Here is a 72,089-nt window from a genome sequence, read left to right as displayed (position 1 = left end):
CTATCCACTCCCAGCATCCTCTCCAGCCAAGAACCACGAAAAGACGGACCAAGAGGTCTGTACTCACGTTAGGGCTTTAACAGGTTAAAGCTTCTCCCAGGCTGTTGTAGAGAGTTCCTGTCTTGGAAGGGAGGGAACTTTGACACCTCTTCCTTTTGGAGAAGTGGAGACTAATGCCAGCATCCCTAAATAGGACTATTTGGTGCAGGGAGAAAGAGAAAAAAAAAGACTTGCCCATCTCCAGGGCCATGAGGGGCTGGGACAATCTCCAGTTCCAGCGATCACCATCAACTCTGGGCCACAAGCCTTCCTTGGAAGTGCAGGGTCTGCTCTTACACTGAATTGGAGGGTCATCGTCTCCATCTGCCCAGCTTTTCTACTTGTCACTGAAAATACAGGCCAGAAGAGCATCTGTGAAGAATTAAAGTGGAAAAACAAATAAAACTACCAGGGACACCAGAGCTGGATAGAATGAATCCAAAAGCTGAGATATCAATTTGTCATAGGTAACACAACTCTCCCCTCTTCTGTCTTCCCATCCTCATCCCCAAAAGTTTTCACCAAATCTCTAAGGGTGGGGACCAGTTCTGTACTTCTGGGTGAAGTGGCCCCTGGCCCCTTGGGGTGCTAATACCAATAACCTGCACTGACCTGGAAAGATTAGTATGATATATTTTAAAATGAAAAAAAAAGTCCACAGAATAATGTATTATGCAGGCGTGCTCAAGACAGCTACAAATAACCAGGTAGCAAAGTTCATCAATGCAGATCAAATGCAATCTGGATTAGCCAAAGCAAATCCCGGATCCTGGGTCCCAGAACTCTGTGTTCCATCCTTTGCTACTTAATGTAACTAAGGCAGATTCAACTATTCCGGGTACCCTGCTCACTCAGCTAGTCAGAAAAGGATAAATGGCATCCTCTGATTGGCTGACAAGGCAATCCACACCAACCAATAAAAGAATGCTTCCCCCTTTCTGGCCAATAAGATCTCAGTTCTCTTCTTGAAAGGAAAGTGGACCCTTTGTCCATAAAGAAAATGAGCAGAAAAGGAATAATAATTAAAAAAAAACTGTTGCTATGGGACATTATTGATGTGATCAATGATAGCTGCCCCAGAGAATTCATAAAGGAAGGCACTTCTTTGGGAAGAAAAGTACAAAAAGTAGACCAGCTGTCTGGTCTGGACTAAAAAGTTTCTATAGTAACATGTGAGGGAAAAGCATTTTAATGTAAATGTCCCCAAAACTATATCTAGCCAGTCCATGGAGGGTAATTTTGGCCTTCCTAGATTAAATTATAGTGATTTAAAACTTTTTTATATTAGCAATGGGTGAAGGAAAAGATGAAGAAGAGAAAGGGAAAGATATGTGTGTTTACTGATGCAGGGCATGGTAGGTAAAGATATAATAGTTTCTGCCTGAAATAGATTTCCTCCATTCTTGTGTTGTCAAATGATAGCCAGGGTTAAAACAAGGTTTTATTTTGGAAAGAAAAAGTTCATGGCTCTTAAAAAGTATTCTAGATGAAATAATGCACAGAACACAGGTTGTTCTATTAACTTACTAGCGATTTCCCCTTAAGTCATTCTGAGAATGTTACAGCTGCCTTTGGAAAATTAAAATTATTTCCCACCCAGATATTACAAATGAACACAGACGGACAAGGCTGACAGGTGAAAAGTGGAGTCAATATTTGTCAATCAAGGGAAACAGAAAACACCAGAGGATTGGAAGCTTTAAGTGCTGTATCTGCTAATTAGGAAGTCAGTGCTGGAGAGGAAGAAAATAGAAGAGAATCTTGAGGAATCGATGTGGGTGATGCTGGTGGCTATTTGCTAAGCGATCTCTGTTTCCACCTACCTGTGCTTTCTGTGTGGTTTGTGGGGAGAGGTGAGAAGAGGGGGTGATCTAGAATTCAGCCCCTCCCCCCCTGAGATCAGTGTTTAGGGAGGGAGGAACCACTCCAAACCAAGGAGAAAGCCTCTCTCTACCAGAGACACCTTTGGACTGTTGCCCCGTCTCCCTTCTGTTCATCCATGAAGAGTAAATGTGTTTTTCTCATTTAAAGGGGTGGGGGATCAACCCTTCCGTCTGAAGGACTAAATGAAAAAAATAAAAGCCCTAATTGTAGATCTCAAAGAAACAGTAGGGTGGGATATGATTACCTCTCTGAGGCTGGGAGACTGTGGGAAGGATTGCCAGGGTGGAAAGGTGGCTGCTTCGCGAGGCACTTTGACTTAAAAGGAAAAATTCACCTTCCAGGATTTCCTTTTAACCCCCTGAGGATTTGCGGGGGAGCAGTTGTGACTCCCACCCAGCCCAGAGAAGGCAGATATTTTAAAGAATCAAGGTGCTCACGGATAATCAGTGGCCAAAGCCCCTCCACTCACTGTAACCAAGGCAACAGGAGGCAGGGGCTGCAGCTGGTTGCCTGGTAACCACACTCTAGTGCCCAGGTCCTGTTCCCCCCCTCTCCTCCCCCACCTCGGTTTGCCCTTTTGTGAAAGCCCGTCCGCGACTTTTTTCCCTCCCTGGCAAAACAGTCATCTCTGCTTCTTATACAAAGGGCACTTTGGGCTCCTTTGGCAAAAAATGCCAACCTTGTTGTTCATTTTGGACAGATTTCATCTACACTCAGATATTGCGACCCAGATAAAATATACTTCTTACCTCAGCCTCAATATCTCAATATCTGCTCCATCCCACTCTTTTCCCTCCATTCACCCAAGGCGTACGGAGAGAGGGGGAGAAGGAGGAAGCTGGGGCAGGAATGGGATTGAGAGAGAACAGGACTTGGATGTAGTGATCTTTCACAGCACACCAGCGAATGCGGTTGCCAGTAGATCCTTGTCCCGCTTAACCTAACTACGCTCACCACTTACAGACGCGCCTCTTTTCTCTTCTGTTCCCTGTTAGCACCAAGTTATTCAACTAGTTTTAGCGAAGGGGAGATAGAACGCCCTCCTAGAATCCGACACCTAAATCCCTGGAGAAATGAGGAAGATGAATCCCCCTTTCCTTGGCAAACCCTGCCTCACCTCCTGGCCTCCTCGGCGTGGGGACTGAGGGACTGCGAGCGCGAGCGGCGTGGGGCTAGGAGGCTGCACCGCGCGCGGGAACCCACCCTGGGCGCTCTCGGGCCGCGGCGCTGTCCAGCCTCTGGTGCTGAAGCTGGAGCTCGGATTTGCGAGGGAGGGGCTGTGGGGACCTTCAGCAGCTGGATCTGACCCCCAAGGTAGGGACCCGAAGGGTCCGCTGGGGGAAAAGGCTCACCTAGGACGTGTCTGCACCAGATGCGCTTTTTCAGCAGACCAGGCTCCCTCCGGGGCGCAATCCCCCGCGCCTCTCCTTTCCCCTCCCGGGTTAATGGAATTATTTGCTGCAATCGAAGCGGTAGGAGGAGCCCTTTGCACTGGGACGATTACCCAGTTGCCTCCCGGCAATTCCCATATTTTCTTCTTTGGCAATAGGTTCTGTGGGCGTCTGCAGGCAGAGTCCTCGGACTCCAGGCGCTCAGATCTTGTGGCTGGTCGTGTCGGGCGAGGAAGGGAGGCGAGGCCTGGAACACCTAACTCAACCGCTTTTCTGCATGCAACAGGTCTGCTGCATCTGGAATCTGAAGGGCGAGCGGCAGTGGTGGGCTTGGGGAGGCTGGGTCCGGAGAGCGCGCACTCCCGAGGCTGTGGTGCTGCCCATCTCCGAGGGGGCGCCTGACGGAGCCAGACAAAGGGCAAGCCGGGTTTTGGCATCGCCCCGCGGGTGGGTACGAGAACTAGACGCCCCCACAACTCGAGCTGGCAGAGCGCTCCGTAGGAGCGCTAAGTTGCCGGGCTGCTGGGCCGCCTCCCTCTTCCCAGGGCCCTCACCGCCTTCCCTCCTCTTGGTGAATTTGGCGCTGGGCTCGGTACCTTTGGCAGATGCCAAGCCCGACAGCCTCCTCCCCGGCTCTCTGAAGCAGCCCCAGGCTCAGGCTCACGAATCTCAGCTCCAGTGGGCTGTTCCTCTGATCCCGAGCCCTTGACCCGGGCAGAGGAGGACTGGACCGGGGGGACCCTGGTCGGGATGTTACCTGGCATGTTACCACGGCCAGGAAGGAAGACCGCTGCTCTCCATTTCTTTCTAGAAGAAAGCCCCCTCACTATCGCGCCGCTGGCTCGTTGCTTCTCCCCCAAGAGCTGCAGAGCAGGGGCCGCGGGCGGAGGGGAGAGGGTTGGAGTTTGAGGAAGATATTTTATGAAGCACCCCTTGAATACTTACCTCTATCGGGCAATCTGTTCTGTCCGGAGCAGTGGCCGCGCTGCCAGGGCGGGAGGTGGGTCCAGAGTCCGGGCATGGTCCTCCGAGTGTAGACGCAGTCGCCGTGGCTGCGGGGGCCAGGGGAGACCAGCTGCTTTAAAGCCGAGACCAACCTAAGGTGGCCTGTCAGGGCCACGGACGTCCATGACGTCATCCAGAAGGCGAGTGGAGACGGGAAGGGGGGGGTGTCACCGCGCTTCACATCAAAAGTCCCTGTGGCCATGGCAACAACTCTGGGAGATCCGTGGGCCAACAGCTAGCCGCCTTTCCTCTCTCCTGCCGCGTGGCTGGGCTCCGGGATCTCGAGCTCCCCTGGGGTGAATGCCAGAGTAGCGTCCGGCATTGGTGCTGAAGCCGGCCTTATCTGCGTTGGAGGAGGCACTAGACCTGGACACCGGCCCGCCCGTCTGTCCTCATCCTTGTTCTGCTGCCCTGGCTGAGCAGGGCGGGAGAGGGCTGCCTGACCCCAGGGAGACTCCTGGAGAGAGATCATGCAGAAACCTTCATTTCCACAGGAACGTTTCCAATAATTCCCTTTGCCCCCCCACGCCCCACCTTGGCTGGTGGAGCCGGGTCACCTGACTGCACACAGACTTGCTCTCCCTGAACTCAAGGATGTGAACGCTTACCCTTCTCACCCACTCCTCACCAGCACTCTTTCCCGAGCGAGCACAGCCAGGAGGCCCTGACGCAGACCCGCCTGCCAGAATCCCAGCCTGCGTACACAGATAAACCCAGGCTCCACACCTACCCTGTTGCCTCAGAAAACAGCCAAACCGAAGAGAAAATAACAAACCTTGGATCTAGTGCGAATCGACAGTTTGCAAACTGGCAGCCAGGGGGCCAAATGGGGGGCAGAAGTGCTTACTGGTCTCCCACAGTATTTTAAAAAGTTTGAGGTACTTGTCGACAAGCTTGAAAATGTTCATCTTAGAATCTGGGCTTTCTATGTCTCTTGAACACGGGGCTGGTGTTCTGCTTGCGGCTGAGAAGCGCTGACCCCTGTAGGAAGGGCTGGGGTCCAGTCCAACCTAGGCCCTCCTTTTTGTCAGTGTCACTAAGGCCATTTATCATCAATGTTATCTTTTTTTTAATAGTAGGGAGGAAAGTGAAATATTTTTATCCCCACCTCACTGGCTTACTTGGTCAATGTCACCTGCCAGTCCCTGTAAGCATGTGACTTTTCTGACCCCTGTGTCCTGACGGGAACTGGACATGGCTTCACTCAGGCTGAAATTCCGGCTTCGCTACTGGCTGCCGGGTGCCCTGAAGGTCCACCCTTGCACTGACTCACAGACATGCGTGCTGCCCACATGCAGACAACACAGAGAGCAGGATATTTCTTGCTAGTAAGGCTGGGTTTTTTTTTTCCTTCCATTTTCACATTTCAAAATATGCAGGTATTTGGAAACATTTTAAAAATCATATTTCTCATTGATGGCTCAGATATTTGGTCACAGAGAACATTCTTTATATTTTTAAATCTAAGGAATAATATCTCATTAATAAATATATAGAAAAATAGAGAAAAGAAAAAAATTGTAATCACTCACCACCTAAACATAACAAGGTTTTACATTTTCTGACTGGCTGTTTACTACAGTTGTAAAAAATGCTCTTGTGAACACAACCAACCAACAATGTACAAATAACAAACGAAAAACACTACTAACAACAACAGAGCCATATAGTTGCCTCTCACACATTCTCTCTCACACAATCACACATACTGTGACAGTGTGTGACAGTCATTAAATGTGCATTTTGAATATATGCAACCATTGGAGAGGAGAATAATCTTTTTTCCCCCTTAGCAGTAGAATTCCCTGTAAGGAGAAAGAGGTTTTCATTTATACGTACTTGCTCTCCTATCCACGTCTCTGGATAATTGTGGTTGGAATCAAAGGTAACTTTGTACTAGATCAACTCAAATCTTGCCTAATGTGGATTACCTTTAGCTTATTCAGGAAAATTAGGGCAGGGAAAATATTCCATATCCGTCTCTTGACAGGAACTGGTTGGATTTCTAGGTAGTACATGGAATCCTCCAACGTCTCTTCGTTTGAGTTGATTTTGCCCCTTCACCCAGCATATTTTTCTTGGAGCCGTTCCATTGTGAGTCAGAGCTCTAGGCTGTAGATGAAGTGACAGTAACAATATTAAGGCTGCATTCATTATTTTTACCAAGTGCTTGATGTTTCACATGGTGTATCCCACTTGATTCTAGATGGTGCCCTCTTTATAGATTGAAGAAGAAGCAGCGCTCATACTGTTTGATTCACCTTGACATTTCAGTGCTCTTTCTGCTGGAAAGACCCAACTGTCTCCCTTATATGAATCATCAAAATTATTCATTAAATGGTTAAGAGGTTTAAGCAGACAATTTACAAAAGTGGAAAAACAACTGATACACCAACATTCGGAAATTTTTTCTGATTTATTTAAAATAGAAATGTAAATTATGACATTATGGGGTACCATTTTCCACCTATGGAATTAACTAAAATTAAAAATGTCTCCTTACCAAAGCTGGAGAGGGTATGATGAAATGGGCAGTCAATAACTTGTGGTTGTAAGTTGGTTAAATTCATTGGAAAGCAAAATTGCAAGTTGTATCAAGAGCCATAAACATCGTCACACCCTTTGGGCCAGGAATTATTCTTCTAGGGGTCTATTCTAATAAAATGATCTTAACTACAGGAAAATCTAGATGCATTTAGGTCCATTGTGGCATTACTTAATTTTTTTTTAATTTTTATTTATTTATTTTTTTCCCCCAAAGCCCCAGCAGATAGTTGTATGTCGTAGTTGCACATTCTTCTAGTTGCTGTACGTGGGACGCAGCCTCAGCATGGCCGGAGAAGCGGTGCGTCGGTGTGCGCGCGGGATCCGAACCTGGGTCTCCAGCAGCGGAGCGCGCGCACTTAACCACTAAGCCACTGGGCCGGCCCCTTAATTTTTTGAAAAATAGAAGCAACAGGGGCCAGGCCGGTGGTGTAGTGGTTAAGTTCTCGGGCTCTGCTTCGGCAGCCCAGGATTCACTGGTTCGGATCCTGGGCACCGACATACACACCACTCATCAAGCCATGCTGTGGCAGTGTCCCATAATGGAGGAAGATGGGCACAGGTGTTAGCTCAAGGCTAATTTTCCTCAGCAAAAAGAGGAAGATTGGCAATGGACCTTAGCTCAGGGCCGATCTTCCTCACCAAAAAAGAAAAAAAAAATGGAAGCAACATAGATATCCAACAATAGGTGTCTGTTACATTGTCTAATGAATGGATGAAATTTTTTGCCAACTCTAAAATCTATGTTTATGCTGAAACAGGAGCAAAGAAAGTTCTCGTGATATAATATTAAGGAGGGAAATGAGAAGAATGGAGAATTACCTTTACAGTTATGATTACACTTATGGCTTTAAAAAGCATGCATATTAAGGGGCCGGCCCGGTGGCACAAGCAGTTAAGTGCGCGCGCTCCGCTGCTGCGGCCGGAGGTTCGCCAACTCAGATCCCGGGTGTGCACTGACGCACTCCTTGTCAAGCCGTGCTGTGGCAGCGTCCCATGTAGGGTAGAGGAAGATGGGCACAGATGTTAGCCCAGGGCCAGTCTTCCTCAGCAAAAAGAGGAGGATTGACAGATGTTAGCTCAGGGCTGATCTTCCTCACAAAAAAAGAAAAAAAAAAGCATGCATATTAAAAAATAAAAAGCATGCATATAGAAAAATAGAAGGTGGTTCATCAAAGTATGATAAAGTTTCTGCTAAAGTGAAGAGATCGTAGGTGGCTTTTAATTTTTTTTTCTTTTTATCATGTTTTCCAAATTTTCTGAAATGTGATTATGTAGTTTCTATAATTAAAATGTAATATGATACAAATATGGGAGTAGGTGGTATTTATTAGGCATCTATTACTTATCTAGCACTGTTCCAGGCAGGCGTAATTGGGACAGCTGTGGACATTGGGTCTCAGACCCTCTGGAGGTTACTTCAGATCTTGCCTGGGGTATTCAGTGACCACAAGATGGCTTGACTTTATCAGCAAAGAGCTGATGAGGGACATTTGGTTGTTAGTAGACTCAGATACATCATCAGCCCAGCCGGCCTTGTCCTCTTCTCCTGTAAGCTTGCTTCTGTTCCTGTTATCTACTTGCTGACCATGCTTCCTTCCAAATCTGAAGTAATGATGATAAGGATGATGATTATATTTCCCTTACATTTTTAGTAGTACTTCACATTTTTCAGTGCTCTCACATCTAACGTTTTACGTAACTTTATGACCACTACTAATATATAAATAAACACTGAGATAGTGCATCGTTTAATTATCACAACAACCCTATGATTAGGGTTATTGTGTTATTAGGGTTATTAGTGTTATTTTCTGTAGTTTTTTAAACCTCTGTTAAACTACAGAAACCCCACAGCTGAAAAGTGATGGATGCATCTGTAATTTGACCCCTAGACACTCCCTCTTCATGGAAATAGACATCTTCATTATGGATAACAATTCTTTTTCAGATTAGAATTTAATTGGAGGCCAGACTGGCAGCTCAGCTGACCTGATTTCCATCACCACTGGCCAAATAAAGATAACCCTAGGCACTGCCAGGTTCCTCAATATTCTCATCCATTTATTCCTTGGAATTTGCAAACCTTGGACTAGATGTCAAAAGATTCTGTGAGGGTCAGGCATTCTGAAGGTGTTACTGAGTTTCCAGGGGGGTTGATATTTCAGAATGAAGCTTTACTGGAGTGGAGATTCGATTACAGGTGCTGAGAGACTCACTTGCTGTGGGTGACTAAGAAGGCACCGGTCCCATGAGAATAACCACACATCCCAAATATGGAATCAGAGAACAAGTGCAGGGAATGCAGTTATCTCGCCCCCTTCACACATAGTGGGCGTCACAGGGAACTGAGGAGCTCTCAGCTTTCGTCCCAGTTGAGTATCAAGTATTTCTCAACTCTTGCCAGATTACCAAAAGAGTTTTACAATTTAATTTCAAGGATTAACCCAACACCTGGTGGGAAGTCGTCATGTCTGAAGATGAGAGAAGACTGTGCTTTAAAAAGAAAATATAATATTGACAATGAACACTAGTTCTTTGGAAAGCAGTTCTTCTAAAATTTAGACTATACTTATCTCTGCAAAATTAAAATCCAATAATGGAGAATTATAAATATATTTTGTTCTTTGATTTCTGAGGTAATTTTGATGGTTCAGCTAATCTGGGCAATTCTAAAAGTGATACAGGGTAATTCTCAGATAATATAATCATTGTCAGGAATGGAAAATTCATCACTTTTTCCAAGTGTGGAAAACTGTGCATGATCAGATCTTTTAAAGTTAAAAAGGAGATGATTTTATATTTGTACACCCATGTTCATAGCAACATTATTCACAATAGCCAAGAGGTGGAAGCAACCCAAGTGTCCAACAATGGATGAATGGATAAACAAAATGTAGTATATACATACAATGGACTATTATTCAGCCTTAAAAAGGAAGAAAATGCTGACACATGCTACAACATGGATGAATCTTGAGAACATTATGCTAAGTGAAATAAGCCAGTCACAAAAAGACAACTATTGTATGATTCTACTTATATGAGGTACCTAGAGTAGTCAAATTTATAGAAACAGAAAGTAGAATGGGTGTTGCCAAGGGCTGAGGGGAGGAGGGAATGGGAAGTTATTGTTTAATGGGTACAGAGTTTCAGTTTTGCAAGGTAAAAAGTGTGCTGTGGATGAATGATGGTGATAGTAGCACAACAATGTGAATGTACTTTATGTCACTGAACTGTACACTTAAAAGTGGTTAAGATAGCAAATATTATATGTATTTTATCACAATTAAAAAAATTTTAAAGGTGGTGGTTATAATTATAATGTCTAGCAAACTTTGAGTTGTTCTGTTTGGAAAACAGAATGAGGACTCAGGAGGACAGATGCTAATCATTACTTCATTTTTTTCAATAATTTGTGCAACAAATATTTATTGAGTGCATGGTATATGTCAGACACTGCTCTGGAACCTCAACACAAAGAAGAATATGACAGGTTGAAACTCAACTTCAGGCATCATAGTAAAGTAAACTGGTCCAGACCCTGTTTTCCTGCAACAAATACAGATTACAAATAGTGGATAAAATGTAAAAATAAAAACATTTAGTCAAGCTCACAAGAAATACAGGAAATCCCTAAGTGCTATAAATAAAGAAGGAACCCCTGGTTGAAATGGCCAGCACAGGAGTTGATGTCAGAGTAGTTCAGAGACATAATGGACCTGGAGATAGGCCCTGGGAACTAGGAGCTTAAATTCTAGCTTTGGGACAGTATATGTGGTCAAAGGCTCAGAGAAGGTAAAAAGATAGAACTAAGGTGCCAGCATTAAGCTGGGATGTTGGAATAGCTGCTCCCTTAGGGAAAATGGAACAAGAACAACTCCATCTAGGACCCAGAGAAACAGCAAGGAAGCCCACTCAGTACGCAGGCTCTGGATGTAAATTATTTAAAAAGTCATCCCATGAGAAATTAAACTTCAAGCCTGAGCTCTGTTGGGAATCTGAATTTATACCATGTCATGGTACTGAAATCCCCAACTGAGATGTTAGACTAATATCTAAGGTAAGAGCAGGAAACCTCTGGATCCTAGCAGAGGGAAATGAAAACCTTGACTGAAGATGAGATCACAATTTTTTTAAAAAAAGGATATGATTAGCCATGAAAGAGAATCAGCAGACACTATATAAAGGATTCCCAAAGAACTTGAGATAGTGGGACAATCAGTAAAGTCTAAAAATAAATATACTTAAAAATTTTTAAGGTCTTAAAAAGAAGGAATAGAAATCACAACGAAAGAGTAGGTGATCACTTTTTAAAAGAACAGATAGATTAGAAAGAAGCAAAGAGAATTTAAAGAAATGAAACTTAATGGATATATTAAACAGCAGATTACTCCCAGCTGAAGAGAGAATTAGTGAACTGGATGATAGTGCTAAGAAATTATCTTGAATTTAGCAGAGAGATAAATTGATAGAAAACAGGAAAGATATATTAAGACACTATTATTATTAATAGTGTCTATTAATATATCTTTATTATTATTTTCCTAGAAAATAGGAAAGATATATTAAGATGCAAGAATGAGTAAATGAGAGGGCCTAAGGTATTTCTATTAGTTATTCCAGAGGGAGAAAATAGAGAGATGGGGGAGAGGCAATATTAGAACAGACAATGGCTAAGAATGTTCTAGAATTGACTAAAAACCAAAAAATTGTCCTCATTTAAAACTATGGGATCATCTATGTAGAAGAAGTGAGAGAATCTACAGACAAATGCTATAAACTAGTAAGGTTATTTGATGTAACATCATTATTCGAAAATCAATAGCAGAATTGAAAAAAAATCAATGAAACTAAAAGTTGTTTCTTTGAAAAGATCATCAAAACTAACAATTCTCTAGCTAGGCTGACCAAGAAAAAGAGAGAGAATTTCAAATTACTAAAATCAGAAGTGGAAGAGGGAACATTACTATTAACTTTACAGAAATAAAAGACATTGTAAGAGAATACTATGAACAACTGTATGCTGACAAATTAAACTAGATTAAATGGGCAAAGTCCTAGAAACACACAAATTACTAAAACTGACTCAAAAAGAAATAGAAAATCTATTTCTATAACAGATCATAACGAGTTAAGAGATCAAATCAGTAATCAAAAAACTTCTCACAAAGAAAAGCCAAGGACCAGATGGTTTCACTGGTGAATTCTATCAAATGTTTCAAGAAGAATTACCACCACCAACCCTTCACAAACTCTTCCAAAAAAAAAAAATAGGAGGGAACATTTCCAAACTCATTCTCTGAGGCGTTATCCTGATATCAAAACCAGAAAGAGACATCATAAGAAAAGAAAACTACAGATCAACAGCCCTTATGAATATAGATGCAAAAACCCTCAGCGAAATACTAGAAAACCAAATCCAGCAGCATATTACAAGGATTATATACCATGACCAAAAGGGATTTATCCTAGGAAAGCAAGATTGGTTTAAAATCTAGAAATCAACCAATGTAACACTCCATATTAATAGAATAATGTACAAAACTCACAAGATCAACACAATAGACAAGAAAAAGTTTTTGACAAAATTCAACACCATTTCATGATAAAAATTCTCAAAAAACTAGGAACAGAAAGGAACTTCCTCAGCCTGAGAAAAGGCATCTACAAATAATTCACAAGTAACATCACACTTAATGGTGAAAGACTGAAAATTTTCCTCCTTAAATGAGGAACAAGACGAGGATGTACACTCTCACCGCTTACGTTCAATATTGTGCTGGAGGTTCTATCCAGGGCTATTCAGCAAGACAAAGAAATAAAAGGACTGGAAAAGAAGAAGTAAAACTTCTCTATTTGCAGACGATGTGGTCTTTTTATGGAAAATTCTAAGGAATCCACAAAAAAACTATTAGAGCTAATAAACTCAGCAAGTTTGCAGGATATCAATATACAAAATCAGTTTTGTTTCTAACAATGAACAATCCAAAAGTGAAATTAAGAAAACAATTCCACTTGGAATAGCCTCAAAAAGAATAAAATACTTAGGAATAAATTTATTGAAAGACATGCATTGAAAATTACATATCATTGCTGAAAGAACTTAAAAGATCTAAATAAATGGAAACTTATCCCATGTTCGTATATTGGAAGACTTAATATTGTTAAAGTGGCAATACTACCCAAACTGATCTACAGATGCAACACAATCCTTATTAAAATTCCATCTGCCTTTTTTGTTTTTGTTTTTGCAGAAATTGACATGCTGATCCTAAAATTCACATGGAAATGCAAGAGATCCAGAATAGCCAAAGAACTCTTGAAAAAGCAGAATGAAGTTGGAAGACTCACACTTCAAAATTTACTGCAAAACTACCATAATCAGGACTGCGTGGTACTAGTATAAGGATGAAAATATAGATCAATGGAACAAAATTCAGGGTTAAGAAATAAATCAATATATCTGTGGTCAATTGGTTTTCAACAAGGGTGCCAAGACGATTCAATGGGGAAAGAAGAGTCTCTTTAATAAATAGTGTTCCGACAACTGGATATGAATTTGGACCTGTACTTCACACCATATACAAAAATTTACTCAAAATGGATCAAAGACCTAAATGTAAGACCTAAAACTACAAAATTCTTAGGAAAAAACACAAGTAAATCTTTGTGAACTTAGGTTAAGCAAAGCTTTCTGAAATATAACTCTTAAAACACAAGCAACCAAAGAAAAAATAGATAAATTGGATTTAATCAAAATTAAAAACTTCTGTATTTCAAAGGACACTACCAAGAAAATAAAAAGACACCTCACAGAATGGGAGAAAAGATTTCAAATCATGTATCTGATAAGGGTATAGGATCCCTAAAAAACTTTTACAACTCAATAATAAAAAGATAAATTCAGCCAACAAATTGGATAATCTAGAAGAAATGGATAAATTCTTTGAATCATCCAACTTTCCAAAACTGAATCAAGAAGAAATAGAGGGGGCTGGCCCCGTGGCTTAGCGGTTAAGTGTGCATGCTCTGCTACTGGCGGCCCGGGTTTGGATCCTGGGCGCACACCAACACACCACTTCTACAGCCATGCTGAGGCGGCGTCCCACATACAGCAACTAGAAGGATGTGCAACTATAACATACAACTATCTACTGGGGCTTTAGGGGAAAAAAAAACGAGGAGGATTGGCAATAGATGTTAGCTCAGAGCCGGCCTTCCTCAGCAAAAAGAGGAGGATTGGCATGGATGTTAGCTCAGGGCTGATCTTCCTCACAAAAAAAAAAAAAAAGAAGAAGAAGAAGAAGAAGAAATAGAGAATTCAAATAGACCAATCACCAGTAAGGGGATTGAAACAGTAATTAAAAACCTCCCAAAAAATAAAAGTCCAAGACCTGATGGCTTCCCTGGTGAATTCTACCAAACATTTGAAGAAGACTTAATACCTACCCTTCTCAAACTCTTCCAAAAAATTGAAGAGGACAGGAAGCTTCCTAACTCATTCTATGAAGCCAACATTACCCTGATACCAAAACCAGACAAGGACAACACAAAAAAAGAAAATTACAGGCCAATGTCACTGAGGAATAGCGATGCAAAAATCCTCAACAAAATACTGCCAAATCAAATACAACAATACAGTAAAAAGATCATACACCATGATCAAATGGGACTTATTCCAGGGATGCAGTGACTCAACATCCACAAATCAATCAACATGATACACCACATTAACAAAATGAAGAATAAAAATCACATGATCATTTCAATAGATGCATAGAAAGCATTTGACAAGATACAGCATCCATTTATGATAAAAACTCTGAATTAAATGAGTATAGAAGGAAAGTACCTCAACGTAATAAAGGCCATATATGACAAACCCACAGCTAATATCATCCTCAATGGAGAAAAACTGAAAGCTATCCCTCTAAGAACAGGAACCAGATAAGGCTGCCCACTTTTACCACTCCTATTTAACATAGTATTGGAAGTCCTAGCCAGAGCAATCAGGCAAGAAAAAGAAATAAAATCGATCCAAATTGGAAAGGAAGAAGTGAAACTGTCATTATTTGCAGATGACATAATTTTATATATAGAAAACCCTTAAGAATCCATCAAAAAAAACTTTTTAGAAATAATAAATGAATACAGTAAAGTTTCAGGATACAAAATCAATACGCAAAAATCAGTTGTGTTTCTATACACTAACAACCAAGTAGCAGAAAGAGAAATTAAGAATACAATCCCATTTACAATTGCAACAGCAACAAAAAAATACCTAGGAATTAACTTAACCAAAGAGGTGAAAGATGTGTACACTGAAAACTATAAAACATTGTTGAGGGGCCGGCCCCGTGGTGTAGCGGTTAAGTGCACACACTCCACTGCTGGCGGCCCGGGTTTGATCCTGGGCACGCATCGATGCATGACTTGTCAGGCCATGCTGTGGCGGCATCCCATATAAAGTGGAGGAAGATGGGCACAGATGTTAGCCCAGGGCCAGTCTTCCTCAGCAAAAAGAGGAGGATTGGCATTGGATGTTTGATCAGGGCTGATCTTCCTCACCAAAAAAAAAAAAAAAAAAAAATTTGTTGAAAGAAATTGAAGAAGACACAAAGAAATAGAAAGATATTCCATGCTCTTGGATTGGAAGAATTAAAATAGTTAAAATGTCCATACTTCCTAAAGCAATCTACAGATTCAATGCAATCCCTATCAAAGTTCCAATGATATTTTTCACAGAAATAGAACAAAGAATCCTAAAATTCATATGGAAAAACAAAAGACCCCAAATAGCTAAAGGAATCCTGAGAAAAAAGAGCAAAGCTGGAGATATCACACTCCCTGATTTCAAAAAATACTACAAAGCTATGGTAATCAAAACAGCACGGTACTGGCACAAAAACAGACACACAGATCAATGGAACAGAATCAAGAGCCCAGAAATAAACCCACACATCTATGGACAGCTAATTTTTGGCAAGGGAGCCAAGAACATACAACACAGAAAGGAAAGTCTCTTCAATAAATGGTTTTGGGAACACTGGACAGCCACATGCAAAAGAATGAAAGTAGACCATTATCTTACACCATACACAAAAATTAACTCAAAATGGATTAAAGACTTGAATGTAAGACCTGAAACCATGAAACTTCTAGAAGAAAACATGGGCAGTACGCTTTTTGACATTGGTCTTAACAGCATACTTTCAAGTACCATGTCTTACCAGGCAAGGGAAACAATAGAAAAAAATAAACAAATCAAACTAAACTCAAAAGCTTCAAACTAAAAAGTTTCTGCACAACAAAGGAAACAATCAACAAAACAAAAAGATAACCTAACAATTGGGAGAAGATATTTGCACACCATATATCTGATAAGGGGTTAATATCCAAAATATATAAAGAACTCATACATCTCAACAAAATAAAAAACTAACAACCCAATTAAAAACTGGGCAAAAGATATGAATAGACATTTCTACAAAGAATATATACAGATGGCCAAGAGGTACATGAAAAGATGTTCAACATCACTAATTATCAGGGAAATGCAAATCAAAACTACAATGAGATATCACCTCACGCCCGTCATAATGGCTATAATTAACAAGACAGGAAATAACGAGTGTTGGAGAGGATGTGGAGAAAAGGGAACACTCATACACTGCTGGTGGGAGTGCAAACTGGTGCAGCCACTATGGAAAATGGCATGGAGATTCCTCAAAAAATTAAGACTAGAACTACCATATGATCCAGCTATTCCACCACTGGGTATTTATCCAAAGAACATGAAAACATGAATACGTAAAGATATATGCACTCCTCTGTTCATCGCAGTGTTATTCACAATAGCCAAGACTTGGAAGCAACCTAGATGCCCATCAAGGGACGAATGGATAAAGAAGCTGTGGTATATATACACAATGGAATACTACTTAGCCATAAAAAACAATGAAATCTGGCCATTTGTGACAACATGGATGTACCTTGAGGGTATTATGCTAAGCGAAATACTTGAGGGAGAAAGTCAAATATCATATGATCTCACTCAAAAATAGAAGATAACAACAACAACAAACACATAGAGACAGAGGTTGGATTAGTGGTTAGCAGAGGAGAAGGGGGAGGGAGGACAGTGAAAGTGATGATTAGGCACATGTGTGTGGTGATGGATTGTAATTAGTCTTTGAGTGGTGAACATGATGCAATCTACACAGAAATCGAAATATAATGATGTACACCTGAAATTTATATAATGTTATAAACCAATGTTACTGCAATAAAAAAATTAATTTAAAAAAAGACAAAAATGGGCAGAGGATTTGAATAGACACTTATCCAAAGAAGATATGCAAATGGCCAACCAGCACATGAAAATGTGTTCAACATCATTAGTCATTAGGGAAATGCAAATCAAAGGCACATTGAGATATACCCACTAGGATGCTATAATTGTAAAAGTGGACAATAACAAGTGCGGACGAGCATGTAGAGAAATTGGAACTCGCTTACATTGCTTATGGGAATGTAAAATGGTGCAGATGCTTTGGAAAACAGTTTGACAGTTTCTCAAAATGTTAGCTAGAGTTACCATATGACCAAACAATTTCATGCTTAGTTATATACCCAAGATAACTGAAAACATATGTTCACACAAAAACTTGTACACATATGTTCATAGCAGCATTATTCATAATAGCCAAAAAGTGGAAACAACCCAAATGTCCATCAACTGATAAATTAATAAACAATTGTGGTATATCTATATAATGGAATATTATTCAGGCACAAAAGGGGGCTAAAGTACTGATACATGCTACAACATGAATGGACCTTGAAAACACTATGCTAAGCGAAAGAAGCCAGATGCAAAAGGCCACATAATGTGTGATTCCATGTATACGAAATTTCCAGAATAGGCAAATCCATAGAAACAAAAAGCAGGTTTGTGGATGCCAGGAACTAGAGGGAGGGGGAAACAGGGAGTGACTGCCAGTGGGTACAGGGTTTCTTTTGGGGATGATGAAAATGTTCTGGAATTAGATAGTGGTGATGGTTGCACAACTTTGTGAGTATACTAAAAACCACAGAATTGTATACTTTAAATAGTGAATTTTAGGGTATGTAAATTATTTCTCAATTTAAAAAAAATCAGTAGCTTTTCTGAGCAACACCTAATTTAAAAAGATAATTTAAAAGTGAACTTATTCACGGGCCAGCCCCGTGGCTTAGCGGTTAAGTGCGCGCGCTCCGCTGCTGGCGGCCCGGGTTCGGATCCCGAGCGCGCACTGACGCACCGCTTGTCCGGCCATGCTGAGGCCGCGTCCCACATATATCAACTAGAAGGATGTGCAGCTATGACGTACAACTATCTACTGGGGCTTTGGGGGGAAATAATAAATAAAATCTTTAAAAGTGAACTTATTCAGAATAACAAGAAAAACTCTTAGGCCCCTGGGAATAAATCTAATAACGACATGCTACACATTGAGGAGATTCTAACATTTTATTGAGGGTCATAAAAGAAGACCTAAATAAATGGAGAGACATGGCATATTTGTGGATTATGGCAAGGACATAATAACATTAATTTTGCTAAGTTAATGTATAAATTTACTGCAATTGTAATAAAAAGCCAGGGGATTTTCTTGTGTGTGAACTTAACAAACTGATCTTAAACTTTATATGAAGACAAGGAGTCAAGAATAGCCAAGAGGGGCAGGCCTGGTGGCACAAGCGGTTAAGTGTGCGCGCTCTGCTGTGGCGGCCTGGGGTTCGCTGGTTCAGATCCTGGGCACTCACCGATGCACCGCTTGGCAAGCCATGCTGTGGCGGTGTCCCATATAAGGTGGAGGAAGACGGGCATGGATGTTAGCCCAGGGCCAGTCTTCCTCAGCAAAAAGAGGAGGATTGGCAGATGTTAGCACAGGGCTAATCTTCCTCACACACACAAAAACAAGTAAGAAAGAATAGCCAAGAGAATTATGAGGATTGAGGAGGGAGACTTCCTTATGAAATATCAAAGTTTATCATAAAGCTATAGTAATTAGTACTGTGTGGAATAGCCATACAGATGTTAAAATAGGCTAACAGAATGGAGTAGATACAGACAGTATACCCAGATACAGACTCATGGATATGTGGAAAACGGGCCTATGGGTGTTTGGCAATTGGAACATTTATTTGAAAACATTTATAAGGAAATAAAATAAAATTAGTTTCTAACTTCACACCATATTGAAAAATAATTTACATTTAGAATTAAAAACAAAAATGTAAAGGCCAGCCCCTGTGGCCTAGGTTAAGTTTGGCACACTCTGCTTCAGCGGCCCAGGTTCGGTTCCCAGGTGCATACATACACCACTCGTCCGTCAGTAGCCATGCTGTGGTGGTGGTCACATACAAAAAGAGGAAGATTGGCAACAGATGTTAGCTCAGGGAGAGCCTTCCTCAGCAAAAACAAACAAATAAACAAAAATGTGAAAAACTTTTAGAAAAAACAGGAAAATATATAGGAGAACATCTTTATGACCTCAGGGCAGTGAATGATTTCTTAAACAAGACACAAAAAGCACAAATAAAAAGATAAATTCAATAATATTTTACTTAAAAACTTTAATGGAGGCAAAAGAAATAAGTTAAAATCAAGCTAAAGGGCCAGCCCGGTGGCACAAGTGGTTAAGTACACGTGGTCTGCTGTGGCGGTCCAGGGTTCGCCAGTTCGGATCCCAGGCATGCACCGACACACCGCTTGTCAAGCCATGCTGTGGTGGCGTCCCATATAAAGTAGAGGAGGATGGGCACGGATGTTAGCCCAGGGCCAGTCTTCCTCTGCAAAAAAGAGGAGGATTGGGAGATGTTAGCTCAGGGCGGACCTTCCTCACAAAAAAAAAAAAGCTAAAACTGGGAAAAGATATTTGCAAAGCATATCATCAACAAGGAATTAATATCTAGAATACCTAAATAACTTGTATAATCAATAAGAAAGAGACAAAAAATATTGTAAATTGAGTAAAGGATATGCCCTGGTGATTCAGAGAAAAAGGCACTCAAATGACCAACAAACTTATGAAAGACGTCCAACCTGAGTAGTCACGAGGGCAACACAAATTAAAACAATTATAACAGGGGCCGGCCTGGTGGCATAGTAGTTAAGTTCGAGCACTCCGTTTCTGCATCCTGGGGTTCGCAGGCCCAGATCCTGGGCGCCGACCGATGCACCACTTGTCAAGCCATGCTGTGGCGGCGTCCCATAAAAAGTAGAGGAAGATGGGCACAGACGTTAGCCCAGGGCTCATCTTCCTCTGCAAAAAGAGGAGGATTGGCAACAGATGTTAGCTCAGGGCTAGTCTTCCTCCAACAAAACAAAACAAAACAAAACCAATTATAACAACCAATCACACCCATCAAATTGGACAAATTAACAGGGCTAATAATCTCAAGTGTTGGTGAAGACATGGGGAAACAGGAATTCTTAGATATTGTTGTTGGAAGTACAAATTTCTGTAGTTACTTTGGAGAATAATTTGACAACATCTAATAAATTTGAAGGTGTGTATATCCTTCAACCCAGCACCTCTCCTTTTAGGTACCTAGCCCGAGGAAGTTCTCATATGTGGTCACCAGGAAGCATGAGCAAAAATGTTCGCTGCAGCACTGTCTGAAAATAGTAAGACATGGGAACAGCTTAAATATCCATTAGTAGGAGAGTGGATAAATAAACTGTGGTCTTGTGGCAATGCGGCAATGAAATACTATAGTTCGGTGAAAAAATACATAGACCAATTGACTTGTAGCTCTACATTTATCAACTTGGACATCCAGAAAACATGTTCAATGAGAAAAACAAGTTAGAAAAAGATGCACAAGCTATAATGTGAATATAAAAATTAAAGTCCACATAATACTAATATAGATTGTTATGGGTAAATACAGATGTAGTAAATGTTTAATAGCACAAACAGAAGGCTATATATATCAACTTTAGGATAGAGATCATCTCTGGCAAGAAAGAGGAAATGGGGTGGTAATAACTGTATCAAGATCATTTCATGTTAAAAAACATCTGAAGCAAATATGTTAACAGTTGTCAAAACTGGGAGATAGATATGTGGCTACCTTTTATATTTTCTGTACTTTACATATCCTTGAAATATTTAATAACTTATTTTTAGAAGTAGACATAATCCCTGCACAAGGTTGTTTGATGGTAGAAATTGATGTTTGACGTTGGGGAGCCTTTCAATCTCAGTGTCACAGGTTCTCTTTACTCAAATGGGGATGGCGACCCTTCTTTTTCTGATAGGGTTTTGGTGAGCATCAGATACGCTCACACACAAGAGAGCACTTTGGAAACTATAAATTCTGCTTATCGCTGATACTATTGTTATCACATAAAATGAAATGGCAAAAACATAATGAGCTAAGAACGGCTCAATCAGATTTACAACTAGAGCGCTCGCTAATTTTGAATTAGATTGCCGATAAAGAGAAGGTACTCAATTTCCCTTCATGTTTCCCCAGGGTGTTCTAAGCAGTGCAGATAAAGGCTGCTTGCCCAGAGAGGTGGGTGAGAAGGTCCTGGGCTTAACAGTGGGTATCAGTCACTCCTTTGGCAGTCTGCCCGACTATCCATCAGAGGAGCCTTCTAGTGGAAAATGCCAGAGGCGGCGACTGAAGGCAGCTTGTAGAAGTGATGGGTTTGTCGTGGAGGCAAATCATCTGCGAGAGGATACAGGTGAGTTCTTGGCATTCCTGGCACAGGACAGCCTGCAAGACTTGCCTGTAGCAGCTTGTCTTCTCCTGCCCTTGGGAAGGAAGTTGATGAGCTAGTTAATATGCACACGACATGCAACACTGGCTGACCAACTGCTTCTGTTCCTCACTATTATTACTAAAATGATGTCAGCCTTTCAGCTAGATTGAGAGAAACCACTTTCCTGGGGAAATCTCAATAAAATCATTGTTTTGCTATCACCAGGTGGAAATCTTGTTAAGTGCTCCAAGGACTTTGGTTTTATGGGTTTGTGTTCTACAGCCCCTGGCAGCGTTGGCTGGGATTTCATTGTAAAATAACATTTCCTCTTGGTAAAAAATGTCTTGTTGCTCGAGGCTCTGGGGCTCAATGACCTTCATGAGTTTTTGACTTCAGGAGACCCAGGGGTGAACTGGAGGTTTGCAATTTATGTCAAAAACACACACGCACGCACACACACACACACACACACACACACACACACATAATCTCTTGGTTGGCCTACAAGATGAAGTGAGGACTTCTGCTGTGACTATCAAGACAGTGCCCCCATCCAAACATTCAGAATTAGTATTAAATGTAAGTCCTTTTTTTATTTTTAAATAGATTTTATGTTTTAGAGCAGTTTTAGGTTCACAGCAGACTTGAGCAGAAGGTACAGAGAGCTCCCATATCCCCGCTGCCACCACACATGAATAGCCTCCCCCACTATAACATCCCCCACTAGAGTGGTACATTTGTTACAATTGATGAACCTACACTGATACATTATTATCACCCAAACTCCATAATTTACATTAGGGTTCACTCTTGATTTTGTACATTCTACGGATTTTAACAAATGTATAATGATGTGGATCAACCATTACAGTATCATACAGAGTAGTTTCACTGCCCTAAAAATCCTCTGTGCTCCACTTCCTCCTCCTTCCCCCTAACCCTTGGCAACCACTGATCTTTTCACTGTCTCCATAGTTTTGGCTTTTCCAGAATGTCATATGGTTGGAATCATACAGTTTATAGACCTTTCAGATTGGCTTCTTTTCCTTAGTAATACATGTTTAAGATTCCTCTATGTCTTTTTTATGGCTTGATAATTCATTTCTTTTTAGTGCTGAATAATGTTCAATTGTCTGGATGGACCACAGCTTATTTATCCATTCATCTACTGAAGGACATCTTGGTTGCTTCAAAGTTTTGGCAATTATGAATAAAGCTGCTATAAACATCTGTGTGCAGGTTTTTGTGTGGATATAAGTTTTCAACTCATTTGGCTAAATACCGAAAAGTATGACTGCTGGATCTTATGGTAAAAGTATGTTTAGTTTTGTAAGAAACTAACAAACCATCTTCCAAAGTGGTTCTACCATTTGGCATTCCCACCAGCAATGAATGAGCATTCCTGTTGCTTCACGTCCTTACCAGCATTTGATGGTGTCAGTGTTCTGGATTTTGGCCATTCATAAAGGTGTGTAGTGGTATCTTATTTTTGTTTTAATTTGCATTTCCCTAATGATGTGGACTATATTTTCATATGCTTATTGGTCATCTCTATATCTTTGGTGAGGTATCTGTTCAGATCTTTGGCCCACTTTTTAATCAGGTTTTTTATTTTCTTATTTTTGAGTTTTAAGAGGTGTTTTGTTTTTTGTATATTTTGGATATAGTCCTTTATTAGATCTTTCTTTTACAAACATTTTCTCCCAGTCTGTGGCTTCTCTTCTCATTCAACTGACAGTGTTTTTTGCAAAGCAGAGATTTTTAATTTTAATGAAGTCCAGCCTATCAGCTATTTCTTATATGGATCATGCCTTTCGTGTTGTTTCTAAAAAGTTATCACCATGCCCAAGCTCATCTAGGTTTTCTCCTAGGTTATCTTCTAGGAGTTTTAAGTTTTTCATTTTACATTTAGGTCTATGATCTGTTTTTGAGTTAATTTTTGTGAAGCGTATAAGGTCTGTGTCTAGATTCACTTTTTTGCATGTGGATAGCCAGTTGTTCCAGCACCATTTGTTGAACAAACTATCGTTCCAATGTATTGTCTTTGCTCCTTTGTCAAAGATCAGTTGGCTATATTTATGTGGGTCTATTTCTGAGCCCTCTATTCTGTTCCTTTGATATATTTATCTTTTCTTTCACCCATACTACATTGTCTTGGTTACTGTAGCTTTATAGTAAGTCTTGAAGTTGAGTAGTATCAGTCCTCTAAATTTGTTCTTCTCTTTTAATATTGTGTTGCCTATTCTGGGTCTTTTGCCTCTCCACATAAAATTCAGAATCAACTTGTCAATATCCACAAAATAATTTGCCGGGATTTTGATTGGGATTATGTTGAATTTATAGATCAAGTTGGGAAGAACTGACATCTTGACAATATTGCCTTTTCCTTTCCACGAACATGGAATATCTCATTTATTTGCTTCTTCTTTGATCTCTTTTTTCAGAATTTTGTATTTTTCCTCATATAGATCTCGGACACATTTTTTTAGCTTTATACATAAGTATTTCATTTTTTGGGGTGCTAATGTAAATGGCACTGTGTTTTCAAATGCAAATTCCACTTGTTTATTGCTGGCATATAGGAAAGTGATGGACTTTCAGATATTAACCTCGTATCCTGCAACATTACTATAATCACTTATTAAATCCAAGAGGTTTTTTGTCAATTCTTTTGGATTTTCTATGTAAACAATCATGTGATCTATGAACAAAGATAGTTTTATTTCTTCCTACCCGATCTGTATACTTTTTATTTCCTTTTCTTGTCTTATTGCATTAGCTAGAGCTTCCAGTATGGTGTTGAAAAGAATGGTGAGAGGAGACATCCTTGTCTTATTTTTAATCTTAGTGGGAAAGCTTCTAGTTTCTCACCATTAAGTATGATGTTAGTTGTAAGTTTTTTTGTAAATGTTCTTTATCCAGTTAAGGAAATCCCCCACTATTCCTAGTATATCATGAATGAATGGGTGTTGGATTTTGTCAAATGCTTTTCTGTATCTATTGATATAATTATGTGATTTTTGTTCTTTAGCCTGTTAATGTGGTGGATTACATTAATGGATTTTTGAATGTTGAACCAGCCTGGCATACCTGGGATAAATCCTGCTTGGTTGTAGTGAATAATCTTTTTGTATAGTCTTGGATTCAATTTGTTAACATTTTGTTCAGGATTTTTGAATCTATGTTCATGAGAGATATTGGTCTGTAATTTTCTTATACTGTCTTTGGTTTTGGTATTAGGGTAATGCTGGCCTCATAGAATGAGTTAGGAAGTATTCCCTCTGATTCTATTTTCTGAAAGAGATTGTAGAGAATTGGTATCATTTTTTCCCTAAATGTTTGGTAGGATTCACCAGTAAACCCAACTGGGCTCTAAATCTATTTTTAACTCATCTTGACTAATATCATTGCTACCACTTTTGTTTGGTAGTAAGAGCCCCTTAAAATTGTCTATGACCTCAGTGTCAGAGTAGTTTTGGGGAACATAGCTTGCTACAAATTTGTGGGGCCTGGTGAAAAATGAAAATAGGGCCTTTGTAAAAAAATTATTAAGACTTTCAAGACAGCAACAGCAGAGGATTAAACCAAATGTAGAGCCCTGTGCGACTGCACAAGTCACATGCCTGTGAAGCCAGATTTGACTATAGAGCCCAGAAAGAGTGGCCTAAAAGAAATGGGAAGTCCTCTTGCACCTGGGAAGGAACTAGCACTTATTGAACATTTACTGTGCCCTGCACACTGTCATAAAAGGTGTTCAATAAATGTTTATTGAATAAATCTCACTAAATTCCCACAACAACCCTATGAGGTGCATACTATTTCCCCCCATTTTACTGATCTAGCATCTTATGCTTGGAGTGGTAAGGAAATGTACCCAAAGCATGAGGCTAGCTACTGGCAGAAATACAATTCAAACAGAATTTTCTGAGTTCTAAGTCATACCCAGGCCAAGGCAACGTGCTAAAGATCATGCCTCCAAATCTCAGGCAACTCCTGCTTGTGGAAGATTGATTGAGAGCTGTGCCACACCCAAAAGCCTTGGGTCTTATATGGGGGTGCATGAGTATAGGAATGGAGAGACCAAAACAGGTAAGTGATGGGGCCTAGAGCTTAGAGATACACTGGGGGAAAATAGCAGTCAATCTGAAAGCCTCAAGGACCCACCCTGTTACCCACCTTTCCTCTCAATTCCTTCTTTATAGAGGAGAAGCATACATTCTCTACTCATAAAGCCTCCCAACGTTATGTTCTCTATTGGTTCCAACTCAAGACAACCAATCTACCTGACATCATTTCTGCCCCAACCTGATGTGTTCTTGGATCTAGCTTCCCAGAGGGGAAGAACTTTGGGCCTTATCTCTCACAAGGATTGGCTTCATTATTCCCATCCCAAGCTCCATTCCCTTTTCCCACCCTGGGAATGGAGAACTGTTGAGGTTCAAATGGAAAGACCGGTTTTGGTTTCCCACACGCCCAGGTTTAAGTTAGGTCTTCTTACCATCTATTTCCACGGTACCATGGAATTTTCCTCAACATGGGCCAATGATGTTTAATTTTCCTGTTTACCACTCTGTGTCCCCACTGACTGAAGCCAGCATGAAATCAGGGATTCTGTCTGCTTTGTTCAATGTTGTATTCCCAGCACATAATAGAGCTTGGCACACAGCGTGTGCTCATAAATGTTTGTTGGATGCCGAATGAATGGGGTTTGGGGCTCTGCAAAGTCTCCCACAGCAACACAGTCATTACCTTAGCAATGCAGGTTCAGAACCCTGACTTGTTGGCATATAGCAAGCAGATCACACCAGACCTCAGATGTGGTCATGCATTAACTGAGCTCCTAGAGGCCAATGAAAATGTATGGGTTTATGAGAAATAAAACTTCCAAGGGGACTGGGCATGGAGATCTTCTAGTTTAGTGCATTCTTTCCCTTTATATGGGTTCGTATGGTTAGTTGGCAAGTTTTGACTAAGAGTTACAGCTATCCATAAAGCAGTCAACATTCAGTAGCCTGAACATCTATCTCCACAATAGAATAAAACTCTCAGTAGGCTGAGTCATTTCCTGAAATTAGGACATTGCTCGCCAGACAGAGATACCTAAGGCACTGTCAATTTTTAAAATTATTTTATTGAGGTCACATTGGTTTATAACATTGTGTAAATTTCAGGTGTACATCATTATATTTCAGCTTCTGTATAGACCGCAGTGTGTTTACGACCAAAAGTCTAGTTTCCATCCATCACCATACATATATGCCCCTTTACCCCTTCCACTCTCCCTTCACCTCCTTCTCCTCTGGTAATCACCAATCTGTTCTCTGTATCTATGTGTTTGTTTATCTTCTACATATGAGTGAAATCATATGGTATTTGTCTTTCTCTGTCTGGCTTATTTCACTTAATACCCTCTGGGTCCATCCATGTTGTCGCAAATGGCATGATTTTGTCTTTTTTTATGGCTGAGTAGTATTCCATTGTATGTATACACCACATCTTCTTTATTCATTCATCCATTGATGGGCACTTAGGTTGCTTCCACATCTTGGCTATTGTGAATAATGCTGCAATGAACAGAGGATGCATAAATCTCTTTGAATTGTTGATTTCATGTTCTTTGGATAAATACCTGGAAGTGGAATAGCTGGATCATATGGTATTTCTATTTTTAATTTTTTGAGAAATCTCCATACTGTTTTCCATAGTGGCTGCACCAGTTTGCATTTCCACCGGCAGTGTATGAGGGTTCCCTTTTCTCCATGTCCTCTCCAACACTTGCTATTTCTGTCTTTTTAATAATAGCCATTCTGACTGGTGTGAGGTGATATCTCATTGTAGTTTTGATTTGCATGGCACTGTCAAATTTTGCTTTTCTGACTGTTTTCCTTTCCTGTTTTTTATGTTTTATCAACCTCCCTTCTGTTGGACTCACCCTCCCTTCCTTCCTTTCATTTTAAAATAATTTTAGACTTACAGAAAAGTTGCAAAAATAGAGAGAATTCATGTACATCTCTCACTCAGCTTCCCCTAATGTCAACTACTTATATAACTATAGGGCAATTATCAAAGCCAGAAAATCACCATCTTTACAATACTATTAATGAAACTACAGACCTAATTCCAGTTTCACCAGTTTTCCCCCTAAGGCCCCTTTCTCTGTTCCAGGACCTCACATTGCATTTGGTTGTCATATCTCTTTAGTCTCCTCTAATCTGTGGCAGTTCCACATTCTTTGTTTTTTATGACCTTGACACTTTTGAATAGCATTGGTCAATAACTTTGTAGAATGTCTCTCAATTTGAGTTTGTGTGATGTTTTCTCATTGATTAGATTGAGGCCATGCATTACTGGGATGAATACTACAGAAGAGATATTGTGTCCTTCTCAGTGCCTTATATCAGGGGGTATATGATGTTGTTATCTTATTACTGATGATGTTAGCCCTGATCACCTGGTTAAAGTAGTGTCTGCCAGGTTTCTCTACTATAAAGTTATTTTTCCCTTTGTAGTTGATAAATATCTTAGGAGAGATACTTTGAGATGATGCTAACATCTGTTTCTCCTCAAACTTTTGTCCCCTGATTTTAGCCTTTATCTTGTCTGCAATAAGTATTACTGCAGACACATTATTTCTTAAAACAATTTTTTAAATTATGCTTGTAATACATGAATATCTTCTCATATTTGGTTTATAGAATATAACTTTAAAATTTCCCCTTCACCCTTGCTATGCAGTACCACTTCCAACCCAGAGGTAATGTCTGTTCAATTGTGTCTGTCCAGTTCTTTTTATATATACAGTTATATGCTGTATAATGACATTTTGGTCAATGATAGACTTCATATATGACAGTGGTCCCCTAAAATTAGTACCATAGAGCCTAGGTGTAGAGTAGGCTATACCATCTAGGTTTGTGTAAATACTGTAGGGGAGGAGAAGATTTTCCTCTACACTTCTGGGTTCTTCTAGCTGGTCTAAGAGTTAAATTGTCCTGACACAGATTAATGGGAGAAAAATAAACAAAAGTTTAATAACATGTTTACCTGGGGGAAACCCAGGAAAACCGAGTAACTTGCCAAAATGGCCAAAGCCCTCACCTTAAATGCCATCCTCAGCTAAAGACAAAAGAAAGTGTTGGCGGTGGGGAGAGTCAGGGACCTCAAAGGGAAGGAAGGCAATTCACAGGTAGGTGAAAAGGAGCAGATGTTTGGAAAACAAGTGTTTGGCCACACAGAAACAGAAGAACATGGAGAGGAGCCCAACGGACAGGCTTTTCTAGGTCCCTCCCTGTCTACACCTAGTCCATGTTATGCTAAGGTGATAGCTCGCTTCCTGAGATAGGATTTTTAATCTGAATTCTTTTAGACAGTTAAGAGAGAGGTAATAAAAACTTTCTAGTCTTTTCTTTCTTAATAATCAGCCTAAAATACTCCTCATGTTAACGAGACACATTTTGGGGTGGCAGATTTTGTTCCCCTTCAATACACTCTCTGAATTTCACACAACGAGGAAATTGCTGAAGGATGCATTTCTCAGAACATATCCCCAACGTTAAGCAACGCATGACTATGTATCAAGAAAAATCTCCATCCTATTCCTGCACCTCAGCCACCATTTACTCTCTATGAAGGCAAAAATGTTATCAGTTCCCTGACTATCCATCCAGGGATATTTATGCATATACGAGCACTATTTATATCTTTCCCCCCTTTTTTACACAAATGGTAGTATACCTTACATACAGTTCCGCAACATAATTTATATTTTTACTTAAAATACACCTTGGAGATCATTCCATGTTAGTATATACAGTTTCTCTTCATTAGAGCTAATGATGGCAGAGCATTTCATTGTAAAGGTTTCATCATAAGGACTATTTAATTAGTTCCCTGTTGATGGATGTTTAGGTAGCTTTTGATCTTTTGATCTCTCAACTATGTGGCAGTGCATTATATCTTCATAGAGGTGCAAGTATTATTTGTAAGGTAAATTCCTGGATCTGGAAATGCTAGGTAGAGGACCTGTGCATTGATAATTTTCACAGGTATTAATAAATCATCTCTCTATCAAGGATTTATCAACTTGCACTCCCGTCCACAATATACAAGACATCCCCTTTCCCCACACTCTTATTAACATAATGCATCATCAAATGACCTGATCTTTGCCCACCTGATAGGTGAAAAATGATATCTCAATGTAGTATTTTAAAGTAATTTTTATTGACATATAACATACATGCAAAATGTGCATACAAATCATAAGCGGACAGCTCCATTAATTTTTACAGTGAATTCATCTGTGGAATAGCGCCCAGATCAAGAAATAGAATTTCACCAGCCCCCTCATATCCCCTGCTTCCTACCCCTCAAGATAACCAGTATCCTATCTTTTAAAACTTTCAATTAGTTTTGCCTGTTTTTGAACTTTATGTACATATAATCATCTAGTGTGTTCTCTTCTTTAACTTAATGTCTCAATGAAGTCTTATTTTGCAATTAAATTTTATTATGGGTGCAATGGAATATCATGTCATATATTGTAGGACTCATTTCTTAAATTCCCTTTTCTGTGAACTCTGTTCATATCCTTTGGCCATGTTTCTCTTGAGCTGTTAGCTTTTATTCTTATTGGTTTATAGGAGATCTTTATATATTAGGAAACTAGCCCTTTGTCTATGATATGTCACAAATGTTTTTTCCCAGTTTATAATTTGCTTTTGCCTATGGTAGTTTATGCCACATAGAATTTTTTACTCTTAAGTGGTTGAATCTATTAATCTTTGGGGTTTCTGAGGTTTGTGTCCTATTTAGAAATGCCAAGATTATTTTTTTAAATTACCCATAATTTGTCTAGTTTTTGTTTACATTTAAATCTTCAAACCAACCAATTGGTTGTGTTTCATTTCTAAAGAAATTGTAATTTTAGTTTTCTGAACCTAAAAGTTATTTAGGAGAATATTTCAATTATTTTTCTAAGCAGATATTTTGGTTACTCTTTTAAAATGATTAATCTTGAATATTATTTCACTGTGTTCAGAGACTGTGGCCTCTTTGTGATTTCTGATTTTTAGAATTTGCCCAGTTTTCCTTTATACCCTAAGGCAGGGTCAATTTTTTGAGACTCTTCCCTGTATGCTGTGTGTGTGCATAATTTTATTGGATTTTGTGTGTATTTGTGTGTATATATGTGTGTCTATATAAACATATATACATATGCAATGTACATTTATATATGATCAAGTTTAATTATGTTATCAAATCTTTATGTTTGCCTAATATCTGATATAGTAAAAATCTTCCACTATTTGGATTTATTGATTTCATCTTATTTTTCTATTTTTGCTCTATATATTTCAAAGCCATGCTCTTAAGTGCATAAGGACTCATGATTTTTATTTACTTTAATTTTATATGTAAGTTAATATACAAATGCATTCTCATTGTTAAAATGCAAACAATACAGAAATAGAAGTGAAAAATCATCACTCAATGTTATATACATTAAAACAACAACAAGATGCCATTTTCCCAACAATCAGATTGGCAAAATTTTAAAAAATTGGTAACAATCTGTGATGGCCATTGTGCAGGAGAGATAGAGACTCTCATGTATTGTTGGTGAGAGTGTAACTAGGAAAGTGCTTAGAGCATCACCTGGCACACGTTAAAGGTCCAGTAAATGTTACCTCTTATTACAAGTGAAATTACTGGGTGTGACATTTAAAAATTTGGTAGATACTACCAAACTGCCCACCTAAAAAGCTTTAATTGCTCCATATCAAAACCACTCTGCTCTGAGTTCCCCTCTGGCCTCCTGTGGGGGAAGTCCAAGCTAAGTCATTCTTTTCTCTCCCTCCCACCAGGGTTGTGCAAAGGTTCTGGGTTGTTGGAGATGCTAAGGCATCAGGGTGGCTCCTCTGCGGTTCCCCAGCTCACACAGGTTTCCTGGGGGCCATACATTGCGCCAGCCGCCGGTAGTTCCTTATCATCAGGAGGCCATGTGCCACGCGTGCATTAAGGAACCATTTGTAAGGTTGGGAGCCCAGGTGCCCAGACCACCCGAAGTCTTACCATCACCTGAGGGGCATTGCTGGGGAGCGTATCGAGGTCCTTGTATAGCAGAGTCACATAGACTTCTGTCTCCTTCCTGGACCCCAGGAAATCCCCCTTCCCCAGTGTCACACTTCTCCCCCTGCCCCTTCCAAGACTCCTCATGTTATCCCTAGTTCTGTGGCTTGTTTTACAAGAGGGGAAAGTCTTTTGCCTACAGGCTGTTTCTGCTTTCTGTCCTGTTCGGAGGCAAGGAATTACAAGTCCTCCTTGGCTACCAGAATTGAGAGGACAGGAAGGAAAATTAAAGGGCAAACAGATAAAGTGTGATATTTCATAAATTATCCTGCCACGGTATCCGTCATTATGAGTCCACCTTAAAGACTAACACTGCTTTATTCTTTCCCAGCTTTATGCACCCCAACACACACATACAGACACACACACACACACACTCCATTTAACAAGACAGAGGGAGCAACCGGAGCGAGCACCAGCCTGGCCTTCCTCGTGCCTCTCAGTGGAGCGGAGACTCACAGTCAACAGCTGCTAACCAGGCTTTCTGGCCTGTTGCTCTCTCTGGTTTGTCTTTCCTGTAGGAGCATCAAGGTTGCCTGGCAACCACAGCAGGTCGGCCTCTCACATGGTTTCCTTAAAGAAAGCGGCAAAGCGTTTGTTCCTGTCGCAGTCCAAGCGAGGCCTAATGAGTGTGAACCGGGAGTCAATCACGGAGGGAGTTGGGAGCGGCGGTGCAGGGTGGTGAAAACAGTGTGAAGAGCACAGAGCAGTCTGGGGTGGCACTTGGGAGCCGGTGTGAAAATAGCTGTCATTTCTTTAATTTCCCCCTCACAGCCTCCATGACAGAACCTGGGCAGGGCGTAGCAAGGGCGGAACTTTGGAGGCTCATGTCTGAGCTACGGTTGAAGGAATAGGGGATCTTTAATCTGGGCAAGACGTCTTCTGAGGATGGGAGACGTGGTTGTCTTTAACTATTTGGAGCCTGAGAGTACAGAAAGGAATTAGTCTGGTTCTAGTTGGCATGAGAGGGGAGCAAATGTGGGCCCACCATGAGGGAGTGGTTCACAGAGGAAGCGGTTTGTCTTGGGGAGGGGGTGAATTCCCTGCAGCACCGGCACGCATGCTGAGGGAAGGATGGGCACTGATGCCTTTGATGTGTCCATCCACATCTATGACACCTCACCTTGGACAGGTTTGCATTCCTGAGTGGACACAAATAGCTCACGTGTGAGCACTGACTCTGTGCCACCCACATCCGGGATCTTGAGAAACGGCCACTCTCGGGTCTCTGTTGGCGAGTGCTGGGTAAGCTGTTGATGTTCTCTGCATACCCCACGGGAATGCCAGCCCAAGCTCCTCTCAGCCCACAGGTAGGGTTGGGGCCATGGCTGGTGCGGCCAGGGCTGCTGCTGAGGGCACTGAGCACAGAGTAGCGGGTGGGGTGCTCATGTGGGGTGGACAGTAGAAAGGATTGACCCACTCTTATATAGGCAGGGGACAGGTCAAGGGATATAAGCGGGACTTCTGCAAAGGAGTAGGGACCTGAAAACTGTGGAGTGCATGAGAGGAGGTGGAGAGAGAGAAGTTGGTGCCAAGTGACATGGAAGTTCATTTCAGATGTTGGGTGTGTCAAGCTAAGGGAAGGACAGGTAAGCAGGAGAAGGAGGCTCCTGGGGCCCAGCTCTTACACAGTGACCAGCGCTGCCTTTTAGTATGTATCTGTGATGTGCCTGGTGCTTTCCATTGAATTGTCTTTAATCATCACAACTAGTAAGGCAGGGAATATCATCCCCACTTTACAGGTGAGGAAGCTGAGGCACAGAGCAGCCAAGTGACTTGCCCAGAGTGACTTAAGAAATAGCAGAGTCAAGATTCAAATACAGATGCGCCTCCTCCAAATCCCACCTCTCTCCACCTTGCCTCTCCACACTCCCCGCCCCAGCCCAGCAGGCAGGGATCCAGGCACTGAGGCTACAGCTGTGCACACACTGCTGGGGACCCTTGGTTGTGAGGTGGGGGTGTTAAACCTGAGACTTTAGCATCACTCAGTTGTGCATTTCTGTTTTTTTTAATAGATTTTTTTCTTTTAAATTTGTAAGTAGAGGGATAATATAGAGTACATGTGTAAATGACACTTAAGCGTCCAGCTAGATGACATTTTACAAATGCATACACCTGTATAATCATCACCCAGGCCAGGATACAGAACATTTCCAGCAGCCTCATTGTGTTTTTCTTCACACGAATCAGAACTCTATTGGAACAGCTAAATATATACATTAAGGTGTCATGTGCCGCTGGATAGAGCCTAACAAGATTTGCTGACATAGGTACTGTGTTTTCTCCCTGAATGCTATGGTTTCCAGAGCCCAGAAGGAGGGGATGAGGTGATTATAAGGCAGATAAGATCCTGAAGCCCAGCATTTGAGATGATTAATGGTCCCTGGGCCGCTGCTCCTGTTCAGTCTGATATGGAGAGAGGGCAGCCTTGTTTAAACTCTCCCTGTTCCAGCCACCCCCCCCCCCACGCTGCTCTCTTATCTCAGCAAGGTCAGAATCAGCTCATGTTTAAACTACTGGGAGCCTTAGAGGGGGCCCCCACCCCTGGAGCATCATTGCTAGAGACCCATCTCTTAACAAAGTCAAAGAAGTATTTCTGAAGCATTGCCTGGGAACCCAGAACACTGCCTTACAGCCCTTGGGGCTTGAGATGTTTCGTTATCCCTGACAGGTGTTTGGGACCCCTGCAGCCCATCAGCTTTGAGGAGGTAGGCAAGGAGGCCTGGATGGCCCTGTCTGCGGGATGAAAGTGCCAGATGGCGGGGCAGGTGTTCCCGCTGACTTAACAACCTTATCAGATGCCCCGAGGGGCCCAGCCCCCAGCAGGCAGCAATGTTTTGTGAAGGTGGCAGAGGAAGGCGTTCCCAATCCTCCCTTCCCTCCTGCCGTCTCTTCAGGCTGCCCCACATTGGTCAGAAGGCCATCCAATAGTTCTTAGCTTCTGACTGTCTGCTCTGTCCCCATCATACCAGATTCCTGGCAGAGGCTGCTGGCGAGGTCCCTAGAAGGACCTTGGCTGACTCCCAAACTCACCATTTGTGGACTGTCAGGGGAATGGGCTGTGGCAAATCCCCTGGCTGGCCGTGTGGAGAGACTCTTGTTGGAGTGCAGGGTGACATCTTACTGGTCACACTATAGGGCTTTGCCATCCCCAGATGCCACACTCCAACTGCTCTGCCCTCCTGCGCGGGGCCCCGGCTTCCAGCCTTCAGTTTTTGTCAGTGGAGTGGAGGGAAGAAGAGAGTCACTCTGGGTGGCCTCATCCGTGGAAGGAGCGGCCAAACGTCACAGCCGGCTCCTGTGGCTGTTGGTTACATACGGCAAAGATCCACTTCCAACTCCAGATGCCCACCTGAGCCACCCTGGCACAGAGCCCAGCTTCTTCTGAATACACCTAAAATCATGTCCTTTTCTTATATTCAGTTACTGGGAACTAGGGAGGCTGGATGTCCCGGGGTCACAATCCTTCCCAGCACCTCTGCTCCCATAAAAGACAGAAAGGAGCTTCCAGGTCAAGGCAGCTCTCTGAACACACGTGTTTTCCTCCTGCCCTCTCAAAATCCCATGGTGGAGGCAGTGATGTACAGTAAGAAATAGACTCATAATGACGAGGAAAATAGGAAGAGGGATCAACAGCGGATTAAGAGATTAATACGTTTCCGGAAGGCAGAAAGTAATGGTAATACTGAGAAGAAGTAGCTGAATACCCTCAACGCTGCAGAGGACATGGTTGTCACTTCCCCGGAAAAGCTCTAAATTCAGAGTCTGATAAAAAGAGTGGCCAGCTGCTTGGCCTCTATTCTAGGAAGAGGTGGGAGAGCTTGTCTGGGGACAGACCCCTGGGGCTCCTACTGTGTCTGATGGTGCTCTAGAGCAGTGGCTCTCAAACTCCACGAGCTTTAGAATCCCCTGAAAGCTCTGAAATGTCCTAGCGCCCAGGTCACACTCCAGATCAATTAAATCAGAATATCTGGGGGACGGGACTCAGGGCTCCGCATTTCCAAAGCTCCCTGGTTGCACTTATTGGGCAGCCATGGTGGAGAACTACTTGGTCAAGAAGACATTCTTCTTTTGGGCATTGGGGAGGGGGTGAATCAGCCTGTTCCCTGCCTGCCACCCTTAAGAGAAGCCTGGGGGTCTTTGGGAGGGGGTCCCTGGATACACCCCCTAGCCTGGGCCTTCATCACCTGGAGGGATGGTCCAGCCTCTCGCATCACTCACGTCCCTGTCTCCACCCTCCCTACCTGTCCTCCCACAGCTCCCAGAATGATCCTCCTGAGGATCAACACTACTCCTGTCACAGCCCTGCTCTTCTCCCTGCAGACCAAGGCCAGGCAGTGGAGACTCTCCAAAAGATGCCCACACTTTTCTTTCCAACTGAATTACCTCTCCCAGCCCTATACTCTGGTCAAGGTGAGGACGGGGGCTCATCTTGTTCTTTTTGTGTCTCCTCCTCATGCCCCCCTTGCAGTGCCTAGCCGGTGTCCTGTGAGTAGAAGATGCTCACATAAAGGGCTCATTGAGCTGAATTGAGCTTAGCAGAATGCGGCATCTCTGGGCTGTAGGATGAAGGAAACATAATTTGTCCTTGCTGAGATGCTCCAGCCACAATGGTATTGTTCTGAGGGAAAAGGGGGATTATAAGCAGCTTGAAAACTCAGTATTTTTACCAACCTATTGTTTTTTGCTGCTATTTGTGTTTTATTTTCAATACTTTAAGTATAAATATCCACAATGATTTTGCCGATTATTCAAATAAAACATGATCATTATAAATTAAAAAACAGAGATATGTATAAAGTAGAAAGTGAATCTCTCCCTATTACTCTTCACAGGAATAACCATTGTCAAGAGATCAGTGGATAAACTTCCTGACTTTTTTTTTTTCCAATTATTTTATTGAGGTCATATTGGTTTACAACATTGTGTCATTTCAGGTGTACATAATTATATATCAGTTTCTGTGTAGACTGCATAGTGCTCACCACCAATAGTCTAATTTTTATCCATCTCCATATATATATTCCCCTTTACTCCTTTCGCCCACTCCCCAAGCCCCTTCCCCTCTGGTAACCACTAATCTGTTCTCTTTATCTGTGTGTTCATCTTCCACATATGAGTGAAATCATGTGGTGTTTCTCTGACTTATTTTGCTTAACACAATACCCTCAAGGTCCATCCATGTTGTTGCAAATGGGACGATTTTTTTCTTTTTTATGGCTGAGTAGTATTCCATTGTATATATATACCACATATTCTTTATCCATTCATCCATTGATGGGCACTTGGTTTGCTTCCATATCTTGGCTATTGTGAATTATGCTGCAATGAACGTAGGATTGCATATAAACTTGCTGACTTTTTATTATCCATGTAAACATTTTCTCCCCCTTAAATGGGTCCACATTCTACATCCTGCTTTCATCTAACGCCAGTCGTGAATATTCTTCCCAGTCAACACAAAGACTCATGGCAGACCTTTTAATCATGGCCTGACACTCCTCCTTCATTTGTTTAACCAGTGCCCTCTTGGAAGATGATTATATTGTCCTAACTTCACCTCTAACATTTTCAGTTTGTGAAAATAATGTGAAAAATGTAAATCATAAGAATGTTTCATGAAAAAAATGTGAACAAAAGAAATACCACCCATTATCTCTTACCCAAACATAACCATTTGTCCTATTTCCTTCTTGGCACTGTGCCTCCCATACGTTTTTGTTGAAACATTTTAGACTTGGTGTATACAAAATTTGGGTCCTACTTTGACACTTATTTCATCATAAGCCTATAAAATGTTATGACTTAGTTGTCATTACCATTGGCTTTGGAAGCTGCTTAATATTCCTTGCAGAGCTGTATGGAGTTTCTTAGTTAATTCCCCGGCTTTAGGACATTTTGTTTGGACTGAACATTGTGGTGTGGATGGTTCCATTCCCCAAAGGATTGTAATTGTAATTCCTGGTCTCTCCTCCAAGTTGCTTATCATTGGTTCTATAGCTTCAGCAACTTCCTTCAAAACCTGCCTCCCAAGTGAAATACATTTTCTGTAAGGTGTCTCTTGGTTTGTGCTTTCCCACCTACTATCCCCTTCTGCTGCCTCTTCCCTCCATAGCCATGCAGCAGACCTTGTTAGAGATCACTTCTTGAAGACTTTCCATAACTAAGGAACACCTGGGCTAGCTGTCACCTGCTTTGTGTATCCACATGGCCCTGTGCTTCCCTAACCATCACTTTCTGCACCCCATTCTCTGTTTTACAGTGTGAGTTACTCACCCTAGATCCTCAGTGGGTGAAAAGAAGGACAACAGGGGGAAAGGGAAGGAGGGCATGTCCTGTCCCTCCCCCCACAGATTGCCCCCTGGCTCCTCCCAGGCCCCCTGGTGGCCTGTGGCCTACGGGTCAATCCTAGCTTAGACACCGCTGTTAGCCTCCTGCCCCCAAGCAAGTCCCGACCCCAGAGTTCTTGGGCTCCCAGACCCCAGGCATGGCATGGTGGTGGGGAGGAGGCTTGTGCCTTGGGGGTGGCCAGGCCACCCCCGCTTCTCCAGCCGTCCCAGCTGCCCCCATTACAGGGCAGCGCGGGTGCGGGCCAGGAAGGACTGTTTGTTCAACTGTCATAACAGAGGGGCGATTACCGGCGCTGGAGGGGAGGACCAGCTGTTCCAGCTCCCCAGCCAGTCCTGGGCCCCCTCACCTGATCGCCTCCCTAGGTTTTATCGAATCTCTGTGTCTCACAATTACCTCTAATTTCATTGCCTTCATGGGAAGAAGAGTGCTTTTTCCTGCAGCGAAGACTTTTTATGTTCCCTGGGCTTTGCCTCCTGGGCCCCCAGCTCTTCCTTTCATCTCCAGCAGGTGACATGAGCAATCATTGTCCAGGAGCTCTGCCTGCACCTCGACCCTGGCCACTCACACCTTGGCCATTCTCCCTTGTCCTGCCCCTGCGAGTGGAGGGTGGAACAGGGCAGCCCTGAGGCACCCCGGGACTCCGGTTTAAGGGGCATGCTCCACAGGGCTCTGCTTTATGGTGGAAGCAGCTATTGCCACTGGGAAGAAGGTGCTGCTGTGTTTCCTTCTTCTCCCTCCTCTCCAAAGACCTCCCTCCAATCCCACGTCTCAGTCACGTCCAGCAGGAGGACAGCACCAGACTTCAGGTCTGGCTTAACTCATCCGTTCATTCACTCTTTCAACAAACACTTACTAGGCCTCTAATATGTGCTAGGCACCAGACAATCAAAACTACTTATTTAACACAGACTTTATTCTCAGCGCCATGCCCAGGTGAGGTGTAGCCATAGACACAATTTTAAGACACAGTAGCTGCCTTTGAGAAGTTTTGAATCTACTTGGGCATGGAAGCGATTCTTAACTGAATACCTAACTGATCTAGCACTGTTTGAGGGAATACTGTTACCCCGGCTTCAGGAGTGAGAAAAGTGAGCCTCAGAGACTTTAGCCTTCTCTCCTGTCACTGCCCACCCTACCCTTTGTGCCTCAGTAATGCCAAACTGTCCTTTGTTCCCTGTAGACACTGCTGTTTTGCATCTCATACCTGTGCCTGGGCAATTCCTACTGCCTGGAGCACCATCCCCACCTCTCCGTCAGCATCTTCTGTAGCATCTCTTCTTGGGGTGCTGGGTTAAGTGCCCATGCACCCTCCTGGCACAGACCTCCAACTGAATGCTCACCACATCATATTGAAATTACTTATTTGTGAGGGTCCTCCCGACTAGACTGCAGGCTTCTCTGAGGCAGGAATCATGACTTATTTACCCCGGTCCTGCCACACCCAGCACAGTGCCTGGCACAGAGCCAGCATTCTGAAACGATTGAACAGCATGGATAGGTGGAGTCACTCGTCTCCCATCGCACTGCTAGCATAGGGAAAAAATAAGATGGAATCATGGTTGCTGCCACCATAAGGCACATTTGTGTGAATTAGGCTCCCTCACTGAGTAGATTGATTGCAAAAAAGGCAAGCCCTCTGGGTGAACTCCTTCCCCTGCTGATGCAGCACTATGCCAGGGTCCCAAGGCTTGACTGAGTCAGCAAGAACTAGATTTTAGCCCTGTTCTTGCTCTCTGGGGATCCCAGCACAGGCACGGCCAAGGATGACCTGTTCAAACCCAAGTCGGTCTCATTCTGAAGCCCATACTTTTCTTCTCTGCCATGTGAACAAGAGCAATTCTCCCTAAACATTTGCAAGCCAAGAGAAAACTGTGTGTGTGTGTGTGTGTGTGTGTGTGTGTGTGTGTGTGTGTGATTTGATTTTTGGCAAGAAATGGGTAAAAGAGTAAAAGTCCCAAACAGCTGCTGCCGTATTCCTCTTGACCCAAATCTGAAAATTATTCTTTCCTCCTAAACCAAGCAGAACAAAACTCATCCCATTGCCTGAGCGCTAAGTCATAGGTGCCGGAGGCAGTGGGAAGATTGTCTGAGAAAGACTGAAGGCTGCAGGTCACCAAAGAGAAAGAAAAACCACTCCTGGGTCTGGAAGCATTCAGCCGAGAGCATGGAGGGAAGGTATGTCTTCAAACAGTTAATAAGAATTTGGATTGAAATCTGAGGGCTGAGGAACTGCAAGCATAACTGAGCATTTCCTGCAAATAGAAATAAAGGAATAATGAAGAGAGCCTTGGAAAGCAAGAATAGGGTGGAGGATCTAAAAGAGGTCGAGTGAAACTGAGCCTCAGTTTCTACATCTGTAAAGTGGGGCTAATAATGCCTAACTCACAGGGTCATCCAGGATATTAAATGAGATAATGTAGGTGAAACAATTGGCATAGGGTCTGACATACAGTAAATATATACTTAATGATGATTGCAATTATTTTCATTGAAGGATTGATGATGATGATGATACTGATGATGGTGGGGTGGTGGTTGTGGTGTAATACTTAGGGTAAGAAACGTCTGCCGCTGAATATAGAGGTGAAAAGAGGTCTGTCAGCCTCTTCTAGAAAGGGAGAAAGAACAAGAGCCTCTCATCCTGCTTTTGTTCCCTTCTTCTCCTCTCATGGCTAATGCGGATAGCGAGCAGAGTTGCTAAAAGCCTTGGCAGAAGAGCCACAGGAGGACCAGAGTGAGTGGAGAGAAACCTCTCAAGTCCTTCAGGCCCCCTCTCTGTCACTCCATCATCCTACTCACCTGGGGACCCTGTGTGCACGGGGACTTCTGAGTGGGACAAAGGAGGCAGGAGCACGGGGGTGCAGTGGGGGCCCAGGACGTAGTGTTCTTCCCAGGGTGAGAGGACAATGGGAGGGAGCGATGGGGAATTAGAAGTTGGAACATCCGGGAGAGGCAGGCTGAAGAGCTGTGGAAATAAAATGTGTCATCTGGTGTGCTTGAAGTCTGGCCCACTGAGGCACTGCTTTGCGTGTACAAAAGACTATCAGCATTCAACACGTATTTATTGAGTGCCTATGTGCCTGGCACTGTGTTAGGCCTCAGGGATCAGCAGTTGCAAAACAGAAATGGTCCCTGTCCTCTCATGGGGCTGACTTCAAATGTAGCCCAATCCAAATATTCTATTACTTTCTGAGCAAAAGCATTCACAGTTACTTATGCTAAATATCTTGGGACATCCTTGCCTCTTCTCTTTTTCTCTCTCACGCTACTTATCCAATCCATTGGCAAGTCCTGTTAACTCCAACTTCAATATATATCCCAAATCTGACCACTTCTTACCACCTCCACCTCTATCACTCCAATCCAGGCCACTATCCTCTCTTGCCTGGAGTATTGCAGTAGTCTCCTGGCTGGTCTTTCAATAGTCCCCTCTCTCTGTGGCAGCCAGAGTGAACCTTCTAAAACATAAGTCTGCTTGTGCTATTCTTCTGCTCAAAGCCCTCCCATGGCTCTTTATCTCATTCTGAATTGAAGGCAAAGTCCTTGCATGACCCACAAGGGAGACATGGTCTTGCTTCTGGTTGCCTCTTTAACCCCACACACTCTGATAGCAATAACAGATGGAAGAATTAAATGAAAGTCACTTCCCAGAAAAGGCAGGGAAGGAGGACAACCTTAATTCTCCTTTACCACTAGCAGATTCTCCAAGAAGCACAGTGTGACAGTCTCCCCATGTTGGACATTAAATTGACAAATAGCCAGAACAGTAATGGGAGGTCAGAGCATTTTAAAGACACCACTACAAATAAAGTTAAAAATTAAAGGCAAGCCTCACACAGGGAGAAAATGTTTGCAGTCCTAACAGAGGATCAATATCCAGAATATATAAAAAGCTCCTATAAATCAATAAGAAAAAATATCCCAGTAAAAAAAGAAATGGGCAAAGGATATGCAAAGGCAACTTATAGTAACATGTAAATGGCTAATAAACATCTGAAAAAAAATAGTCATCCTTATTAGTAATCAGGAAAATCCAAATTAAAACAATGAAATATCATCTTTTGTTAATGTAACTGCCAAAAATAAGAAAGATGGATGGTATATAGTGTGGGCAAGGGTGTGGAGAAATGAGAGTAAAAACTGGTACAAGCTTTTTGTAATTAGCATTCTCTATTAAAGTAATTAGCATTATCTATTTAAACTTTTTAAATGCCTAACTTTTGACCTAGTAATTTTACTGTTAAATATATGTCATATGTTTGTATTTGTGCCCTAAGATGAATACAGGAAATTATACACAAGGCGGCTTTTAAAGGTGAAAATTGAAAGAAACCTAAATGCCCATAAGTAGGAGTATAGTTAAATCCTGGAACATTCATACTGTGGAATAGCATGCGTGAGTTAGATCTCTATGTGCCAACACAAAACAATCTCCAAACATGCTGATAAATGGACAGAGCAAGCTGAAAAACAATACATAAAGCAATATCCATTCATGGATAAAGAAAAAAGTGAAGCAAAATCGTATCTATAAATCTCTGTATGTTCACCCACTTATATCAATAATGCATAAAAAGCCCTGGAAGGATAGACATACAATTACTACCGTGAGAGGGGTGGGATTGGGGGTGTGAAGGAGGAGTTCCACTTTTTACTCTGTTTCTATATTATTTGCAGTTTTCCAAGAGTAATGCGTTCATGTATTATTTCTGTAATTAAAAGTTGTACATAAATGTATTCATATATTATTTGTTTAATTTACAAATTCACGTAAAACATTAGGTCCTTCACAAACACAGTGGCTTCCCCAACCTCGCAGCATACCCATTTCACAGATGGGAAAGCAGACAGAAAAATGACTTGCCACAACAAGCCAGTGGTGGGAATGCAGGATGGAGCTGATATTCACAGAGAAGTTAGATCCGTCAGCCTGGAGTGGCAGCATGGGCGTATGAAATATAATCTTCATCCTGAAGGGGCTTACAGCCTCATTGAGGAGACAAACCCATAAGATTCCAAGACAAGGTTGTCAGCATGCTAAGACCCAAATTAATAAGAGTTAACATTCATCGAGGCTAAATGTGTCACAGAAAGTGTTCAGAGATTTACATGCAATAACTGATTTTATTCCCCACTGACTGTATGATATAGGTGCTGCAATTATTATTACCATTTTACAGATCGAGAAACTAGGGTACAGATAGGTTAAGTAATTTGTTGGTAGGAAATATTGGAGGCTGAACTGAACCAGTCACACTGCAAACCCTTCCCATTTATTTTTTAAGGAATGGGCTCTTGGAGAGAACTTACAAGCCAAGAGTCAGCAGAGAAGAGAAGACACAGCCCCCATTCTCCTGTTATCCGCATGCAGTGGCATGCCAGGGACAAGGCAGTGTGGTCCACATTCCAAGGGAGGGAGTTCCTTCCATTGCTCTCTCTTCTTGTAGGTCTAGCATGAGAGTAAGCTTCTCAGTGAAAAGATACACAAGTTAGTTTCAGCTTCTGTTGTTATTATAGAAAATTTCAAACATATACAAAAGCAGAGAGAACAGTATGATGAACTCAATGTCCCAGAATGCTTTTGGTCTAAACCTCTACACTCCACAGGGAGGGCTCTCCTGGAAGAAATCAGTGGAGCTAGACAAAGTCCTGCCTCCCCCATGGTGGGCAAGATGGGGCAAAAGGGGGCCATGGAGGGGGGAGAGGGTGTTGGGCTGACCCCTGAAGATGGGCAGCATTGGACATGCTGAACAGAGAAGGGGAAGGCTGCAGCCCACTCAGAGCTAGTGCCACACACGACCCCAGCCACAAAGCTGGGGACAACCTGAAATTTAGAGCTCCTTCCTTTTTTTTTTTTTTTTCACTTGAGATACAATCTGCATATGATAAAATTTGCCATTTAAAAATGTACAATTTAGTGTTTTTTAGCATATTCACAGAGGTGTGCAAACCATCACCATACATTTTCATCACTCCAAAAAGAAACCCCGTACTCATTAGCAATAACTCTTTATTCCCCTCTTCCCTCAGCTTCTGGCAACTACCAATCTGTTTCTGTCTCTATGGATTCTGGATATTTCACGTAAATGGAGTCATACAATATGTCGCATTTTATGTCTGGCTTCTTTCACTTAGCATAATATTTTCAAGATCCATCCATGTTACAGCATTTATCAGCACTCCATTCCTTTATATGACAGACTAATATTCCATCATAGGGATATATCACCTTTTGTTTATCCATTCATCCATTGATGGACATTTGGGTTGTTTCCACTTTGTAGCTAGTATAAATAATACTGCTATGAACATTTGTGTACAAGTTTTTATGTGGACATTTTTTCATTCCTCTTGATTATATACCTGAAGGTGGTGTTTCTAGATCATATAGTAACTCTGTGTTTAAGTTTTTGGAACTGCTAATCTGTTTCCCACAGTGACTGCACTATGCTACCCACCAGTAACGTATGAGAATTCCAATTTCTCCACATGCTCATCAATATTTGATTTTTTTGTTTTTAAATTATAGCTATCCTAGTGGCTGTGAAGTGGTATCTCATTGTGGTTTTGATTTGCATTTCCCTGATGACTAATGATGTTTTTTCATGTGTTTATTGGCCATTTGTATGTCTTCTGTGGAGAAAGGTCTATTTAGATCCTTTGCCCATTTTTCAATTGAGTTGTCTTTTCATTGTTGAGTTGTAAGAGTTCTTTTTATCTACTTGATACTAGACTCTTATCAGATATATGATTTACAAATATTTTCTCCCATTCTGTGGGTTGTCTTTTCACTTTCTTTTAAGTGTCCTTTTAAATACAACAGTTTTTAAAATTTTGATGAAGTTCAATTTATCTGTTTTTTCCTTTGGTTGCTTGTGCTTTTGGTGTCATATCTAAGAAACCATTGCCTAACCCAAAGTCACAAAGAATTAAGCTTATGTTTTATTCTAAGAGTGTTATAGGGTAGACTTTACATTTAAATCTTTGATCTATTTTTAGTTGATTTTTGCATATGGTGTAAGATAGGGGTAGAGCTTCTTTTTGAGGCTGGTTTCTCTCTCTTTTTCTCTTGCCCAATGCAACAACACACAGGAATGATATTGTACTGTTTATTCTTCAACAGCTGGCACTGATGAAGCTCCCAGTTTCAATTCTCAGTCCCAGCACAGAGATAGCAGGCCTCAAACATTTCCATTTAGGTAGCATTTGATAGTTTAAATTACATTCCCCTATCTGATCTCTCCACTAAGCAAGTCAGAACATTGCCCAATTTTAGACATGAGAAAACAGACTTGGAGAGGGTGGGTGAGTTGCCTAAAATCATGTAGGAACCCAATGGCAGAGTCAGAATTTGAACATGGAAGAGAGAACCCAAGGGAGAAGGAAGTCCTGGGTCATAGTCTCAGTTCTGCCGCTGTACATGTATGAACTTGCACAAGTCATGTCCTCTTGGGGTCTCAATTTCATCATTACAGGTGAAGGAGTTGATCTTGGGTTATTATAACAATAATAGTTTATTGAACATCCACCACATTCCAGGCTCTGTGCCATGCACTTTAACACCTCTAATTCTTTCAATAAGCTTATAAGGCAGGTACAATCTTCATTTCCCAGGATAAAGTCAGCACCTGAGAACACTCAGCCTGGAAATGTCAAGGCTGGGCCAAGAACCCACGCTGTATCCTCTTAGCCACCCTTCCTCACCAAGTCACTATCCATCCTGAACCTCACTTTGCTCATCTGTAAAAGCCAATAAACATTCCTTCCTCATAGAGTTGCTGTGAACCCTGTGGGCAGAGCCATTCATTCATGGATTGAATCTTTATTGAACATCTACTAGATGCCAAACCCTGTTCTATGTGACGATAAAAAAGAAAACAAGACAAAACCCTTGCTCTCAGGGAAGTTTACATTCTAGTGGGGGAAAGGGAAACAGAACAAAGGAAGAAATTAAAACACACACCCCCCCACACACACACAACCCCCCCCCCCCAATATCAGATAGTGATGAGCGCTATAAGAAATAGCATGATGGCGGTGGAATGAGAACGTCAGGGAAGTCCTCTGAAGAGGTGACATTTGCGCTGAGACCTGAAGGATCTGAAGGAGGCTCATGCGGGAAAATTTGCGGGCAGGCTGTTCAGAGATAACACAAAGCATAGGCTTTCAGGCAGGAACCAGCATGTAAGGAACTGGATGAGATAAGTGGAAGTCAAGTAAATAAAGGTTATGGCATTAATTTAGTGTAAGCAGCTTTTACTGTACGTCCACTGTGTGCCAGCAGACCTATGCACTTTGTGTTCAGAGATAAGTACAGCCCGGTCCTCGAAGCGCTCACTGTCTAGGAGGAGACAACAGAAAGCGGATACCTTCTCAGCTGATGAAATGGTGCCCCTTATCGAGAGATGAAAAATTAGTTTTTATTCGTTTTTGCAAACATGCCCAGCAGGCGCAAAGACATTGCCATAGGAAATCACGGAGTTGCCCAGGTCACGGCGCCGAGTTAATTTTTTCCTTCGCAGCCACTGGGCCTGGGGCTTCGATCCCCCTCCGGGCAGCAGGGTGCGCTGTAACATCTCTCAGTGCTGGGTGGACGGCGCCGCGCTCTCCCCACTTCTCGTCTCGTTGCACCGCACTTCCGGTGGCTAGCGGAAGCGGGGGCCTACAGCCGGGGGCGCCGGGGCCTGCGGCATGGCGGGGGCGGGGCCGGGGGAGGCTCGCGCCGAGCAAGCCAGGGGGTCCCTCGCCCCGGCCCTTTGAGCCCGGACCGGACAGGTGAGGACACCCCCTTTCTTGGCCCAGCCTCCAAGCCCGTCAAGCTCTTCCTGAGGGCTCCTCGGGATACCGCCATGGGACTGCCCCCTCCGCATCATGCCGAAGCCCCGCGGCCCCCGCCTCCCTTCTTAATTCTCTTCCCATTGAGGCCCCGCCCCAATGGGGCTTTTCTTTCCGGGGGCGCCCCCTTGGGCGTGTGTGCCCGTCCCATGCAGTCCCTTTCCCATTTTGGAAGTCGTGGCAAGGAATTGAGGCATGTGTGCACCTGCCCCGACGGAGAAACTGAGACCCTGCAAAGGGAAAAGGACTTGCTTAGTACCACACAATGAGTTAGTGGCCCGATGCAGCCAGGCTTTCTTATTTTCGTTCCATGAATAACGTACTTAAGGCATTACTGTGGGCCAGCCCCAGTGCTAGGCTCTGAGAACCCGGAGGTGGCTAATATAGACATGGTACCGTCCTGTCTGCAGAGTACAGTTTGGTGGGGGAGTCAGTCATTGAACACATGGCCATGCAAATAAAAGTGCATATTCAAATTGTGAGAGTTACTATGGAGAAGACAAACAGAAAAATAATGAGAGTCCTGTTTTAGGTATAATGGTCAGGGAGGACTTCCTGAAGGAGAGGACACTGAAGCTGCAACTTGAGAAGTTACACAAGGCCAAGGGAAATACCTTTTAGGCACAGAAAACAGCCCCTGCGGATCCCTGAGTTGGCAACGAACTTGGCATGAGGCAGGCCCAAGTTCAGGGAAGGAGGTCAAGTAGTGTGATGGGCGTACAGAATGTAATGTTTGTGTGCTGGTCAGGAGCTCACTGTCTGGCTCCATAGACATAAGTAAAATGCAGAGACAAAGTTGCAGCTCCATTTTTCTGTCAGCTGTGATGGATACCTTGTAGTTATGTTTCCCGCCTGTGGTCAGCCTGTTCCTGGAGAGAAACTCAGAACAAAGCTTTAATTTATCAAGCTATTGGGGAGTACATATGTAAGCGGAGGCCATAAATCAGGAGAGCATGTGAATTATTTGGAAGACGTGCAGAGCAGCAAGTAGTCACACAGGAGGTGCTGCGGCTGTTTAGTGTAACAAGATGGCCTCACTTACGTTCACTTAGAGTAATGCAGACATGAAATTATAAAATTTTGGATAAGGGTGCTGGCAGGTCATGATAGAAAGAAGTGGAGGATTAGAGAACTATTTAAGAGAGAAAATCTCCAGAGTTTGGTGACTGATCAGGTGTGGGGGCTGAGGGAAAGAGGTGTCAAGGAAGACTCAGATTTCTGGTTCCTGTCAGCAGGTGAGTGGCTGTGCCATTCACTGGACTAGGGAAACTGGTAGAGGGCCAGTTTGGGGGAAAAATATCTTCAGTTACTCTAACTCTTTTTTCATAACTGTCACCCTGACTAGAAGGGACTTTTATTACGTACTTTTTTGATATGGTTTGAATTTTTATGAGCATGTATTATTTTTATAATCATAATAATAACAGAACAAGTTGAAAAAGACTTTTAGAATTCCACCGTGTCTCTAAAACCTACAATTGTGTGATATAAAATATTATACGTGTGTGTGTGTGTGTGTGTGTGTGTGTACATATATGACTGGAGAGGGAGAGCGAGCACACTGAGAGAAGTGTTAGGAAATTCAGTGAAGATTATCTGTACAATTTGGAGCTGAAGCTAACAGGCCTTCATCTCTGCCCATCCCACTCCTCCACTCCCTCCACCCCAGTACTGGTGTCTTCTCCAAATCAGGATTTAAGATGGGACTGTTCAAAATGTACGTGAATTTTCTTAGGATTAAGCATCTACTTTGCTTGAAATGATCAGTGGCTCTTTCTAGTTGAACAACTGTAGTATGCTTTATCTGACTCAGTTGTATGGCGTTAGTCTGTTAGATGGTGTCTAATGCCTCTTCTTTCTCCCATTTCTGGGCCTTGCCTGCTTCTCTTATCCCATTCTGGTCTCCTCTTCTGACTCTAACCCCCATCTTTGGTTGGCTGGGTGCCAGTTGGCAGAGCTGTCCTGGGCAGGGATTGAGTGAGGCAATTTTGTATGTTATTTGGTATTTTAAAATGCTTAAACCTTAATAGTGTGTTTTTTAGGCTGTATCAAAATAGCCACATCAAGAATGTCACTGTTGGGCCGGCCCCGTGGCTTAGCGGTTAAGTGCGCATGCTCTGCTATGGGCGGCCCAGGTTCAGATCCCAGGCGCGCACTGACGCACCGCTTCTCCAGCCATGCTGAGGCCGCGTCCCACATACAGCAACTAGAAGGATGTGCAACTATGACATACAGCTATCTACTGGGGCTTTGGGGAAGGAAAAAAAGGGGGAGGATTGGCAATAGATGTTAGCTCAGAGCCGGTCTTCCTCAGCAAAAAGAGGAGGATTAGCATGGATGTTAGCTCAGGGCTGATCTTCCTCACAAAAAAAAAAATAAATAATAATAATAATAAAAAAAGAATGTCACTGTTACAAGGAGTAGCTGTGTGAAACTCAGTATTGTATTTATTGTTCAGATGTGGAGGATGTTGCTCACTTTATCATGCTAAGGTCCTTTGAGAAAACTCATGAGAGACACTTCTTTTATTTTTTTTTTTTGGTGAGGAGATCAGCCCTGTGCTAACATCTGCCAGTCCTCCTCTTTTTTTGCTGAGGAAGACTGGCCCTGGGCTAACATCCGTGCCAATCTTCCTCCACTTTATATGGGACGCCGCCACGGCATAGCTTGCCAAGCAGTGCGTTGGTGCACGCCCAGGATCTGAACCCGCGAACCCCGGGCCGCTGCAGTGGAGCGCGTGCACTTAACCGCTTGCGCCACTGGGCCAGCCCCGAGAGACTTCTTTTAAATGCCATTGCTGGGAAGAGCCTTGCTTCTTCTGCGAAACTGTTAAGTTTTTTATCTTATTGGCTGTGCAGATTCTGTAACTGACTGTATCTCCCTCTTTGCTTTGTCCGCTGAGCAAGTCGGGGCCAGATTAGAAGCTTGCCAGTTCTGCAGGTCCTCTTGGTATGCAGTTCTGTGTGCATCTGGCTGCATCTTATTACCCTACCTTTGTTTTCCGTTCACAATGATTGTTTTCTAACTTTTTAAAAAAATTTTAAGGAATACTTTAAAAATATATGTAATCTTTAAAGAATGACAGTACAATGAATGCTAGTTTAAGAAAAAATATCCCTTTGGAGTTGCCAATGTGTCCCCAAACTCCCATCCCATTTCTTACTTCCTCAGAGGTAACCACTACTCTGAATTTTATGTTTCTGTTTCCTTTGCTTTTTGTAATTGTATACCATATGTATTCCTGTCCTTAAACTAGAAATTGTTTGAAGCTGAGGTAAGGGGAGTCACTGTATGTATTCTGCAGCCTGCTTTCTTCATGCAACTTTGTGTTCTGAGATTCGTCTGTGTTGTTATGTGTGAGTGTAGTGCATTAATCCATTGCTTTGTAAGATTCCACTGCATGAATATGCCTGGATGAATTTATCTGATCTACTCATGATGGGCATTTGGAGTGTTGTCAGTTTTTGCTGTTGCTAACAGTCCTGCTACAGACATTCTTGTTAAATATGTGCAGGCTTTTTTCCAGATCCGGGTTTCTCAGCCTTAGCACTATTGACATTTTGGGCCAGATGTGAGGGGCTATCCCGCTTACTGTAAGATGTTTGGCAGCATCCCTGGCTTCTCTTTGCCAGACACCCATAGCACCCGTCCCTCTCAAATTATGACAACCAAAAATATCTCCAGATATTACAGAATTGCCCCAGCTGGAACCAGTGCTCAAGACTAGGGGTTGGCAAACTTTTTCTGCAAAGACAGTAAGTGTTTTAGGTTTGTGGGCCATGTGGTCTTTGGTCTCAACTAATCAGCTATGCCTTTGTGGGACAAAAGCAGCCATTGGCAATACGTAAATGAATGGATATGGCCATGTTCCAATAAAACTTTATTTACGGAAATAGGCAGGCCGCCTAGATTTGGCCTGAGGGTGGTAGTTTGCAGTCTCTTGCTCTAGTCTGGATCAGTAGGAAATATATTTTATAGCCTCACCCAGTACATATAACTCATATATATAACTGAAACAAAAGTTTCACGAAACGGTGCTTACCCTTACTATGTGTGATCCAGTTTGGTATTTTCTTTTTTATTCCAAATCTCAGTCAGTACATCCACTAAATTGACTTCAAGGCCCCATTGAGTTGTGACTAGCAGTTTGAGAAACTTGATTTGCTCAGTTATAGAGGTATGCACATCTTTAACTTGAGTCGATAGTCTCTATACTTATATAAGGCATTTCAAATCCCTTTTAGAAGGAGATAGAATATAGATAAATACCACACTGTATGTATGCTTTTGTTTCTAAAATATAGATTGGATCAGTCACTCCTTTGCTTAAAACCTGAAATAGCTTGTGTGTGGTGGCGTACACAGTGTTTTCGTCTGGCTCCAGTCTGCTTTTCTAGGCTTCTCTTTTATCACTCACTCTGTGCTTCCTGTGCTCTAACCACTTGGAATTATTGTTTCCCAAATGTGCCATGCCATGCTGTTTCAAAGTGTATTTTTTAGGCTGCTTTCTTTATGGAATGTTCCTCTTTTACTTTGCCTAGTGAATTTTTTGTCCTTCAAGGACCACGTCACATCTTGCTCCATTCATTTATTTAACATATTATGAGCACTTCCCTAGGTGCTAAGGATTCAGCAGGGAATTGGACAGAGTCCCTGGAGTCTGGAATGGGGAGACAGATACTAAAAAGGTAGACCAATAAATAATTTCAGAAAGTGATGAGGGCTGAAGAAAATAAAATAGGGTAAAATAGTAGATTGATGTGGATGGAAAAAGGTGCTACTTTAGATAAGACAGGGAAAATTCTGAAGAATTTTCTGAAGAATTTGCTCTTTTAGCTGAGATTCGAATGATGAAACAGAGGCCGCTCTTTCAGCACTTTAAAAATGTTGTTCTGCTTCCTTCCGGCCTCCATAGTTCCTCATGAGAAATCCATAGACATCTGAATTGTTCCCTTATAGATAATGTATTGTTTGCCTGGTTGCTTTCAAGAGTTTTACTTTGTCTTTCAGTTTTTCACAGTTTGACTGTGATGTGTCTGGGCATGGATATTTTTGGGTTTATCATGTTTGAGGTTTTCTGAATGTCTTGAATCTTGGGTTTATATACATGAGGGTTTATTTCTGGCTCTCTAGTCTATTCCATTGGTGTATTTGTCTGTCTTTATGCCAGTGCCACATGTTTTTGATTACTGTGGCTTTGTAATATGTTTTGAAATCAGGAAGTCTGAGTCTTCCAACTTTGTTCTTTGTCTACAAAATTGTTTTGGCTATTTGGGGTCCCTTGAGATTACATGTGCATTTTAGGTTGAATTTTTCTGTGTTTGCAAAAAATGCTGTTGGGCTTTTGATAGGGATTGCATTGAGTTTGTAGATTGCTTTGGGTGGTATGGACATCTTAACAGCCCAATAAATATTTTTTTAATGAATGTACATTGACTATTACTCTTACACTGAATGAATTTGATGCAGTTCTAGGTTTATTCTGTTGAATATTCCCAACAGCTAAACATGCTTTGAAGGTCTTCCTAGTGAATTAGGTCCTTCCTCCAAACCTGTTTCTAGATTCAGAAATGTCAAGACCGCTTGCTGACTGTAATCTGGGAAGGAGAAATGTCATCTTGGGAGCTCGTAGGTCCAGGATGTAAGGAGAGAAATCTGTTTGACTTGTGTATATTTTTGTTTTGGTAAATTTTGTTTTATTTTCTTGACTTGTACTTTACTTTTCCATGCAGAGATGTGATGATGGATCATCATGTTTCCACCATCAAGCCTCGAAGAATCCAAAACCAAAACGTCATTCACCGCTTGGAACGCCGGCGGATCAGTTCAGGCAGGGCGGGCACCCACTGGCATCAGGTCCGAGTGTTTCACCAGAATGTCTTCCCCAACTTCACAGTCGTCAATGTTGAAAAGCCTCCTTGTTTCTTGCGAAAATTCTCACCTGATGGACGCTACTTTATTGCTTTCTCTTCAGACCAGACATCTCTCGAAATCTATGAGTACCAGGGCTGCCAGGCAGCCGAGGACCTACTGCAGGGCTATGAGGGGGAGATCCTGTCCAATGGCAATGACCAACGGTCAGTCAACATCCGCGGCCGGCTCTTTGAACGCTTTTTTGTCCTGCTGCACATTACCAACGTAGCGGCCAATGGTGAGCACCTGAACCGGGAGTGCAGCCTCTTCACTGACGACTGCCGGTGTGTCATCGTGGGCTCAGCTGCCTACCTCCCTGACGAGCCTCACCCACCTTTTTATGAGGTATATCGGAACAGTGAATCCGTGACCCCCAACCCACGGTCCCCTCTGGAGGACTATTCCCTCCACATCATTGACCTTCACACTGGCCGCTTATGTGACACACGCACCTTCAAGTGTGATAAAGTGGTCCTGTCACACAACCAAGGGCTGTACTTGTACAAAAACATCCTGGCCATCTTGTCAGTGCAGCAGCAGACCATCCATGTCTTCCAGGTGACCCCTGAAGGCACTTTCATTGACGTGAGGACCATTGGCCGCTTCTGCTATGAAGATGACCTCCTCACTGTGTCAGCAGTTTTCCCTGAGGTGCAGCGGGACAGTCAGACAGGCATGGCCAGTCCTTTCAGAGATCCCTTCATCAACTCCCTGAAACACCGGCTGCTCGTGTACTTGTGGCGCCGGGCAGAACAGGATGGTAGTGCAATGGCCAAGAGGCGCTTTTTCCAGTATTTTGACCAACTGCGGCAGCTGCGCATGTGGAAAATGCAGCTTCTGGATGAAAACCATCTGTTTATCAAGTATACTAGTGAGGATGTAGTAACGCTGCGGGTCACAGATCCATCACAGGTACGTGGTGCTCTCCTCCCCTTTACTCCTCCAGTCTCCTTGGTAAAATGGGAAGGTTTCTGTCTTTGCTATAGCCAACCTCTCATAAATACACATTTTTTGCTATCACAGGGCTCAGACTTAAGACAGCTCTGTTTTTCTCTGGCCACATATATGTATTTGGACAAATGGAAGCTAAATCTCAAGTCATTGACATGTGGTTAGTCAACTCTGTGGTCATTGCCCTAGTTCTTCTGCAGACCATTTTCATTACCCTCGAGATGGAAGCCCAAATGCTAGCTACACGGTCAACGTTTGGACTGCCAGTGGATGATTCTCCCTTGATTTTGTGAGACTGCTTGTTGGTCTGACTGCTTTAGTTCTGGCAGTGAGAATGAGCTCACCATCCAAAAACATCCTCTAAAAATGTAGCCTCTCTTTCCTGTTTAAATAGTTAATGTCAGTATACTTTTTCACAAAGTCTTCTTTAGCAAGTTACTAATAGGTAGGTTCATTTGACAGAGTTTTAAGTTTTATGACTTTACCCCGACCTTGCCCACATGCTGGAACATAGGTTGTAGAACAGTGAAAAGATCAAGAGGAAGCCAAAATTTCTGATCCCCCAAGCGAATCATCAGGAGTGCAGGTCCTGAGAGTTTTTCTGTTTGGGTGAAAGATCTTGGTAGGGGAGAGAGGCATTTCTCAAATGGGAATAAGGTGGTGGTAAGAGCACAGAAACCTCTAAGCCTCTTGGCTTGAAACACCATGCTGAAATTCAGGGTAATTTGGGCATTTCCCTTAGAGAAGCTCTCCACTTCAGTGTTGACCAAGTAAGAGACCTAGTTGTCTGTACCTTTGCCCCTCATTCTCCTGTTTCCAGATGGTCTCCTTAGGTACTAGTTTGGAAATTCAAAACAAAGAGCAAAACCAGTAAACCCTGAAGTCAGCTGAATCTGGTGTCTCCCGTTGACGTGTATCTGATTCTACATTAAGAGAGACTGTACAGAGCATTTGTCTCCTAAGACCTTACCAGCCATCCATGGTAAATGTTTTCTAACATTTTTCTTTGGAATCATAGCTTGTGTATTCCAAAAAAAAAAAAAAAAAGGAGGAGGGAGTGATATGGTTAGAGATAATTTTTTCTGGATTTTTTTTCTTCTTATCAATGATGAAGTCAGCCATTGAGCCATCGTAGGTGAGCATCTAGTTCATCTTATGCGCCATGGGAGATTGGTGGTGAAGCCCTTGACCTCTGTGCCCTCCTGACCTGTATTTCCCAGTCAGCCCTAGAGGGGAGGCTAGTAAATGTTTGTATAATTCTGTACTCACATAATTATGATGGATCCTGGTGAAGCCCTGATATGATCAAAGTGTTGTCCAGGTCTGTAGAAAGGATATGAGTCAATCTTTTATTTAGGTTTGAGCTATAATTACCTTTTTATTTTGGAGGGCATGAGTTGTCTGTGATTGTTGTACTCGAGATTATCCTTTTTTCCTTTGCTAAAACATGACCCACTTCTTTTTGGTAGCTACAATAAGCTAGAAACATGACTAGGGCTCTGAGCTTTGCTTACAGAGTTGGTAACTTTACACCCAGTCTCTCTGCACTAGTTGTCCTCCCCTCTCCTTCCCCAGTTTAATTTGATAAGTTCCAATAAGGTTAATGAGTAAAAAGTGCATCCAGACACAAAGCCTTGCTAATATTATGGGTATTATTCTCAGGTTACCCTCCAGTCTCTTTAATTTACAGCCAAATTTAATTTCCAGGTGACCGCAAAAGTCTTGTAAGATAAGCTCTGGGAAGGACTAATTACTAGTAAGACAGGTGGGCCAAATGGCTCCAGAAATTACTAATGGAGATTTAAACTCAATCGTAGGTCGGGGAATACTAATCCTAGTGTTTTAAAAACTTCTAGAGTCCTGTTGGAAGCTTGCGGATTGATTAACACTGCCACATTCACTGTGACAAAAACGAGGGGTTCCTGGAGTTTCGTTGTTAGGCTGAGCAGAGCATTGGGGATTTAAAGGAAGAGGGTTAGTCACCCAGGGGCCCATTCAGAAAAAGCAGTGACTCTGCCATCTAGGGCATTTGAATGCTTTTCAGGTTCCCCCTCTGATCTTAATTGCTACAAATCTCAGATGTATCTTACAGTTGCTCTTGGCTGAACGAACACTTATGAAGAAAGAAAGGGAAAGTGCCTCTCTGATTTTTCGTTTGTTCAGCAGCAGTACCCTGCTTGGTTACGACTTGCCTGGGAAGTTTTAGGACACAATGTACTTCAGGCGTCTCTCTGCATGTTAGAAATATTAAGAGGGAAAATAAATGCCCCTAAATTGAACTTTCAACTGTACATATACAAGAGAAAATAATTTGCCAATAGGCAGCTCCAGGCTGCAAAACACTTTCTCAGCAGGAAGGAAAATTAAATCTGGCATTTTAGAAAAGTGTTTTTTATCTCAGGGTGGTTTGGGGAGCAAGTAGGGAATAAACACTTTGAAGAAAAAATACTGAATTTGCACAGTCTGAAATGAAAGATTGAAAACCTTTTTATACATATATGCTGGCCGATCAGTAATTCTAGCAGCACAGATAGAGTGGGAAATCTGGCGACACTGAGGCCCTTGGTTGATGAAGCCCACTGGGGCTTCCTCCTTTCCCAGAATCACTTGGAGCCATGTTTCTGCTCTAGTGCTGGAGCAGAAGTGTTTGTTTCTTTTACTTGGGTAACTTGAATTTTCAGCCATGTGATAAGTGTCCAAGGCATGGCAGTATATCCAGCTGTCCCATAGCTCTCTCTGTTCTTCTGCAGGCGTCTTTCTTTGTGGTGTACAATATGGTGACAACAGAGGTGATTGCTGTGTTTGAGAATACGTCAGATGAGCTTTTAGAGCTCTTTGAGAACTTCTGTGACCTATTCCGTAATGCTACCCTGCACAGTGAAGTCCAGTTTCCCTGCTCAGCTTCCAGCAACAATTTTGCAAGGCAGATCCAGCGCCGGTAAGCTGTTCCACCAGGCTTAACAGGCTTAATTTTTTTTTTTTTTAGAAAATTCATTGGTGTTAGGCCAATAGTCATATCGTCTAGGAAACCTGCCCGTATTCTCCCTGCCCACGCAGCTTTGGTTAGGTCTGCCTGTTGTAACCTCTTGTGTCATCCTGGACTTCTCCTTTCTCTCTCTTAGCACCTGTGGAATTACTTGTGCATTGTCTGTGATTTCCTCCTAGACTGTATGTGAGCTGCAGAAAAATAGAGACTGTGTCTATTATTTATTGCTATATCCTCAGTGGTACACCGTAAAGCCTTTACATATTTGTTGAATGAGTGGCTAAGGAAATAATTTTAGAACTTTTGGTTAAACGTGGTCTGTTGAACACATGTATTTATCCCTGGTCCATCCCCAAACCCCACTAAAATGACAATAAAGGAATAAGAGGTATAAACTTATAAGAACAAAGAGAATGGGAGAGGAGACATTAGAGACAGGAGATACCAACTGAATTTTGGAAGCTAAAAAGCTAATGGATGAGTGATAACTGACTTGGCATATGTCAGAGAGCAGAAAAAAGACTGCAGAGCTTAGCCATCAAGAAACAAGTTGCCTTGTGCCAGAGAGCTCTGGAAAGGGTCAGAGAAATGGAGGCCCTAAGTCCCTCTGAAGCTACCTGTGAGGTAGGCTGAAATCGGGAGGACTGGGTGAAGTTCTTGAAAGGAAACATCAGACTCTACCTCCCTTGTCTAAGCCTACTCCACCAAATGACTGTCTCTTACCCATCTCAGCAGAAGGCTGGAGGTTTATTCTTTGGAGAAATTGAACCATGCAGGCTCTGGTTTCACATTCATAAGGCATAGCTGAGAGTAGGGATGAGATATGTCATGCTAAAAACAAGAATTAAGTGAAACTGACATACTGAAGGGTAAAACTCCCATCTGCCTAATCAGATATGACATCTAGGCTTATACTTGCCAGGCAACAGGTTAGAGACTTTTCCCTAGGGAAACTGACCAACCCAAAGAAGGGACTTTCAGATATTGACTTGGAGTCCCTTCACAAAACACCTAGGTCACCCCAAATTGATACCTACCAGTCAGCAAGGCCCTCCTATAAACCAGAACTTCTAATAATTATCTGAGTACATTTTGTGAAATGAGTGGTTACTTTGAGCCAATGGCCTGAGCAAATCCTACTCTAGTCAGTCAGTGCCTCATTGGATTCCACATACTAAATTGTTCCCTGACCTTAGCCAGTTGTGGAAAGTATCTGCTTTCGGTCCCAAGATGGATCAGACCAGAGTGAATGGATGAATCAGAATAAGCATTCCTGCTACTGGGAAAAATGAGCAAAGCAGATATGTTAATGCAGTGGCATCATATTTATATAAAGGGATAGTACCCAATTAGAAATAGATGGGTATTGATTTTCAGACAACTAACTTGCCTTTTCCCTTTTCTCTAGTTCACACAAATTTTCTGCCTTATTAGCATTTCTAATTAGTATAGAAGAGGGCCGGCCCCGTGGCTTAGCGGTTAAGTGCGCACGCTCCGCTGCTGGCAGCCCGGGTTCGGATCCCGGGCGTGCATCGACACACCGCTTCTCCGGCCATGCTGAGGCCACGTCCCCCATACAGCAACTAGAAGGATGTGCAGCTATGACATACAACTATCTACTGGGGCTTTGGGGAAAAAATAAATAAATAAATAAAATTAATTAGTATAGAAGAATTTTTGGAAGCAGAACGTGGATCAGATTTTGCTTTTTTCATTTTGGAATGAATTTTATTCTTTTAAAATTAACTTTAAAATTAAGCAGATCATTATCAACTAATAAAAGCTGGGTACACTCAGTCAAAACATCAAAGAAGTCACTAGAAGTTAAGCTCCATGGGGCAGGGATTTGTGTCTTTATATTCACTGCCGTATCCACATCACCTAGGCAGTGGCTTTTACTTGGGAGGAGCTTGTTAGGTATTTGTTGGATGAATGAAGTCATCCAGGAATTAGAGGAAGCTATGTTTTCTGAAAATTATTTCAGAAATTATAGGAAGCCCCAGGAGGAGAAAATAGAAGTTGAATAGAAAGGTGGTCTGCCCAGCTTTGTGATCCTTAAAATTTTTCTTCATACCATCAAAAGATTTTGGAAAACTGCAGATATCCTCACATCAATTTTTAAGTTGATCTTTAAATTTTTTTACTATTAAATTTGAATAGTGGCAGAGGATGCAATTTACAGTGTGTAGTAAACATTGACATTTAAAAATAAAAGTATTACAACACTTATTTTTTTCCAGCTTTATTGAGATATAACTGGCATATAACATTGTGTAAGTATAAGGTGTACAATGTAACACTTGAATATAGCCAAGGGAGTCTAAATACCATAGTAATTTTGTATTCAATATTTGATATAAAAAGTACAGAGCAGATTATTCCTCTACTGTTTGAAATTTTACATTGTTTCTTCTTATCCTCAAATTCATATCTCTATTCTATCTCCCCCACAGAATTATATCCTAATGTAACATATTTTATTAACCATCTTATATACTTTGCTGCATTGAAAATATGTATATATAAGTTGAAATTATTTTTTTTCTTGTGAACACATGGCTCTAAATGCTCAAATTTACAATCTCCAATAATCTTTTGGTAAAAATAAATAAAAATGGGAGCCAGCCCGGTGGCATAGTGGTTAAGTTCAGTGCGCTCCACTTTGGCGACCGGGGGCTCGTGGGTTTGGATCGTGGGCGCGGACCTACACCACTCATCAAGCCATCTGTGGTGGTATCCCACAGACAAAATAGAGGAAAATTGGCACAGATGTTAGCTCAGGGCCAATGTTCCTCACCAAAAAATAAATAAATAAAAATTGATCCATTATAGGTTAGAATAAATCTTTAAGGGAAAAAATGGGCACTAAGGATCACGAGTCACTTAAGGAAAGCCTTTGTCTTGAAAGATAGAGACCAAAATAAAACAGACAGTATAAAGAATAAAGAAACAACATTGCATTCATTGAAGTAATTAAAGCTATAAAAATAGGAACATTCCTAAAATAGTGATATGCTTTAGAAATGTAAACTTTGTTAGATATACGTAGTTGAGGAACTCTCCAAGAAAGGAGAATAGAAAGATAAGAGTAGGAAAATGGGAGAGAAACGATAAAAAAAAATTAGAAGATTTGCTCAGGAGGTCCAATATCTATCTAATTCCAGAAGGGGCAGTAGAGGAAATGAAGGGGAGGAAATAATGTGAGACAGTTTTCCAGTACCAAAGAATATAAATTTCCAGATTGGCAAGGACCATCCAGTGGTAGGCTGGAGCTGGCTTGTACTGGCTCATGAGAGCCAATTGTTAAACTTTCAGGAATTTTTGCAAGCTGATTGTTAAACAAGGCCATTATTAAAAATTAATTATTTACTAATTGTTATTTCATAATTATTTTACTATTTATGCTCTTGAGAGTATTTGTGTCTATTTTATCTGTATTGTGAAAATACTATATAATGATGTGCTACTGCTCATCTCTTGACAACTCTGCATTCAGTGGTGTCACGTTGGTATCTTAAAATTGACCACAGCAGGAGGAATTAAACCACAGAAATTGGCAAGCTCTGTAAATCATGCCTTTTTTCCACTCAGAGAAATAACTATTAAACCTTTATTAGCACATCAGTGGCTTCATTAAGTACACAGTACAATCAATGAAAAGAAAGACCTATACTAAGACATATCATCATGAAATTTTAGAACATTGGGGATAAAGAGAAAATTGTAAAAACTTTCAGAAAGAACATACATTTTACATATAAAAAAATAAGTCATCTGAATAGCATTGGACTTAGCAATAATAAGTCTGAAAGCTTGAAGCCATTAAAATCATGGCCTCAGAATTCTGTGAAAAAAATGATTTCCAAGCTAGAATTCTACATCCAAATAGTAGGGTGGAACAAAGACATTTCAGACATGTAAGATCTCAAAAAATTACCCCCCATCTACCTTTTCTAAGGAAGCCTCTGGAACATGTATTTTCCCAATAAACCACAAAAGAATGGTACAGGAAATAGAGAGTCTGACACTGGGGAGAAGCAAAAAGAATTCCAAGGGTGATGGTAAAGGAAAGTTCCAGGATGACAGACCACCATGTGGATCAGGTGGAAGCAAGAGGGTGGAGGTTTCCAAGAGGGATGTATCCAGGGAAATGTTAAAATCATTAGAATATCTGGTGAGTTTGAGTATATTAAGAAGAGATGGTCAGTTCTGTTCTAGCAGGGTTGTCAGCATAGGCCTCACTGAGAAGGTGCTATTTGAGCAAAGCTTTTGAAGGAGGTCAGGGAGCAAGCCGTGTGGGTGTGGACGTCGGAGGGAAGAATATACCAAGCGAAGGGAATATCAAATCTCAAGGTCCTGAGATAGGTCTCATGCGTTTGAGGAACACCAGGGAGGTCAGTGTGGCTGGGCTGGAGTGAGCAGGAGGCAGACTAAAGCTTTGGCTTTAGCTCTGCATGTGATTGTGGAGTGTTTTAGCAGAGTGACGGGATCTCACTTCAATTTTAGCAGAATTACTCTGGCTGCTGTGTTAATGATAGACTGTAGGAGAATAGGGTGGAAGCAGGGACACCAGTTAGTAGACTATTGCAATGACCCAATAAATAAAATGATTGCATTCTGTTTCCTGCCACTAGGATTTCAGTTCTTTTTTGTTCATTTATAATATCCTAAGCACCTAGAAGATAACCTGGCACGTACTAGGCCATCAGTAATTATTTGTTGGTTGAAAAATGGTAGCTTGGATCAGGATCGTAACATTGGGGGTATATTCTATCTTAATGTATTTTGAAGATAGAGCCCAAAAGATTAGTGGAGGATGGGATATGGGCTGTGAAAGAGCAAAGTCAAAGATGATTCTAACATTTTTGGCTTAATAACTTGCAAGAGAGAGTTACCATGAAACTGTGATGGCAAAGCTTGTGGGTGGAGCAGGTTTAGGGGAGAAGATCAGAAGTTCTTTAAGTGGAGAAGTTAGTAGTTTCTCTGAGGAAGGAGTGTCAGATCCTCCTGATGAGGACTGATAACCAGCTACTGGAATTAGCAACATGGTGATCATTGGTGACCTTGATGAGAGTAGTTTCAGTGAGATGATGGAGGTGAAAGCCTGTTTGGAGTGGGTTTAAGAAAGAATGGGAGGAGAAGAATTGGAGACAGTACGTAAAGTGTTTTGAGGAGAGCTGAAAAATTGTGCATTAGCTGGAAGGATAAGCAGTGTTAAGTTTTTGTTTTTGTTATTTTCTAAATGGGAGGAAAAGTGGTGTGTTTGCATGCAGATGGGACTGATCCTGTAGATAGGGGAGAAATTGATGGTTTAGGAAAAGGGGTGGGGGAGAATTGGTTAAGTAAATGGAAGGGAATGGGTCCTAGTGCCCAAGTAGAGGGATTGGCCTTACAAGGCAGCAGAGACAATTATATAGGTACATATGTGCTGGTGGGAGGTTTAAAAAGTTCTCTTCTCATTGCTTCTGTTTTTCAGTAACAAAGTAGGCAGTGCTACTAGGGGCTGGTGACCATGGAGGAAGGGGGTTGACATAGTCATCAAAGAGAGTGGAAGACTCACTGGACTGTGGGAATGTAGTATGAGTACCCCGCAACATTAAGGGCCTACATGAGGTTCGTGGTTATAAATTTAAAGTGAGCATTTTTGTATGTTTTTCTCCACCCATAGAGAAAACGGAGTGGATACAGGCATGGACTAGGGAGAGTTGAGCTTCACTGGAGTTGTAGTTTTTCCAAGTAACTACCACAAAGCAAGAGCAGACAAGGTTGTTGAGGGTGAGTGCAGTGGGTGATTTTAATGACTGACTGTGGAATTTAAACTGGCTAAGGAAAGAAGGAAGGACCTGATGAGGGTGTAGGATGGCAAAAAGTTGGTAGAATCAATGGATTGTAGGTCTCATTGAGGTTGAAGGATTGTTGAAGCTGGGATGAGTAGAGGGTCTGAGCTGGAAAAATAACAGAAAAGATAGTTGGAGAGTGTGGTACTCTACCCTGAGATTACAGAGGGCTTGCAGTCATTGGTAATGGTGAGATTGAGGGTATGACTGTGGGAATGAGTGGCTGAGGCAGAGAGGAGGTCCAGGAACTAGGAGGCCGTGATGTTGGAAGGATCATCTCTGAGAATTTGGAAATCACCATGAATTAAGAGAGGTATAGTTGGAGTGACAGTGAGCCAGGAGTTAAATGGGTGAAACCATCAGAGGGATGACTGCTTCATCTTGTAGTCAGTGAGAAGCATGGCGACTGGAGGTGGTAGGTGCTGCTGGGGAAGAGGAACTGGTTCAATGTATAGATTCTCATGGAGGCTTTTGACTTTGTCATGGAGGATCGTGACAAAGCTGTGGGCCAGCCCCCATCATTTGAAACCACCTTTTGAAGCCTGAGCCAGGCAAGGTTGGAGGGTAGGTTAGGAGATGCAGTACTAGATCTTGGCTGAAAAAGGGCTGAAAATCAAAGAGCCCAGGATCTTTGATTCTAGTTCAAATGAAAGGGAAAGAAATAAATTCTGTTTGGCCCAAGGTTTAATTTTATGATTTACACTGAGGCTGTGAAAATTAATGTCAAGAGGAGTAATGGAAAAGCAGTGTTGATAGCTAGGCTTTCTTCTGGGGGAACTGAGAAGTGTTAATATCCATCTAGCAGCACAGGTTAACAGTGAAGACAAAAATCAAAACCCATTGAATCAGTCTTCCGGTCTCATCACAGTTAGGAACACTCAAGTTTTTTATTTTTTTAGTTTTTATTCCATTAGTTCCAGGGATAAGATGTTATATCATATCATCCCCCCGGACTAAAAAAAAATTATTTTCCCTTTGATTGTTAAACCATATGATATGCTTTGATATAGAGATTTTTAAAAATACGTACTGATAGTTGACATTCTTTCTAAGAAACTGTAGGAAAGTGAAAAAGAAGAAAAAAAAATCCAAAATGTCATTACATAAACACAACTATTACCATTTTGATGTATTTCTACCAGTCTTTTTTTTAGGCATATATTTTTTTCTTTGTATTTTTAATCATACTATGTGGATAGAATATAGCCAATTTCTTTTACTTACCATTATGATAAACATTTCCTCTGTTACCATATACTCTTTAAAAATTGTAGTTTTCCATTAGGTTTTTAATTTTTCCATCAGTTTTTCATTGTCATAAACAATGCTGTGTTGAATGTGCACAGAGATTTTTCTGCATATAGGGTTGCTTCCTTAGGGTAAATTTCCAGAAGAATAGAAGTACTTGGTCAAAGGGTATTAAATTTAGTATTCGTTACAATTGTGAGAAATAACTGCTTCATTATTATTAAAGATAAATTAGATATGTGACTCTGTGTCCATGTTACTCTTGTAGATATTGATGTTTCTGCAGGAATATAGGTAGCTAGCTCCAAACTTTATTTAAACAAAGAATGAGTAATCTGTCAAAAGGTTTGATGAAAGTTGGCTTATAACTGATCCCAAGAAGAGTCAGAGAGAGGCTGCTTCTCTTCAGGATTCTCTGTTCTCTATAACTCCTTTCTAATGCAATGTAAGGCTATTATTTGGGGAAAGTAAGTTTGAATAGAAATAGCTGTCATAGATTAGTTATACTCATTTTAGACTTATTTGTAGAGTCTTTGTTAACTTTCCTAAAGTAACTTAATGTTTCTAATTCTGTTTTCTGCTTTTTGAGAGTATTTGTAGCTAGGCAGACTTGTGATGTATGAGAGTTCTGACTTCATTTAGTGTCTTGATTTCTGTTTACAGAATGAGTTGTTTTTAGACATATGTTTGTCAATTTAACATCCACGGCAGCTTTGTGCGCCCACTAACACAGCCTTCCTCACTGGTGCTTTCTTGTAGGTTTAAAGACACTATTGTCAATGCCAAGTATGGAGGGCACACGGAGGCAGTACGCCGGCTGCTGGGTCAGCTGCCCATCAGCGCCCAGTCTTACAGTGGTAGCCCCTACCTCGATTTGTCTCTCTTCAGCTACGATGACAAGTGGGTGTCGGTCATGGAGCGGCCCAAGACTTGTGGAGATCACCCTATCAGGTACTGTCACTGCTTCAACCACGAGCCACCTAAGGCCTGAAGAAGGTCATGTCCTCTTTCTCTTCTTCTTGGGCACCATTTCACCGTGACTGTGTCCACTTGTACTCGGGGTGAATTGAAAGGGAAGACTATTTCTATAATGTGGTGAGTGCTTTGATCATTTAGGCACTAGTCTGGTAAATTAACTAGTTCTACTCTTTGCTTCTCATCAAAACATCCAATTCAGATCAGTATTGTTCCCTTTTAAAGGTATCCAGGAAAGGAAACTATACTTTTCCATTTAATAATCTAATACCAATTCGAAATAGTGTTTATAGTTTAGACTTTTTAATTTTATCTAGCTCAAATTCTTTTATTCCCCCATGTTATCTAGTAGAAAAGATAGCAGAGACAATTTGGGGAATAGACAGGTTTTGGAGAAACTCATGCTTCCTCACATGGAGGAATTTTGGAATGTAGATGACTGTATTATTGCTAGAACCCTGAAATAATCTCTTACAAGCAGTCCCTGCCTCGCAGATGTCCGGTTCACAGACCTGCCTGTCTCTCCGTGTCGGGAGCCTGTGTTGTTCTGTGTGCTGTAACAGGTCCTGCCCCCACTCTCACTAGTGGGGTTATTTCAAGGGAGGTGTGTTCCTGGAGCCCTGAGCTGGAGCGTGGAAGGTCTTTTTCACATAGAAACAATGGCAGTTGGTATTGCATAGTCCAGCTTCATTGTGTATTAAATAGGCTTGGGTAACATATTCTGTTCAATTAATCACCATTCCTAATATAGCCTTTGGGAAATTGCAGTCATGTTCCAAAAACCAGTTAAAAAATTTTTTTTTATTATGGAAAGTTTTAAACATATACAAAGTAGAAGAGGTCATGAACCTCCATGTTCCCCTCAGACAGCTTTAGTAGTTATCTCCTCATGGTCAATGTTGTTTCATCTCTTTCCACCACAACCACTACTCCTTCCTCTCTGGATTGCCACCCGGGATTATTCTGAAGCACATCCCAGGTATCATAGCATTTTCCTCATAAATATTTCAGTCTGAATTTCTATAAGATAAGGAGTTAAAAAAATACAACTCAGTACCATTATTCCATCTTAAGAAAATTAACAGTTTATTAAGACCACCAAATATCGGTCAGTTTTCACATTTCCCTATTGTCTTGTAAATGTTCTTTTTACAGTTGGTTTGTTCCAGTCATGATCTAAACAAGGTTCATATGTTGCATTTGGTTGCTATTCCCTTAAGTCTTTTTTTTTTTTTTTTTTTTTTTTGGTGAGGAAGATCAGCCTTGTGCTAACATCCATTGCCAGTCTTCCTCTTTTTGCTGAGAAAGATTAGCCCTGAGCTAACATCTGTGCCCATCCTCCTCCATTTTTTGTATATGGGATGCCACCACAGAATGGCTTGACGAGTGGTGCACAGGTCTGCACCCAGGATCCAAACCTGCAAACCCTGGACCGCCAAAGTGGAGTGTGCAAACTTAACCACTATGCCATTGGGCCAGCCCCCCCCCCTTAAGTCTTTTTTATTCTGTAGGTCCTGCTTCTCTCTCATTTTCCTTGCAATGAAATTGTTGAAGAAACCAAGTTGTTGGTCCTGTGGCGTTCCCTACATTCTAGATTTTACTCATTGCATTCCTGGAGTAGTATTTACTATCTTTCTCATTCCCCCATATTTCCTGTAAACTGGTAGTTAGATTTAGAAGCTCAAACAACTCACTTTAAATCACAAGCCCTTTATGTGTTGGGGACTATGTGGTAAGGTGAATGTGATTTTCACACATAAAAGCATATAATGGGCCTCATTTGATACCGTCATAAAGGAGCATGAGATACGAGATACATTTCTCTCCTTTCTGACTTCCCTGACTTTCTCATTTGAAAAAATTAACCTAAGTAACAAATCTGGAAATGCCATTACCCCTGACTAACGGAGTTTTTCTTGAAATTCTTATTTATTTTTAATTTAAAATGAAAATGTAAAGCTATTAAAGGCATTTGAAGAGCTAATGCCATTACTTTCATACCTTTATTGTATATTCCATTCTAGTCTTTGTCAATATGCATGTTTACATTTACACAGTTGTAATCATGGTTAGCATAATACTTTGTAGTCTGCTTTTATTTTATAAACACGTTGTTACATAGTCCTCACAGTTAGAGTCCTAATGACAGCATATTATTCCATCAAGTAAATGTACCTTATTTAACTGTTCTCCTATTACAGAGCATTTACTCTCTTTCTGCATTTTTACATTAGAGCTAATGCTGTAGTAGCCATCTTTATTCATGTTACTGTTTACTTGGTTTAAGTTAAATTCTGAGGATATAAATTCTTGGAAACGGGATTATTGAGTCCAAGGGTATGAATATCTTTATGTCTACTATGTATTTGCTTTCCGAAAGGGAAATTATAGAGCTCTTCATTTGCTAGAACTTCTCCCAATTCAGCCCCAACCCTGCTGATCATCTCTAGTTCCCACTACCACAGGGCACTTCTTTTGCGTATGGGAAAAGGTATTTAAGTACTGGGATGGATGGAAGCATCTTTAGTCTTACTGTATTAGATGAAAAGTTAAAAACTGCTTAGTATTTTGTTTTTGTGTGTGAAAAAGAAGAATCTTCCAAAAGAATTTATTTTTAAAAATGAAAAACTAAAATTGGGCTTAGATTTGCACTGTCCTTTATGGAAGCCACTAGCCACATGTTGCTGTTGAGTACTTAAAATGTGACTAGTCCAAGTTGAGATGTGCTCAAGTGTCAAATACACGTCAGATTTCAAAGGCTTAGTACAGAAAAAAAGAATCTGAAATATCTCATTAACATTTTTTATGTTGATTATAGGTTAAAATAATATTTTGGATGCCAATATTGAGTTAAATAAAATGTATTATTAAAATTAATTTCACCTTTTTCTTTTTACCTTTTTTAATGTGACTGCCTCAGAATTTAAAGTTACACATGTGGCTTGCATTTCATTTCTAGCCCTGGCCTAGACAATCTTGGGGCAGGTAGCTTCTGGAAAGGGGGAGGCTGTAACTAAGGGTCATCTTGGGAAAGAGAAGTGACCAGTGACTCAGGACAATATAATAAAATTCATAATCACCCTGCCTGTAAAATGAGCTGATCAGACAAAGGTGATTTTGTAGTTCGGATAACCTGGGGCTGAAGTCAGAGGGGATTTCATTAGTAAGGGTAAGTAATGAGTTGCCACGTTTTCCTGATGTTCAGATTTCAAGATGGTGATGAATGTCTATACCATGCTCTCTTTCTCTTCTTGTTCTGTTCAGGTTCTATGCCCGGGACTCGGGTCTGCTCAAGTTTGAGATCCAGGCAGGCTTACTAGGCCGCCCCATCAACCACACAGTGCGACGCCTTGTTGCCTTCACCTTTCACCCTTTTGAGCCTTTTGCTATTTCCGTGCAGAGGACTAATGCTGAGTATGTTGTCAACTTCCATATGCGACACTGCTGCACGTAGGTGCCTCACCAAAGCCAGGTTATCTGGTCTTCCAAGACTTTGCCTTCTTCTTATCTCTGGACTGTAAAGCAAAAGCTCCTGACTACCAGCTTTGTTGGTTCCAGACTGGTAAACCTCAGATGGGAGAGCCGGAGAGAGGAGCGAGGGTGGCTCAGCTAATGGAATTTTTTATTGTATACAAGAAAACTACTGATTGACTTAAAGTCCTCTTGCCTTTTCCTGTGGGAATGCCCAGGATTAATAAGTCCATTTAATTTTTGTTTTATTTTGCATTTTATTGCTATGAAGATGAGAGCATTACACCTTTACCCCCCTCATGTCCCTTCTTTGGCATTATGGTATGCAACCTGAAGCAGGTAAATCTTGTTTACTCATGAGATCTGTGTATATCCTTCCCGCTTAGCCAACAAGCAGGGCTATCTTTATAAGAAAAAACAATAAAGCCTTGGTATTTTCTTACTTAAATATGTCCTGTTTGATGACTGCCTTATGTTCTGATCTCAACCAAGTACATGGGTTCCAGGGAGGACTATGAAAGGGACTAGAGGCCATGGATCCAGCAGATGCTCTTGGGAGAACTGAGTGGTGTGTGCCAGCATGGAAGACAGTTATCTGCCAGGATTGTTTCCTTCCCTTGGGTTTTCTCCTGGTAATTGTTACAGCTGGAGGAACTGGGCATAATTGCACATTCTCATGTGGAAGCATGCTCCCATCTGTACCATCTGTGTTGTGCGGGAGGAAGAGTGAGCAGTTCTCTTTGGCCATAGCAGAAACAAACACCGTGTAGCATGTACTGTAATTTGGGTAGTGGGAGTTGGCAAGCTCCAGGTGTCCCTGAAGAGATCAGACTGGTTGTTCCTGGATGGCTGAGCCATCACAGCTCTCCTGCAAGTACCTGCCGGCCCCCAGCCAGCATTCCTCTCTCACATCAGCTAGTCCCCTCCAGAGGGCTTGTCAGGCTGTTTATGTTTCATCTTCATAATGTACCCGCCATTTATGTAGTAAGCACGTTTAGTAACATCTGACTTCCAAGCTAGCTTTGAAATGTTGGGTTTCAGAGCAGGCTGTGAAAGGAGCCATGGATGCTAACAGCTGAATCCTGTATCCCTCTACCATCCAGACTGACTTCCTTTGAGAACATAAGAAATGTGGTATGAGATGCCAAGCCCCACCAAAAACAGTTCAGCTAATTTTATCATCTTCAATATTGGACAGCTAAGTTTATTCTCATTCAACACAGGATTTGAGCACCTGCTATGAGTCAAGTAGATGCTGTGCCACGATGTTAAGGATGAGGAAAGAAGTAAGCAAATAAAGAGAATTATAATGCAAAATGGTAAGAGTTCCAAAATTATAAGTCTGGAAACAGTGGAGAGGGATGCAGGAAAAGCAGAGAAGGAAAGCTATACCGGGGAAGGGACAGTGGAACTGGATCAATGGGAGTGTGTTATGTGAACCAGGGCGGAGGGCTTTTCGAGGAGAGACTCAGCATTTGCAAGGGCATAGAAGTATGTAAAGGGCTGTCGAGGTTTGAAGTGGCAATCTAATATGGCTACAGCACAAGCTGGCGGCGGTGGGGGGTGGGCAGAGAACAGTGACTGAATCATGAAGAGAAGTCTTGGGCGTGGTGCTAGGGTTTTATGCACGAAAGGCATAATAGAATCTCACAAAGATAACTTGCAGCAGTCTGAAAGATGAGAGAGAGGGAGGCCAGACAAGTTGGTGGTGGGAATCCACAGGAGAATGGGAGGACTTGAACGACATCTGGGCATCTGGATGGATGAAACACTCTAGACTCTGTAGGCTATGACAAAATCAAGGTCCCAAAGCAGTCACATGTTTGTGGGGCCGAGCGAACCTTTCTTTATAGAAGCACTTTACCTGCAGCTTTTTCTTTGTATCGGGTTGCTTGATTGTGCCTGAGTACTTGGGAGAGTGGAACAAGCATGGAGTGTGAAGTGGCTTGAGCCTCAGTGTGAATCCTGGCCCTTTGGCTCCTTAGCTGTGTGGCCATGGGCCGATTTCCTAGCCTTTCTGAGGCTAATACACACTTCCCTCCACCTTAGTCATACATTCCCTTAGTTATATCTTTGGTCTTTTCATCACCTCTAACCACCACCAACAAAGTCTTAATTTCATACACTCCCCTCTGACCTGCCTCTTATAGCCCTTCACCTTACTCACTTTACTACCTCCACAGACGATCTTTGACCTCAGTGAAGCCTCCAATCCCCTGACCCAACCTGGACCAGTTAAGGTAAGTTAAACTGCTTTAACTAAAACACCCCACAATGCAATGGCTCAACCCAGATACGAGTTTTTCTCTCTCAGGTGACAGCACAGGACAGATGTTCCTAGTCAATGAGTGGTTCTGCCGTACACAGCCATTCAGGGACCCAAGTCCCTTTCATCTTGATCCCCTGTGGCATTGTGCTGGATTGAGCATGGGGAGAGGGTGAAAGGGTGTGGAGGAGGCTCTGCCTGGTCTTAACGCCCCTGTCCATTAGGGGCACACGTCACTGCCGCTCGAGTTGGAGAGATCGCAATCACATGGCCACATATAACAAACGAGAGAGCCCGGGAAATGTAGTGTGACTGACCAGCCAGGTGCCAGGTCCTCTTGTGGTCACGTGGAGGGGAAATGAGTTTTGGTGGACAGCTAGCTGTCGCCTCCCCTCGGGTCCTCTCCTCTTTCCCTATTCAGCCCAGGTTGTGTAGTCTATCACTGTGGTCACTGCCTTGCAATCGCCCTTAATTCCTTGTTTCTCCTCCTCCTTCATGCTAATTTAGAAAAACCTCAACTCTGTACATGTCTGAGTCTGAATAGCTGGAAATTGCCACAGAAAAACCATGTCTGTTCTTGAATTCATGACCACAAGCCTAAAATGAGCGCTCAAGACTGCTGAGCAATCCTCATATACTTTCCTTGTCTGTTTACTTTCCCACTCCCTGAAATTGCTGTTTTATACCTTCACCTCTCTTCAAAACCCCTCCTCCCATTTCTCACGGATCACCTTGCCACCTGCTTCATGGCAGAAATAGAAACAATCAGGTGGGAATTCCCTTCTCGTTCCTTTACCATATCAACCACGTGACTTGCACCTGTGCTCATTCTCTGCCTTTCCTCCTGAATGAAATATCTCTGCTTCTATGAAAGGCCAACTTCTCCACCTGTTCACTGAATCCTATCTCCTTTTGACTTCTCAAGGTCTTTGCTTCTTCGATTATTTTCTCTCCTGCATCATCTTTCTCTTGATAGGCCATTCCTGTTGGCATATAGATAAGCTCTACGATCTTCCTTCTTTAAAAACTGCTTTGGCCCCATATTCTCCTTTAGTTACTGCCCGTTTCTCTGCTAACCTTCACAGAAAAACTTCTTGAAAGTGTTGTCTAAATTAAATTTTTCACTTCCCCAAATCCCATTTTTCCTCAACCTACTTCCATATAGGTTTCTGTCCCCATCACTCCACTGAAACTGCAGTTGTCTAGGTCGCCAGTGATTTCATGTTGCCAATACAGTGCTCACCTCTTGTCCGTCTCTTACTCAGCCTCCCAACGTTAGACATAATTCATTTCTCTCTATTTCAAGAAACACTTGCTTCTCTTGATTTCCAGGACAGTACATGTTTCTGGTTTTCTTCCTGCCTTACTGATTGTTGCTTCTTGGTTCCCTTTGCTGGCTTCTCCTCCTCTGCTCTCCCTTTAGATGTTGGAGTGCCCCAGCCTTCAGCCTTGGATCCTTACCTCTTTTTCTCTATATATTCTTTCTTTAGTTGATTTC

General features: G+C 41.9%; 1 protein-coding gene across 1 annotated transcript; it reads left to right on the top strand.

Moving 5' to 3' along the window:
• Nucleotides 1-46,808: 46,808 nt before the first annotated feature.
• DET1 (DET1 partner of COP1 E3 ubiquitin ligase) lies at nt 46,809-68,773 on the top strand. The gene is made up of 5 exons (XM_014788633.2): nt 46,809-46,884; nt 52,677-53,769; nt 56,559-56,746; nt 64,639-64,830; nt 68,119-68,773. Exons 2-5 carry the CDS (start codon nt 52,684-52,686, stop codon nt 68,306-68,308), a joined length of 1,656 nt encoding a protein of 551 aa, XP_014644119.1. The 5' UTR covers nt 46,809-46,884; nt 52,677-52,683; the 3' UTR covers nt 68,309-68,773.
• The last annotated feature ends 3,316 nt before the right edge of the window (nt 68,774-72,089 follow it).

Source organism: Ceratotherium simum, chromosome 3, assembly GCF_057802395.1.
Source record: "Ceratotherium simum simum isolate JZ-2026a chromosome 3, ASM5780239v1, whole genome shotgun sequence".
Classification (NCBI taxonomy): Eukaryota; Metazoa; Chordata; class Mammalia; order Perissodactyla; family Rhinocerotidae; genus Ceratotherium; species Ceratotherium simum.
This window is presented reverse-complemented; position numbering and strand designations above follow the sequence as displayed.

What these genes read in the sequence shown, in the direction of transcription:
- DET1 (XM_014788633.2), top strand. Translation starts at nt 52,684, where the DNA reads ATGATGGATCATCATGTTTCCACCATCAAGCCTCGAAGAATCCAAAAC. An exon ending in GGGTCACAGATCCATCACAG is followed by an intron (nt 53,770 to 56,558) that starts GTACGTGGTGCT and finishes GTTCTTCTGCAG; the next exon opens with GCGTCTTTCTTTGTGGTGTA. An exon ending in GCAAGGCAGATCCAGCGCCG is followed by an intron (nt 56,747 to 64,638) that starts GTAAGCTGTTCC and finishes GCTTTCTTGTAG; the next exon opens with GTTTAAAGACACTATTGTCA.